We start from the raw sequence: 72,089 nt of genomic DNA on the forward strand, positions 1-72,089 counted from the left end.
CCCATGGTAGCAGGGATGCCCAGTCATCTTGCCTGACCGAGACAAAATTTCGTAGGTATGTGACCATGGTCTGGTTGGTTCTCTCTACCAACCCGTTCATCTCGGGATGATAGGCCGAGGAGAGATTTAGCTCAATGCTGAGCAGACTACAGAGCTCTCTCCAAAATCGAGACGCAAACTGGGGACCCCAGTCACTGACTATCTTGTCTGGCATTCCATGCAAGCGAAAGACAAGTTTAATGAACAATGCTGCCAGGCCTTGTGCAGAAGGTAGCCGCGAGAGTGGCACCAGGTGCACCATCTTGAAGAAATCATAGAATCGTAGAGTAGGAAGAGACCTCCTGGGCCATCTGGTCCAACCCCCTGCTCAAAGCAGGATTCGCTTAATCATGCCAGACAGATGTCTGTCCAGCCTCTGTTTGAAGACTTCTGTTGAAAGAGAACTCACCACCTCTCGTGGCAGCTTGTGCCACTCATTGATCACTCTGTCAAAAAGTTTTTTCTAATATCTAATCTGTGTCTCCTCCCATTCAGTTTCATCCCATTGCTTCTAGTCTTTCCTTGTACAAATGAGAATAAAGATGATCCTTCTACAATGTGACAGCCCTTTAGATATTTGTAGACAGCTATTAAGTCTCCTCTCAGTCTTTTCTTCTGCAGACTAAACATTCCCAAATCCTGCAACCTTTCCTCATAAGACAGGGTTTGCAGACCGGTCATCATTCTGGTCGCTCTTTTCTGAACTTGCTCCAGTTTGCTGATGCCTTTTTTAAAATGTGGCGCCCAAAACTGGACACAATATTCCAGATGAGGTCTGACCAAAGAGGAGTAGAGGGAAATAATGACTTCACGTGATCTAGACTGTATGCTTCTGTTAATACATCCTAGAATTGCGTTTGCCTTTTTTGCTGCTGCATCACACTGTTGACTCATATTCAGTCTGTGATCTATTAGTATACCCAAGTCTTTTTCACATGCAGCGTCGGGCTGGCCCACCGGAGAACCGGAGGATTCTCTGGTGGGCCCTGGCATCTGGTGGGCCCTGGCATCTGCAGGCATACAGGGCCAGCAGTTGCCTAGGGCCCCCGCTGCTCCAGGGGCCCCCAGCCAGTGGTGTGTCGCACACCATGCAGCTGCTATGGGGGCCCCTGCCAGTGGAACAGCAGCGGGTGTCAGGAGGCAGGAGCCCCTGTCCCCGCTGCTAAAGAGAAATGAATATTCACTACGAAGCATATCATTTCAGGTCTCCACCCCCAGAGGCCCCGCCCCCAGCCCAGTAAGCCGCTCTGCATCAGGGCCGGCGCCGCCCTCAGTCCTCTCTGCTCCTGACTCACAGCCAGTGGGCGATGACGTCACTACATCGCGCACCCGCTGTGTGTCTGGCAGAGGGGGCAGCTCCTGACACTGAGGCCGGGATCAGCGTGGGAGCGAGGAGGAGAGGTGAGTATTGTGTTTTTTTTTTTTTTAATATCTCTCTCGCTCTCTCTATCGGTCTCTCTCTCTCTCTATCTATCTCTATATCTCTATATATCTCTCTTATATCTATCTATCTTTCTATCTCTATCTATTATCTATATCTATCTATTTCTATATCTATCTCTATCGCTCTATCTTTATATCTATCTTTCTATCTCTACATCTATCTCTATATCTTTCTATTATGTCTATCTGTCTATCTCTATATCTATCTATCTTACTCTATCTATCTCTATATCTATTATCTCTATATTATCTATCTAGCTACCATCTATATCTCTCTTTATCTATATATATCTCTATCTAATATCTATATCTACCTATCTCTATACCTATCTATCTATTTATCTATCCGTTATCTATCTCTATATCTTTTCTCTGTATCTATCTATCTCTATATCTATTTCTCTCGCTATCTATCGCTCTATCTCTATATCTATCTCTATATCTATCTTTATATCTATATCTATATATCTATCTCTATCTATCTATCTCTATATCTATATCTATTTCTCTCTATATCTATCTCTATATCTCTCTCTATAGCTATCTATCTATATATATCTATCTATCTCTATATCTATCTCTCTGTATATCTATCTATCGCTGTATCTCTATATCTATCTTTCTATCTCTATATCTATATATCTATCTATCTTTCTCTATCTATTTATCTCTATATCTTTTCTCTGTATCTATCTCTCTCTATATCTATATCTATCTATCTCTATATATATCTATTATCTCTATATCTATATCTATTTCTCTCTATATCTCTCTCTATATCTATCTATCTGTTTATCTCTATCTCTATATCTATCTCGCTGTATATCTATCTATCTTTCTATCTCTATATCTATCTTTCTCAATCTATCTATCTATCTATTTATCTCTATCTATTATCTATATCTATCTCTATCGCTCTATCTCTATATCTATCTTTCTATCTCTACATCTATCTCTATATCTGTCTTTCTATCTATCTCTATATCTATATCTATCTATTATGTCTATCTATGTAGCTATCTCTATTATCTATATCTACCTATCTCTATATCTTTCTGTCTTACTCTATCTCTATATCTATCTGTTATCTCTATATTTATTATCTATCTTTATCTATCTATCTCTATCTATTATCTATATCTATATATATCTATTTATCGATCTCTGTATCTATCTCTCTCTATATCTATCTCTCTCTATATCTACCGCTCTCTCTATCTCTATCTATCTTTATATCTATATCTATCTATCTCTATATCTATTATCTCTATATCTATCTACCTATCTATCTCTATATCTATCTCTATATCTGTTTCTCTCTATATCTATCTCTACATCTCTCTCTCTCTATAGCTATCTATATATTATCTCTATATCTATCTATCTATATATTATCTCTATATCTATCTATCTCTATATCTATCTGTTATCTCTATATCCATATCTATCTCTATATCCATATCTATCTCTATATCTATCTATCTCTATATCTATCTTTCTATCTAACACCATATCTCTATATCTATCTCTATCTCTATCTCTCTCTCTTTATCTATCTATCTATTGATCTATCCATCTATCTCTATATCTATCTCTGTATCTATCTATTATATCTATTATCTCTATTATCTATATCTATCTATCCATCTATCTATCTAGCTATCTCTATCTATCTCTATATCTCTCTATATCTATCTTTCTAACTCTATATCTATCTCTATATCTAGCTATTATCTCTATATATATCTCTATATCTATCTTTCTATATCTATCTGTCTCTATATCTATCTATCTCTATATCTATTATCTCTATATCTATCTATCTCTATATATATATCTATATCTATTTTTATTTATAGCCATCTATCTATATATATTTATCTCTATATCTATCTATATATGTCTATATTATTATTATTATTATTATTATATCTATATATCTCTATATCTTTCTATCTATAGCTATCTATCTATCTATCCATTATCTATTTTCTATCTATCTCTATATCTATCTACCTATCGATCTATCTATCTATATTTCTTTCTATATCTATCTTTATATCTATCTCTCTCTATCTCTATGAATCTTTCTATCTATATCTATCCATTATCTACTTTCTATCCATTATCTACTATCTATCTCTGTATCTATCTATTTCTACATCTGTCTTTCTATCTATATCTATCTAACTCTATATATCTATATAGCATTATACCCTATGAGGGGGTGCATTATTCCCTATGAGGGGGGCAGTATTATACCCTATGAGGAGGCAGCATTATACCCTATGAGGAGGCAGCATTATACCCTATGAGGGGGGCAGTATTATACCCTATGAGGAAGCAGCATTATACCCTATGAGGAGGCAGCATTATACCCTATGAGGAGGCAGCATTATTCCCTATGAGGGGGGCAGTATTATACCCTATGAGGGGGGCAGTATTATACCCTATGAGGGGGCAGCATTATACCCTATGAGGGGGTGCATTATTCCCTATGAGGGGGGCATTATTATACCCTATGAGGGGGGCAGTATTATACCCTATGAGGGGGGCAGTATTATACCCTATGAGGGGGTGCATTATACCCTATGAGGGGGTGCATTATACCCTATGAGGGGGTGCATTATTCCCTATGAGGGGGGCAGGATTATACCCTATGAGGGGGGCAGTATTATACCCTATGAGGGGGTGCATTATACCCTATGAGGGGGTGCATTATACCCTATGAGGGGGTGCATTATACCCTATCATTATACCCTATGAGGGGGGCAGTATTATACCCTATGAGGAGGGCAGTATTATACCCTATGAGGGGGTGCATTATACCCTATCATTATACCCTATGAGGGGGGCAGTATTATACCCTATGAGGGGGGCAGTATTATACCCTATGAGGGGGTGCATTATACCCTATCATTATACCCTATGAGGGGGGCAGTATTATACCCTATGAGGGGGGCAGTATTATACCCTATGAGGGGGGCAGTATTATACCCTATGAGGGGGTGCATTATACCCTATCATTATACCCTATGAGGGGGGCAGTATTATACCCTATGGGGGGGCAGTATTATACCCTATGAGGGGGTGCATTATACCCTATCATTATACCCTATGAGGGGGGCAGTATTATACCCTATGAGGGGGGCAGTATTATACCCTATGAGGGGGTGCATTATACCCTATCATTATACCCTATGAGGGGGGCAGTATTATACCCTATGAGGGGGGCAGTATTATACCCTATGAGGGGGTGCATTATACCCTATGAGGGGGTGCATTATACCCTATCATTATACCCTATGAGGGGGGCAGTATTATACCCTATGAGGGGGGCAGTATTATACCCTATGAGGGGGTGCATTATACCCTATCATTATACCCTATGAGGGGGGCAGTATTATATTCTATGAGATGACTGCATTATATTCTATGAGGGGTCTACATTATATTCTATGAGGGGGCTGCGTTATATTCTATGAGGGGGCTACCCCAACTCCTGCTACATAATTAAGACATGTACAACCTTATATTATACCCGGATATTAGTGTGTTTTACCGCACAATTGGTGGTCTGGTATTTTTTATCTATTCAGCTACATAGTGGGCCCCAAGAATGATTTTCTCTGGTGGGCCCAAGGTGTTCCAGTCCGACGCTGTTCACATGTGCTGTCGCTTAGCCCTATTCCTCCCATTCTGTATATGCTTTTTTCATTTTTATTGCCCAGATGTAGTACTTTGCATTTTTCCCTGTTAAAAACCATTCCATTAGTTGCTGCCCAATTCTCCAGTTTATTTAAATCTTTTTGAATCCTCTCTCTTCTCTAGTATTAGCTATCCCTCCTAGCTTTGTGTCATCAGCAAATTTAATCAGTTTACCCTCAATTCTTTCATCTAAATCGTTGATAAAGATGTTGAACAATACAGGGCCCAGGACAGAGCCCTGTGGTACCCCACTTGAGACATTCTTCCAACTGGATGTGCAGCCATTTATGACCACTCTTTGGGTCCAATCACTAAGCCAGTTTTAAATCCACCTTACAGTTGCCTTGTCCATTTCATACCAAGTCATTTTTGTTCAATAAGGATTGTGTGAGATACTTTGTCAAATGCTTTGCTGAAGTCAAGATATACTATATCTACAGCATTTCCCTGATCCACCTGATCAGTGATTCTGTCATAGACGGAAATTAAGTTAGTCTGGCATGATTTATTAGTTACAAACCCATGCTGACTCTGTTTAATCACTTCATTCTTATCCAGGTACTGACATACATGTTGTTTAATAATTTGTTCAAAGATCTTTCCTGGTATAGAAGTCAGACTCACCGGCCTATAGTTGCCTGGGTCCACCTTCTTCCCCTTTTTGAAGATTGGAACATTTGCTCTTCTCCAGTCTTCTGGGACTTCTCCTGTACTCCAAGAATTTTCAAATATTATGGAGAGGAGTTCAAAAATTTCTTCTGCTATCACCTTCAGTACTCTGGGGTGTAGTTCATCTAGACCTGGAGACTTGAATTCATTTAGGTTAGCTAAGTGTTTCCTCACTATCTTTCTGTTTATAGATATCCTGGATTCCTCTATTCCCTTAATAGGACAGTGAAAAACAGTTGATGTTACATTTCCTTTCTGAGAGAAAACAGATGCAAAATAGGAATTTAGAAGTTTGGCCTTCTCAACATCCTTTCTTACCATTTCATCATTTTCATCCGGTAAAAATCCTATAGCATCTTTGACTTTTCTTTTACTTTTGACATATCCCCAAAATCCTTTATTATTGCTTTTGACGTCTCTTGCAAGCCTCAGTTCATTGTCAGCTTTAGCTAATCTGATTTGTGCCCTGCAAGTTCTGCAAACAGCATTATATTATTCTTTAGCTGTGCCTCCCTCTTTCCATTTTATAAACATTTCATTCCTCCTTTTTAGCATGTGCTTAAGTTCTGTGTTCATCCATCCTGGTTTCCTTAAATGCTTCCTATTCTTCCATCTTTTTGGAATTGTTAACAATTGTGCTTGGGAATTTCATTTTTAAAGATTTCCCATCCTTCCTGGACAGTTTTGTCCTTAAGGATAACCAGCCATTGGATCCCTCCAATTCTCTTTCTGAATCCCTTAAAATCTGCCTTTCTGAAATCTAACCTTGACGTCTGAGTCTTCACAGGTCTTCCTCCTCTAGTTATCCAAAATTCTAAAATAGCACGGTCGCTACCTCCTAGGGTACCAGCCACTTTTACCTCCTCAACCATTTCCTCCCTGTTTATAAGGATTAGATCCAAGGTAGCAGATCCCCTTGTTTTCTCCCCTACCTTTTGGAAGATAAAGTTGTCAGCAAGAGAGGATAAGAATTTCCTTGACCTGTTAGTTTTGCCTGAGAGAGATTCCCAACAAATGTCTGGATAGTTGAAATCTCCCATGACAACTATGTCATATTTTTTGGAGAACTTGGCCATTTGATGCATAAAGAGTTCATCCATATCTTCAGCTTGCACAGGCGGCCTGTAGTAAATGCCTACAATGGTGTCCTTTCCATTGTTCTGTCCTTGTATTCTTACCCAAACAGTAAGTAAGTCCTTGTATTCTTACTCTCAACAGGGAATCCCCCATGACCACCACTCTCCGTTTCTTCTTCACAACATTTTTCTTTCTCCATCCAGGAGGATTCTGAAGGCGTACAAGGTTGCTGTTTGTGGGCAGAGTCTTATCCTGATGTATTTCTTCATCATTCTCCTGCGTAAGAGCCTGGTACTGGTTCCTGAGCAGTATGGGTGCTGACTGCCTCCCGATCCTCTGCTTCTCTGGGTCACATGTTTCCAATTCCTCTTGGTATAGTTCATACCTTAGTTTCTGTAATGTTTGGAGGATTGTGTTTGTGTGACTACGTTTGTGTGCCTCTTCTAGTGCGCTTTGTTTTGATTAATTTCCTCTATTTGGTGTAGTGTTGGTTTTTTATTCTGGGACGCTATTTTACCCTGGATGTCGGCGCACCATACTGTAGATACGGACACATCAGGTGTGATATTAATTGTGAAATATTCTGATAATGCTTCCTGCAATTGGGGCCTAATTTTATGGGATGTGATTCGGTAGTTATTTACTCTCCATGGGGAATATGTCGGATAGTTGTATCCCTCTGTAATTTGACCGGAGACCGGGGCGTGGTCCGACCAGGTTATGTTCCCTATCATGGCCTTTTGGATGTCCTGTAATAACCATTTATCTGTGACCATTAGATCAGTTCTGGAATAACTTCTATGGTAGTGTGAGTAGAAGGTGTAATCCCGCTTGGAGGCGTGTAGAACCCGCCAGACATCATAGAGTTGGGGTGGAGAGGTGCCCTGTGTCAGGTCAGTTGCATATGGGTCACCCTCCCAGGACTGTGGGGTACTCGGTACTGGGCCGGTATCAGCAGGATGTGTCACAGCAGCAGTGACCTGGTCCGTGGCCCTGGGCGCCCAAGTAATAGGGGAGATTGAATTGTGGAAATGCAGTGGATTAGATAAATAGTTCGTGATGCCACCTGTGGTGTTCGGCAACTGAGTTGTTAGGCCGACGCTGCATGCAGATCCTCTGGGACTGGTGGTGTGGTGCAGCAAAGATGTTAAATCTCCCCACAGGTGGAGCTGTAGTCCCAGGGCACTGTAAAAAGGAGATAATAGTAGGGAGATGTGGATGGTGCAGAAATGTAGCAGTGTTGAGGATGTTGGCGCCGGAATGAGTGGAGGACACAAGGGCTTGTAGTTCCAAAGCTTTACTCACAGTCTGTAGTACGTACAGGTGCCTGCCTCCGTGCTGTGTCCTCCAGGTCAGGGGCTCAGTCAACCTCCAGGCAAGATGGAATGCTCCATTCCAACACTCCGCCAACATGTACCTTTCTGAACGTCTCCTCTATAGCGCCTTTGAGTGAAGTACTCCCAGTACTGAGTTACACTGGAGTTCCTCCTGTCAGATGTTCCCAAGAACTATACTTATATGGCAGACAGCTGTAGCCTGCTTCGGGGACTCCTTACTCCTAAGTCCCGGCTCACTATCCAAGTTGCTGTTGTGCCCTCAAGTCTTAGATGGGAGTACTGCATTTACAGCCCACTACTCCTCCGGTGTCTGCTGTAGGACCATTAGTATCTATACAACCTCAGGGACCGGGCCTCGGCCTTGCGCTTAGAACTTCTAGGCATCGTTCTCTCCTAACCCACGTCCTCTGTTCCCTTTTACTCCTACGTTCCGTACTAGTCTTTCCTTCTTATAGAAGATCAGGTTTCTCTTCAATGTCTGTCTCTCTTTCTTTCCTTTCCCGTGCCAGCAGACCCAGATCACTGTCATCTGCTGCAGCACTTCCTTCCTCCATCCCTCTCTCAGGGATCTCCTGACTCACTCTCTCTCTAACTGACCGACTGACTGCTTGACTGCCCGAAATCCTAAACCTTCCCGCTCTTTTTATGTTAGGAGTGGCGGAAGGCACTAAAAAAAATAAATAATTAAAGTGCCTTCGCCACTCGGGGTCCACCGTGCGGTGGATGGCAAAACCGCTGCTGGGAGAGACAGAGCACTAATATGCACAGGGTTCTAACTCACCCAGATGCAATAAGGCAAGCCCTGTTAAAGTACACAGAGCTGCAGGGAAAAATAACACAAAATAGTGTCGCTGAGCCTGTTTACAGCACAGGATCTCAGCAGCACACGTGCGGTAGCCGGAAACCGGAGTAGTTAAGGATAGTCACTACAACCGAGCGGACTTACCGTGTACACGTGTGCTCGGCGTCGCAACTGCGCACGCCTGGAAAGGCTGCAACCGCAAATATCGCAAGCGCGATGCAGGACGCTAAGCTGCTGGAAGATGGAGCTTGTGCGCGTTGGCGCAGGTGCTGACAGAATACCACTCACTCACACAGACGTAATAACCGAGGGAAGGGGTTTCATAATGAATCAGTGACCAGTCCAAGCATCCGTCACCATACACACAGCAGCAGTATAAAAATACTAGCGCATGGCATAGCGGCCATGCGCACTTTTTATAGCGTACGGGACCTGCTAGAAATCTCCAGAGCCCTGAGCTAAGCCAATGGAATCAGGAGCAGGACCTGAGCACCTGACTCCTGAACTCCAATGGGAGCTCGTCCCGTGGGCATGCTCAGAAGTTGGAAAAAAGGACTTAGCCTCTGGAGACAAATGTGAGAACCTGGATTCCCACATAGGCAGCATAGAACCCAGATTCTTAACATTACCCCCCTCCTAGGGCCCCCTCCTCCCTGAACCTTCCGATCAGGGGAGACGAGATCGAAAGGCCTCAGGAGGGACAACCAGGAGACAATAGGAGTGGGAGTTTTAGGAGGAGGCCGCCGTGTAACGGCGGGCGTAGCCACACTCCACTTGGGAAGGCTATCCCGAGCACACAGGGTGCATGCTCGAATAAACTTTTTTACATCCCGAGCCCTGTGCGGCCACCAATACGAACCGGCCAGAGACTTTGTGGTCTGCATATAGCCACGATGGCCGTCCGCATTGGGCGCGTGTGCCCACGCAAGGACTTTAGACCGCTGGCAAGGAGGGACAAAAGCCTCGCCTACCGACTCATCGTCAGACCACTGCGGGGCGCTGTCTTCCGGAGAAGCAGCAGGTGGATGAAAACAACCGCATATGGACTCATGAGCCTGACATGTCTCAGAAATGGCGCGAGACACTTCCATGGGCTCGGGTGGCGGAACTTCTGGCTCAGACGGATCCAGAGATTCAAAAAATTTTGGAGCCGGGGTACCTCTCTGTTTGGAATGAACTCGCTCCAAACCACGCTCCGAAAATCGGAGGTCAATCCGCGAGGAGATTGATATTAACTCCTCGAGACTGGTAGGAATTTCTCTCGTGGAGAGAGCATCCTTTACATGCTCCGCTAATCCCTTCCAGAAGACAGGAATCAGAGCCTTGTCGGACCACTCCAACTCGGACGCCAGTGTCCGAAAATGGACGGCGTATTGACTGACCGAGAGTGATCCTTGAGACAAGGAGAGCAGTTGGAGAGAGGTATCGTGTGTAACCCGCGGACCAAGAAACACCTGCTTGATAGCAGTTAGCAGATTAGCTGCGGTCCGGATATCAGGGTCACCACGCTCCCATAGTGGCGTAGCCCATTCCAGCGCCTTACCCGACAGTAGGGATATAATAAAGGCCACCTTGGCCCGCTCTGTAGGGAATTGCGCAGCCAGCAGCTCCAGGTGGATCGAGCACTGGCTGATAAAACCTCTACAGGAGGCGCCATCCCCAGAATATTTTTCGGGTAACGGGAGGCGGGTAACTGTCGGCGTAAAGGCGGACATGGACATACGCCCTACCGCGTCCGTGAGTGCTTGGACAGCAGCCTCTGTGGCCTGCGAAGCTGCGAGAGCTCGCTCAAGGGTAGCCAAGCGAGTCTCGAGCTGTCGCACGCACTGCAACAGTTGCTGCTGATCTGCCATCTCCAGCCAGACCCTGGTGTTATTATGTTAGGAGTGGCGGAAGGCACTAAAAAAATAAATAATTAAAGTACCTTCGCCACTGCTGGGAGAGACAGAGCACTAATATGCACAGGGTTCTAACTCACCCAGATGCAATAAGGCAAGCCCTGTTAAAGTACACAGAGCTGCAGGGAAAAATAACACAAAATAGTGTCGCTGAGCCTGTTAACAGCACAGGATCTCAGCAGCACACGTGCGGTAGCCGGAAACCGGAGTAGTTAAATACAGTCACTACAACCGAGCGGACTTACCGTGTACACATGTGCTCGGCGTCGCAACTGCGCACGCCTGGAAAGGCTGCAACTGCAAATATCGCAAGCGCAATGCAGGACGCTAAGCTGCTAGAAGATGGAGCTTGTGCGCGTTGGCGCAGGTGCAGACAGAATACCACTCACTCACACAGACGTAATAACCAAGGGAAGGGGTTTCATAATGAGTCAGTCACCAGTCCAAGCATCCGTCACCATACACACAGCAGCAGTATAAAAATACTAGCGCATGGCATAGCGGCCATGCGCACTTTTTATAGCGTACGGGACCTGCTAGAAATCTCCAGAGCCCTGAGCTAAGCCAATGGAATCAGGAGCAGGACCAGAGCACCTGACTCCTGAACTCCAATGGGAGCTCGTCCCGTGGGCATGCTCAGAAGTTGGAAAAAAGGACTTAGCCTCTGGAGACAAATGTGAGAACCTGGATTCCTGCATAGGCAGCATAGAACCCAGATTCTTAACATTTTATGTATTCTAACTCCACCCGCCTCCCAGCACGTTTCGTGTTCCAAGCAGGGAGCCACAATGTGACTTTGCTACACTACTTTGTGGTGTGGGATGCAGGTGTTGGAGTGTGGTCAGGAGCCTCCAACTTACCTGGATAGTGGGGTACCACACCTCAGTAGGAGGTGCAGTACCTCTGTGGCAACTGAGCCCTCAGGGGCGCCACACTTATACTTGCGTTTTGTTGCTTTGCTTCTCCGGGCTCCTGGGTGAAGAGCTGCCTGATCTCTCCTGTGCCTGCTCTGCTGCACTCATGCTCCTATCCGGTGAGGTCTGACCTGGTGTCAGGAGATAAGACCCCCCACAGTTCTTCATATTGCCGCTGGCTGCATGGTGAGTGCTGCGGCGGCCATCTTGGATTTTCCCAGGCGCCGGCACAAAGAACGGTATCCTGCCCGGCGCTGCACCCCATCAGTGCCCGGACCCCGTCTGAGGTCGTGGTGAGTGGAATTGCGGGTTTGTTCCCCGTGCCCCCTCAGCTCCTCATCCAGACACGACCCAGTGTCCTTATTATATAAGCTATTCATCTATAAGTGCACAGCATCTATTCCCCTTATAAACTGATATCCAGTGATACATCTACAATCCGTTTACATATATCTACAGTGGGGCAAAAAAGTATTTAGTCAGTCAGCAATAGTGCAAGTTACACCACTTAAAAAGATGAGAGGCGTCTGTAATTTACATCATAGGTAGACCTCAACTATGGGAGACAAACTGAGAAAAAAAAATCCAGAAAATCACATTGTCTGTTTTTTTTCATTTTATTTGCATATTATGGTGGAAAATAAGTATTTGGTCAGAAACAAAATTTCATCTCAATACTTTGTGATATATCCTTTGTTGGCAATGACAGAGGTCAAACGTTTTCTGTAAGTCTTCACAAGGTTGCCACACACTGTTGTTGGTATGTTGGCCCATTCCTCCATGCAGATCTCCTCTAGAGCAGTGATGTTTTTGGCTTTTCGCTTGGCAACACGGACTTTCAACTCCCTCCAAAGGTTTTCTGTAGGGTTGAGATCTGGAGACTGGCTAGGCCACTCCAGGACCTTGAAATGCTTCTTACGAAGCCACTCCTTCGTTGCCCTGGTGGTGTGCTTTGGATCATTGTCATGTTGAAAGACCCAGCCACGTTTCATCTTCAATGCCCTTGCTGATGGAAGGAGGTTTGCACTCAAAATCTCACGATACATGGCCCCATTCATTCTTTCATGTACCCGGATCAGTCGTCCTGGCCCCTTTGCAGAGAAACAGCCCCAAAGCATGATGTTTCCAACACCATGCTTTACAGTAGGTATGGTGTTTGATGGATGCAACTCACTATTCTTTTTCCTCCAAACACGACAAGTTGTGTTTCTACCAAACAGTTCCAGTTTGGTTTCATCAGACCATAGGACATTCTCCAAAAACTCCTCTGGATCATCCAAATGCTCTCTAGCAAACTTCAGACGGGCCCGGACATGTACAGGCTTAAGCAGTGGGACACGTCTGGCACTGCAGGATCTGAGTCCATGGTGGCGTAGTGTGTTACTTATGGTAGGCCTTGTTACATTGGTCCCAGCTCTCTGCAGTTCATTCACTAGGTCCCCCCGCGTGGTTCTGGGATTTTTGCTCACCGTTCTTGTGATCATTCTGACCCCACGGGGTGGGATTTTGCGTGGAGCACCAGATCGAGGGAGATTATCAGTGGTCTTGTATGTCTTCCATTTTCTAATTATTGCTCCCACAGTTGATTTCTTCACTCCAAGCTGGTTGGCTATTGCAGATTCAGTCTTCCCAGCCTGGTGCAGGGCTACAATTTTGTTTCTGGTGTCCTTTGACAGCTCTTTGGTCTTCACCATAGTGGAGTTTGGAGTCAGACTGTTTGAGGGTGTGCACAGGTGTCTTTTTATACTGATAACAAGTTTAAACAGGTGCCATTACTACAGGTAATGAGTGGAGGAAAGAGGAGACTCTTAAAGAAGAAGTTACAGGTCTGTGAGAGCCAGAAATCTTGATTGCTTGTTTCTGACCAAATACTTATTTTCCACCATAATATGCAAATAAAATGAAAGAAAAACAGACAATGTGATTTTCTGGATTTTTTTTTCTCAGTTTGTCTCCCATAGTTGAGGTCTACCTATGATGTAAATTACAGACGCCTCTCATCTTTTTAAGTGGTGGAACTTGCACTATTGCTGACTGACTAAATACTTTTTTGCCCCACTGTATGTATGAAAACCAGGAGAAAGAATAAGAGCATGCGATAAATGGCATATAAAATAGTCACATTTTATTAGAATAAAGTACTACAGATAATACATATGTAACAATATGCTAGTCAGACAGAATAGACGGTATCAACCCAAAATACCCTACTCCTCCACCAAGGTGGAAAGGTAGCCCCAGTGTGCTGCATCCCCATATGGGCCCATGTCCTGCAAGTAATAGTATCATAGAAGCGCCCAAACAGTAAGTCCAAGATTAAATATCCAGAGGTGAAGGAGGAGTAGGGTATTCTGGGTTGATACCGTCTATTCTGTCAGACTAGCACATTGTTACATGTGTATTATCTGTAGCACTTTATTCTAATAAAATGTGACTCTTTTATATGCCATTTATCGCATGCTCTTATTCTGTCTCCTGGTTTTCACAGTGTATTTTGAGCTTGTGCAATTGGCGCTGGTGTTTGGGTTGCTCTTCCCCATCTCCATTACGGCACATTATGTCCAAGAGATTTTTGTTGCCAATACTTCTATGTATGGATTTATCTTACACTCAATAAATACGGTGCACTTATCTCATCCCCACCTTGATAGTGACGCTCTCTTAGGATACATGTTACTCTATGATGGCACTTTTGCACATAGCCACGAGATGGCGCTACAACATTTGACATTTGCCTGAATTTTTATATCTACACATGATTTACACAAATTATATTTTCTTGTGGTAACTCTATACTATTTACCATTAGAAGCTGTGTATTTTTGTAATTATCTGTATGTATACATGATTGATTACTTCTGTCTCTGTAAAAACAATCCCCTTTAACCCTTTCTGACATCGGGTGTAAATGTACTTCCTCCCTTTGATGTGGGCTCCGGCGGTGAGCTTACATCTTTTACGGCACATGTCAGCTGTACTGAACAGCTGCCATTTGCCCCTAACAGCGGCATTTAAAGCTCACTTCCAGCAAGCATGCCGGAAATCCCACCCATCGATGACCTCATCACATGATCATGGGTCACCGATGGGTTGGCATGAAAACCAGAGGTCTCCAGCAGACCTCTATGCTTCTGACTTCCGTAATGCTGTGAGCGCCGCCCGCTAGGCAAAACTGCATGGACCAGGGATCGTCCCGCCGAACTCCCGCTCTGCTATTAACATGGGCAAAACGATACTCAGACAGCACAGGGTGAGGGTAACACAGTGTGGCCATGCTTTATTGTACCACAGAACAGGCAGATAACACATAGAACATGAAGAAGAGATGAGGTGGCACTCACCAGTGTAAAAAGTCTGTTCTTTATTGATCAAGCAGTTCACAGCATGTCCTCAGGGAGTATGGGAGATGGAGTATGCGAGTGACGACGGCCGTTTTGCGCTTCTACGGGTCCACACTTTCTTTACTTGGTGTGCACCCAAAGTGTCCAGTTACATGAGCAAGGATAAGCGCACAATAAAAGTCACTATTACCGGCTGACACAAACAAAAGTCTGTTTTTTTGACAAACTAGAAATCAACACTTAAATTTAAAGCCAACATACAGATAACATTCTATTATTCTTCATTTGCTAAAAAATAGTCATCTGGTTAATTAAGATACAATGCTGTATGGCTTCACAATGCCAAAAGTAAAAAAAAAAAAAATGTTTCTAAAAATATAAAAAGATAAAAGTTCAAGTCACCCCCCTTTCGCCCCTTTCAAAATAAAACAATAACAAAAATCAAACATACACATATTTGTTATAGCCGCGTTCAGAATCGCCCGATCTAAAAATATAAAAAAGAATTAACCCGATCGCTAAATGGTGTAACGAGAAAAAATGTCAAAACGCCAGAATTACTTTCCGGCACACAAAAAATAAGCCTTCACCCAACCCGAGATCATGAAAAATGGAGACACGACGGGTATCGGAAAATGGAGCAATTCTTTTATACTTTACCTAATAAAGAGGAATTATTTTTACTGATACAGTGGGTATAGAAAGTATTCAGACCCCTTTAAATTTTTCACTCTTTGTTTCATTGCAGCCACTTGGTAAATTCAAATTCATACTATCTATTCCTGACACTGGAGTGGCTTATACACTTCAGAAGTATATAGTTTGAGGTCTGGGATCTGTCAATATGGGGCTAGTTTTCTGACAGTTTCGAATAACATGATACATGATTTTAGCTTTTTTTTTTCGTTTAGTCTCTTGAATATAGGTCAATATTAAATATTCTCTTGATGAGTCGTCTTTAGTGAGAATGATGAAACCCGTAGAAATGAGAGGCTTGGAGAGTGAGTGTGTAAATGTCACCTCACCCTATATACTGAGATGTGTGGTACATGTTTTTTCTATTAGTCACCTACTGACTAACCTTCAGGGGGTGAATTAAGGGTATAGCTTTACATTTGGAATTAATAAAGTTTAGTTTTATCCTTTTGTCAGCAAACATGAGGAATGACAAGAGACAACCCATTTATGAAGATTCAGTTGTGGTAAAAACTATTCCAACATTATGAACATAAAAAAGGCTTCTCCCCTATGTGACATCTCTGATGTTTATTAACAGTTGATTTCCAAGTAAATATATTTCCCACATTAAGAAAATGGCTTCTCCTCTGTGTGACTGCTCTGATGGCGATCAAGAAGCGCTTTCTGGTTAAAATATTTCCCACATTCTGAACATGAAAAAGGCTTCTCCCCTGTGTGAGTTCTCTGGTGCTTAACACAATTTGATTTCTTGCTAAAACATTTCCTACATTCTGAACATGAAAAAGGCTTCTCTCCTGTGTGAGTTCTCTGGTGCTGAACACAATTTGATTTATTGTTAAAACATTTCCCACATTCTGAACATGCAAAAGGCTTCTCCCCTGTGTGAGTTCTTAGGTGCATAACAAAATGTGATTTATGTGCAAAACATTTCCCACATTCTGAACATGAAAAAATATTCTCCCCTGTGTGGATTCTCTGGTGCTTAACACAATGTAAATCATTGTTAAAACATTTCCCACATTCTGAACATGAAAAAGGCTTCTCCCCTGTGTGAGTTCTCTTGTGGGTAATCAATTGTGATTTTTGTGCAAACGATTTCCCACATTCTGAACAGGAAAAAGGCTTCTCCCCTGTGTGAGTTCTTTGGTGGGTAACTAATTTTGATTTATGTGCAAAACACTTCCCACATTCTGAACATGAAAAAGGCTTCTCCCCTGTGTGAGTTCTCTGGTGCCTAACACAATCTGATTTATTGCTAAAATATTTCTCACATTCTGAACATGGAAAAGGCTTCTTCCCTGTGTGAGTTCTCTGGTGGGTAACAAAATTTGATTTCTGTGCAAAATATTTCCCACATTCTGAACAGAAAAATGGCTTCTCCCCTGTGTGAGTTCTCTGGTGGGTAACAAAATTTGATTTATGTGCAAAATATTTCCCACATTCCGAACATGAAAAAGGTTTCTCCCCTGTGTGAGTTCTCTGGTGGTTAACAAAATGTGATTTCCGTGTAAAATATTTCCCACATTCTGAACATGAAAATGACTTATTTGCTTTAGAAGCAGATTGTTTTTTAATGCCTCTTTTGTAACATTGATTTTCTTTTATAGTCGGTAATGAATCAGAAGATGGGACGTGTTTCATAGGATCAGATGACAGATCTTGGCTGTGAATGGATGATGGTATATCTGGAGTCACTTCAGTTGTATCTTGTAGGATCTCAAGATCATCTGATTTAAAAATTGAAGATGTCAGCTGTCCCTCTGATCTCCTGGTACAGTCATCTGCTAAGATAATAAACTATTACTTTTAAATAAAATATCCTTGAGTTTTATATTTTTGAACATTTCTACTTAAACTGTCCATAAAAACGGCAAGCTATGTAAAAAAACTTTTAATTATTTATCCAAGACAATGACAGTTCACAGTCTAATAGAAAACCTTGTTGGATGAACCAGTAGTGTGCGGTGTTCAACTGTTGGTTCATTCTGCCTCCCAAATATCGAATAGAAAAAAAACCAATCGATGTTATGTAGGCAAAAATAATACCAATTCTCATCTCAGAAAAAACAAGTCCCCACTCAGGTCCATCATCTGTCAATGGAAAAACAGAGGTTCCCGCACTATTAGTGGCTCAAAGGCTGCTGAAAAGCAACAAGGTTTCTATAAACCAAAAAATAAGGAAAAAACAGCACACTCCATTTACCGTATCATAAAAAACCTCCTTTATTTCCGAAAAGCATACATGGACAAGGTTTGTGAGGGCAGGATAAGTGCAGGCATGCAGGCAAGAAACAGGACTACTGCCGTTTCGCATTAAACACGCTTCCATGGGTCCAGATCACAACTGGGGACTGCAACCCTCAGCTGTCAGCTTCAGCAAGGCTGGTTATCAAGAATAGAGGGGTCCTCACACTGTTTTTTTTAATTATTTAAATAAATAATTTTAAAAAACCATGTGGGGTCCCCCCCATTGTTGACAACCAGCCTTGCTGAAGCTGACAACTGGGGGCTTTGCCCGGTTCTTCCTACTTGCCCTGTAGTGATGGCAAATGGGGTTCATATTTGTGGGGTTGATGTCACCCTTGTATTGTCAGGTGACATCAAGCCCATGGATTAGTAATGGAAAGGTGTCTATAAGACACCTTTCTATTACTAATCCTATAGTTATATGGTAAATAAAGACACAGCCAGAATAAAGTCTTTTATTAGAAATGAAACAAAACACAGGGCAAGTGTGAAGAGCCGGGCAAAGCGTCAGAATTTCTGGGTTTTCTGGGCAGCTGCGGGCTGGTTATTGTTTAATCTGTATTTGTAGTTTTCAGTTAATGAGATTCTCGTGCTCTGGGGCGGGGCTGTGGGTTGGGCTGTGGGTGGGGCCTTATGTGGTGTTCTGCGTACATATTAATCTGTATTGGCTTATGACACTGATCCATCAGTGACCTGCCCCCTATTTTACATAAAAAAATTACATCCAGAAAAATGTCACCAGCGATGGCGGCGCCTGCATAGTACTATCTATAAGTAAGAGATAGATGCTACTGGACAGGCGCTGCCAGTGTCATTTGTAAATTTTTTTTCTCTAAGCCTCACAATAGCCACAATATTATAGGCATTATCACCAATAATATCAATGCTATTATATGCATTATGTAATAATGGGGGCAGGTCAGTGAGGGGTCAGCGACCTGTCATAAGCCAATACAGATGAATATGTAATCGGAGCACCACAGAAAGCCCCGCCTACAGCCCCACCCACAGCCCCGCCCACAGGAGAGATTATGCAGTAATCTGAATTCCTTAGGATGGAAAACAATGTAATGTATGACGTGGAGTGACTCCATAACACCAGGGCTGGAGCCAACACATCTCCTGCAGGCGGGAATAAATGTATATTACAGCCCTCAGCCACGCACAGCTTAGAGATATATCAGGGCACAGGTGGAATGTTTGTACTTTAGCAAAGGTGAAATCAATTGTATAAAAATAAATTGTCCAGCACAATCAGAAATGAAGTCCTAAAAAAAAAGTGCTAAAAAGACAGCAACAATGCTAATAATAGTAAAATAATTGTTATTGAATAATAATAAATAAAATCTGAATTAATATGCAGCTGGATCAAACTGGAGCACGTGTGGAAAATATATGAAAAATGTATTACAGTAAATAAAGCCACAATATTCACAATAGAATAGAAAAATCCTAATACACACTGTCAGCATAAAGCACATTATATAAACTGCCCCTATCATTGCTAATATGGAGGGAATCAAATATCAAAAATATATATGAAATCACAAAAACGGAAAGTGCTGCATTGTGCAAATGTGAAGAGTGTTATAAGCAAAGTGCTCTAGTGCCAAAGGTGCTATACAGAAACCAGTGCCACAATCGCTGTGTGATAAAGTGCTAATAGTGCAGACACATCATGGGGCATATAACTACAATGTGCCTGTAATAAGGATCAGGTCCATGGGTCCCTGGCAGCACACTGTGTATCTCGGTGATACAAGCACATGCACTTTATCCTCGGGTACTTTTGCTGCAGCACTTTGCACCGGATACTTATTACAGGCACATTGTAGTTATTTGCCCCATGGTGTGTTTGCACTATTAGCACTTTATCACACAGCGATTGTGGCGCTGGTTTCTGTATAGCACCTTTGGCACTAGAGCACTTTGCTTATAACACTCTTCACACTTGTACAATGCAGCACTTTCCGTTTTTGTGATTATATATATATATATATATATATATAGGCAGTTGATATAATCTGCTTTTATACTGACAGTGTGTATTAGGATTTTTCTATTCTATTGTGAATATTGTGGCTTTATTTACTGTAATACATTTTTCATATATTTTCCATACGTGCTCCAGTTTGATTCAGCTGCATATTAATTCAGTTTTTATAATTTAATAACAATTACTTTAATATTATCATTATGTTTTTCCTGTAGTTTATCACAATCCTCCTTGAAATTACCGTATTTTTTGGACCATAAGACGCACCTAGGTTTTAGAGGAAGAAATTAGGAAAAAAAATTGAAGCAAAAAAAATGTGGTCAATTCTGTACTTAATATCCCCTATCCTGGTATATATGGCCGTGACGTGGCAGGATGGCTTGTACATTATTTTGATCAAAATTATGTTTACTAAACACCCTTATTATTATTATTATTACCTTTATGCATTATTTGCAGTATATTTTTTACTCTTAGTTCAGGATATTTGTGTTTTTTTCTTTCTCTGGTTAATGGTCATGTGCTAATATGCACTTACATTGTGCATACACATTAACTTACTTTTCTCAGCTCAGATTTGTTTTTTATTCATTTCATTGTGCATTCAGTGCATATATGGGTGTGACCGCCCTCTTTCTGAGCTGGGAAAGCCATCCAGTCTGGCCTAAGCTGTTACAAGTGGTTCAGCCGCTCGACCCTTATTCACATTCACGCCACTTGGCAAGTGAAAAGGTTTTAAATACTGGAGTAGGGACTGTCCCACAAGGGTTGCCGTGACGTGGCGGGATGGCTTGTACATTATTTTGATCAAAACTATGTTTACTAAATACCCTTATTATTATTACCTTTATGCATTATTTGCAGTTTATTTTTTACTCTTAGTTCAGGATATTTCTGTTTTTTGCTTTTTGTTTACACTTGTACAATGCAGCACTTTCCGTTTTTGTGATTATATATATATATATATATATATATATATATATATATATATATATATATAGGGGCAGTTGATATAATCTGTTTTATACTGACAGTGTGTATTAGGATTTTTCTATTCTATTGTGAATATTGTGGCTTTATTTACTGTAATACATTTTTCATATATTTTCCATACGTGCTCCAGTTTGATTCAGCTGCATATTAATTCAGTTTTTATAATTTAATAACAATTACTTTAATATTATCATTATGTTTTTCCTGTAGTTTATCACAATCCTCCTTGAAATTAACGTATTTTTTGGACCATAAGACGCACCTAGGTTTTAGAGGAAGAAATTAGGAAAAAAAATTGAAGCAAAAAAATGTGGTCAATTCTGTACTTAATATCCCCTATCCTGGTATATATGGCCCCCTCATCCCTATCCTGGTATATATGCCCCCCTCATCCCTATCCTGGTATATATGGCCCCCTCATCCCTACACTGGTATGCATGGATCCCTCATCCCTATCCTGGTATGCATGGATCCCTCATCCCTACCCTGGTATACATGGATCCCTCATCCCTACCCTGGTATACATGGATCCCTCATCCCTACCCTGGTATACATGGATCCCTCATCCCTACCCTGGTATACATGGATCCCTCATCCCTACCCTGGTATACATGGATCCCTCATCCCTACCCTGGTATGCATGGATCCTTCATCCCTACCCTGGCATGCATGGATCCCTCATCCCTACCCTGGCATGCATGGATCCCTCATCCCTACCCTGACATGCATGGATCCCTCATCCCTACCCTGGTATGCATGGATCCCTCATCCCTACCCTGGTATGCATGGATCCCTCATCCCTACACTGGTATACATGGATCCCTCATCCCTACCCTGGTATGCATGGATCCCTCATCCCTACCCTGGTATGCATGGATCCCTCATCCCTACACTGGTATGCATGGATCCCTCATCCCTACACTGGTATACATGGATCCCTCATCCCTACCCTGGTATGCATGGATCCCTCATCCCTACCCTGGTATGCATGGATCCCTCATCCCTATCCTGGTATGAATGGATCCCTCATCCCTATCCTAGTATACATTGATCCCTCATCCCTACCCTGGCATGCATAGATCCCTCATCCCTACCCTGGTATGCGTAGATCCCTCATCCCTATCCTGGTATGAATGGATCCCTCATCCCTATCCTAGTATACATTGATCCCTCATCCCTACCCTGGCATGCATAGATCCCTCATCCCTACCCTGGTATGCGTAGATCCCTCATCCCTATCCTGGTATGCATGGATCCCTCATCCCTATCCTAGTATACATGGATCCCTCATCCCTACCCTGGTATGCATGGATCCCTCATCCCTACCCTGGTATGCATAGATACCTCATCCCTATTCTGGTATGCATGGATCCCTCATCCCTATTATGGTATGCATGGATCCCTCATCCCTATGCTGGTATGCATGGATCCCTCATCCCTATCCTGGTATACATGGATCCCTCATCCCTACCCTGGTATGCATGGATCCCTCATCCCTATCCAAGTATACATGGATCCCTCATCCATATCTTGATATACATAGATCCCTCATCCCTATCCTGGTATGCATGGATCCCTCATCCCTACCCTAGTATGCATGGATCTCTCATCCCTATCCTGGCATGCATGCCACCTCATCCCTGTCCTGGTATACTGGGTCCCCATCCTTATCCTGGTATGCAGGACCCCATCCATTAAAAAAAACAAACCATTACACTTACCTACCCGGTGCTCCCTCGCAGCATCCTGCTCCGGTGCCAGCAACTGCTATATGCTTGTAAGCAGCACTGAGAACAGTGAGTATTCATGAATATTTATTTCTCTTAAGTAGCGGCACACGTGACCGCCGGTAGCAGCAGGAAGCTGGTGGCTGACACTGCACAATACTGAAGAGCAATGAATACTCACTGCCCTTTGCGTGCACAGTCCTGGCAGCTGTGCTCTGCTTGTGAGCAGTGCGTGACGTCCCTGCCATGTGCTGCTTACAAGCATATAGCAGTTGCTGGCACCGGAGCAGGACGCTGCGAGGGAGCGCGGGGTAGGTAAGTGTAATGGTTTGTTTTTTTTAATGTTTTCTGATGGGACCATGCATACCAGGATGTGGATGGGGGTGTGGGCCAATTATATGGATGGGGCCATGTATAGCAGGACCGGGGTTGGAGGCTAATCATATCAAGATACTATTATTAAAGAGAAATGAATATTCATTGCCCTCCAAGCCCATGGGCGTGTAATGCAGTGAATATTCATTTCTCTTTAGCAGCAGGAACAGAAGTTAGCCGCAGCCACCGGCTCCAGCCTCCTGTGATCTGCTGCTCCGCCGATGCCGTTCCCCCACCTCCCCACCACAGCCAGAGCCGGTACATCCGGACTATAAGACGCACCCTCCATTTTCCTCCACATTTTTGAAGGAAAACAGTGTGTCTTATAGTGCGAAAAATATGGTAGTTTTAACACAAATTGAAGTCAGGATAAAGGGAAACTGCTGTTATTGTAGAGAAATTCACACTCGGCCTCACTGCACATTTACTGTTGTCGCTCATAAAAGGGAAGTTTGGTCAGAAAGACTGGACCTGGTCTTGTAGGGACCATGAGACATTCAGCAGCACAGAAGGGAGAGAAGATTCATCCGATAAGATCTCAGGGATCTAGGAAGCCAACAGCATCATTACCCTCCGCTTTCTCTTACAGGCCCAGCATAAGATTTTTCTTCAAGTGATTTTCTAACCTGTCAGCACATTCTATGTACGCTGTCATTTGGCTTTATAGTTACAGATCTGGGCAGGTAATGGTCAGTATCTTCTAATCCCAGGGGGTAGGTGGATCCTCCAGGTTGTAAGTTCTATAGAAAAGAGCTTTCAATGCCCAAAGTCATTTGAACACTTTTGGGTGGAGGAGAATGTTGCGGTCTAGAGGCAAAATGGTGATCATGGTAATACGGCCGGACTACACCACCGATAAAGCAGCCACAGCCGGTGACTGAGAGGAATCTGTGACTTCTCTGCATTCAGTGGTTCCTACTCACCTGGGTAGTCATATGTGGGAATCTCCTCTTTACAACACTCATCACCCCTCACATATGTCTCTGTAGTGTTAATATGGGTCAGATCTTCACCCTGAAACAAATATTGTAAAAGTCACAGACAGATGGAGAAGTCCCATCTATGATCAGCTCTAATCCTGCCATCTCCACCGCTCTCATTACACAAGTATAAAACATATAATACTGGTGGATAAAACAAGACTGAGCACAAGACCTTCACAGCCGTCTACACATCATAGGGGAGATCTCCTGACACCTTCTCTCCATCTACCTGATGATCCTGAGGAGCACTGGGATCTTCTTGTTTACAGTCCTGTGGAAGAAGAGGACGGGGACATCTCTCTGGTGTTGTCCTCTTACTGGATAGATCTGGAGGAAACACATACAGGGACTGAATTCATTCTCTACATACAGATAATTATAGGCCGTGTGTATTTAGTCCTGTCTATTACCTGGAGATGTGAGGGGCTGGGGAACCTCCATTATGACGTTCTTGTACAGATCTCTGTGTCCTTCTAAATACTCCCACTCCTCCATGGAGAAATAGACAGCGACATCCTGACACCTTATAGGAACCTGACACATACAATGATACCGTCATCCCCCGATCCCTTCATAGTGTTACTGTATAATGTCCCAGCATTCCCAGCAGTGTCACCTCTCCAGTCAGGAGCTCCATCATCTTGTAGATGAGTTCTAGGATCTTCTGGTCATTGATGTCCTCATGGATCAGGGGGTGAGGTGGAGGCCCTGTGATTGGGCTCAGGGGTCTTCCCCATCCCTCAGACACAGGGTCCTGACAGCGATCACTAGAGGTCTTCACCACTGTGTAATCCTGGTTATGGAGAGACACATTAATAAATCTCACTACAGACATTTCCAGAGTCCTCACCTCTCCAGTTCTGTCCATCTGTTATTCCCATAGATAAGAATGATGTAATGTGACGTCATCAGAATCTCTCACCTCTCCAGTGAGACGGAAGAGGATCTCTAGGGTGAGGTGTAACATCCTCTCCGCCATCTTGTCTCTGTCCATATCCATCCTTGATGGGTAAATCAGGAAAATTATCTTCTGTAGAAGATCTTCACTGAGAGGATCCGATATTGTAGAGACCTGAATGAGAAGAAGATGATCCGATGTAACATCATAAGAATCCTGTGTAATAATACAATTACTGGAGATAATAAGGGAAACATATGAGGAGATTTATTATCTTACAGGGTTTAGTTTTCTCCCCTGACATCTACTAATAAAACCTATATATTTAGGCCACAGACAACAAGCAGTTTCCTCCTCGGAGTCGGCAGCTGAACACGTTCCTCATAGACTCATCTTCCATAACGCTAATTCTCGTCTCATTACCGACACTGGAATCGGCATTAGCAATACTGCAGGAGAGATTCATTACACGCGACATGAGAAATAACTCCTTCATGATGAGGACGACATCTTCATCTTCTACTGCGGCTCTAGAGACAGATGTGGCCAGAGTCGGTCACTGCCTCCATCCCCACCGGCCGTCTATATGAAGGTTTCCCGTCTTCCCCGCACTGGAATCTTCTCTCCCGTTAGATCTCAGCTCTGAGTCACACACAGAAGTTTGAGGCTTTTCTGGAAGAACAGGACAGGAGAGATCTGAGGCCGATGTCTCCATGTACAGGGTTTCCCCTCGGGATAAGAGGCTTTTCTATCCCTTTCCCCCAATTAGAGGGGACACCTGTGGATATCGGGGTCTTTACCGGCTGCAGTCCTGGGGGGGATTTACCCGGTAACGTGGACGTTGGACAAACGTCACCATCAATTCCCATCAGAGTGAAGGAACATCGCTCCTCTATTCAGCTCTATGGATCCAGGATGAAATCCACTGCGGCCCCTGCAAGAAAAGAGCGAAGTCTGCTGAGACCCCCGAGGCCGGAGATTTCTACAGCTGCTCTGTGCACAGGACCTGTGATGAGGTCACAGGAGGGGAGGAGTCAGGGGTCACATGATCAGGGGCCTCAGTGTGTGCAGGACTCTGCTGTGCTGGTTGTCATGGTGCTGGATGAGGGGAAGTTTATGTGTGGGGTCAGGAGGGGTTTACAGGGTGGATGTAGCAGAGCCGTGTGTGTACGAGGTGTACGGAGCGGAGCCGTGTGTGTACGAGGTGTACGGAGCGGAGCCGTGTGTGTACGAGGTGTACGGAGCGGAGCCCTGTGTGTACGAGGTGTACGGAGCGGAGCCGTGTGTGTACGAGGTGTACGGAGCGGAGCCGTGTGTGTACGAGGTGTACGGAGCGAAGCCGTGTTTGTGTGGACCCCTCTGTGTTCTCTGTATACCCCCAGGTTCGGTTGTAGACCCCTCTGTTTGCTGTATACACCCGTATACCCCCAACTTCAGTCGCAGACCCCTGTGTATACCGTATACACCTGTTTACCCCAAGCTTCAGTCACAGACCCCGCGTCCCTCACACTATATACACCTGTATACCCCCAACTTCAGTCGCAGACCCCTCTGTGTATGCTGTATACACCCGTATATCCCCAGCTTTGGTAACAGACCCCTGTGTACACTGTATACACCTGTATACCCCCAGCTTCGGTCACAGATCCCTGTGTACTCTGTATACACCCGTATACCCCCAGCTTTGGTCGCAGACCCCTGTGTATGCTGTATACACCCGTATATCCCCAGCTTTGGTAACAGACCCCTGTGTACACTGTATACACCCGTATACCCCCAGCTTCGGTCACAGATCCCTGTGTACTCTGTATACACCCGTATACCCCCAGCTTTGGTCGCAGACCCCTGTGTATGCTGTATATACCCGTACACCCCCAGCTTCGGTCACAGACCCCTCTGTGTATGCTGTATACACCCGTATACCCCCAGCTTCGGTCACAGACCCTGCATCTCTCACACTGTAGAACTGACGCCGGACACACACGGTAAAACTGCGGTCGTCGGTCTCTCATCTCTCGCACTTATACTGATAACATAAGATGGAGTCAGACGAACCCTCCTACAAAACGTGAGAACAAAGTCATTACTACAGGACTGTGTGAGAAAGGGATTTATTCTACAAGAAAAGCTGGGGCCACAAATGAGAATAACATTTTTAACAGGGAAAAATGCAAAGTGCTACATCTGGGCAATAAAAATGAAAAAAGCATATACAGAATGGGAGGAATAGGGCTAAGCAAGAGCACATGTGAAAAAGACTTGGGTATACTAATAGATCACAGACTGAATATGAGTCAACAGTGTGATGCAGCAGCAAAAAAGGCAAATGCAATTCTAGGATGTATTAACAGAAGCATACAGTCTAGATCACGTGAAGTCATTATTTCCCTCTACTCCTCTTTGGTCAGACCTCATATGGAATATTGTGTCCAGTTTTGGGCGCCACATTTTAAAAAAGACATCAACAATCTGGAGCAAGTTCAGAAAAGAGCGACCAGAATGGTGATCGGTCTGCAAACCCTGTCTTATGAGGAAAGGTTGCAGGATTTGGGAATGTTTAGTTTGCAAAAGACAAGACTGAGAGGAGACTTAATAGCTGTCTACAAATATCTAAAGGGCTGTCACATTGTAGAAGGATCAACTTTATTCTCATTTGCACAAGGAAAGACTAGAAGCAATGGGATGAAACTGAATGGGAGGAGACACAGATTAGATATTAGAAAAAACTTTTTGACAGTTAGAGTGATCAATGAGTGGAACAAGCTGCCACGAGAAGTGGTGAATTCTCCTTCAATGGAAGTCTTCAAACAGAGGCTGGACAGACATCTGACTGGGATGATATAGCGAATCCTGCTTTGAGCAGGGGGTTGGACCAGATGGCCCAGGAGGTCCCTTCCAACTCTACGATTCTAATGTTGTTCATCTTCTCTTTCACCATAGATCTTGGCAGTGAGGGCAACTTCCACTTTGCCGCAATGTGGATTTTAGTGGCCATACATAAGTAGTTTACTAGCTTCTGAAAGCTTTCTGGAAGCTGGGAAGGCCTGGTTCCCAGTAAAAGGGTAGAAGGTTCCAGATCAACCGGTCCACCATACATCTGTGCTATCAGACGCTTCACCTTCTCCCAAAGCCCAGAAACCACCGTACAAGACCATCAAATATGTGTCATGTCACCAGATATTCCACAGCCCCTAAAACAGTCTCCCGAGATTTTAGGAAAAATGCTGTGAATTTTTTCTGGTACATAATAGACTCTGTGCAATAGTTTTAAGGAGGTCTCCACAAGAGAAGTCTGGTGACTACCTCTTGATATGGTGTCATAATTGACTGTTCAAACCCCAAATCCTCCTCCCACTGTAACATACTGTATACTTCAATTTTTTATCATTTTGTGGAGAATTTATAGCATAGTAGATCAATGAGTAGAGGCGTAGCTAGGGTTTTGGTTCGGGGGGGCGAAACTTCTGAGTGAGCTCCCAACCAGGTAACCTTGATTACAACTCGGTGACGCACAGTAATAGTGGAGGAGAACCTCAGCAGAGGACGGCGCTGTTGCTGAATATAATTTCTAAATAAAGACCAATATTGATATTACCGCCATATAGTGAGTGGTAGATACCCGTCCTACACAACATACTGTATAAGAGATCACAGCACAGTTACAGATGGTAACTTACAGCTGACGTTCTTTCTGATGGAATCGTTCACTTTTCCATCTGGCCCAGACCAACATGACAACTTCTTCCAGGAAGGACTCGTCTGCAGAGATTACAACAAAGATTCATTTCATGTCTCAAATTTTCAGCACTGTCACCAATGGGACTACTCCCTACCTGCACAAACTCCTTACCCTGATGATACCCCAATGCTGAGCCGCTGCTGCTGTATGTGTCCCTTTAACTGGACCTGCTGTGTGGTTCTCTGTGCCCTCTAAATTCTAAAGCAACTCTCGAAAACAGTGCCCATATTTTGTCCCCTAGAAAGTAATAGCGCCATTTGTGCCCCTTTGACAGTCACAGTTACCTGAGTTCCCTATAACAATAAGTGCCCACTTTACATTTAATAATGTCATGAGTCTCCTGCTGTACAGCTCCCCTATACAAAGTATGATGCTCCCCTATACACAGTATGATGCTCCCCTATACACAGTATGATGCTCCCCTATACACTGTATGATGCTCCCCTATACACTGTATGATGCTCCCCTATACACAGTATGATGCTCTCTTATACACTGTATGATGCTCCCCTATACACTGTATGATGCTCCCCTATACACAGTCTAATCCCCCCTCACTGTATATATACTGACCGCTTAGTATTCCCCAAATTGTTTGATAGCTCCAACACTGTAATCTCCACACTGTATGATGGCCCGCTAGATAGCCTCCATATAGTATAATGTGCCAGACAAGTTCACTATAGTCCTCAGTATAGTATAATGCACTCCCCATAGGCAGACCCTATAGAATAATGCAGCCCTTTATATAATGCACCCCATAGGCAGCCTCATAAAAAATAATTCCAAAACTCACCTTTCCTCCTGGTTTCTTCACTGCTGCGAGCTCCCGCACATCTCCGGACTGTAGGCTCCGAGTAGTGACGTCATTGCGACCCCCTGTCAGTGTTGGCGTTAGTGACATCAGAAGCTGATGAGAGGGGGATGATGGGAGAGGAAGCGTAATGCTCCTTCTCTCACCAATGGAGTCAGCTGAAATGGCCTCCAGCCAACACAGTTGATTTTGCAATGACAGGTGGGGACCCACTGCTGGCGCAGGGCCCTAACGCCTGCTCAGGGGCCCCATAGCGGCCGGGTGGCAGAGCAGGGAGATCGATTCTGCCTGATCGGCCGCAGAATGTAACACTATCGGCGTGCTGTGGTTGGGTCCCCTCAGAGCGCTGGTCCCGGGGTGACCTCCCTCCCCCTGTAGCTCACCACATTGTAGGATTAACGATAAGTCACCTGCATTACTGACACTAATATATCACACTAGTAACACGTCCATGCCACTAACAATCGCTGCATAGAAAAACACTATTCCACAGCTATTTGTCACCAAGCACTAACTGCTGCTGTGGCACTACAAGTGCCAGACTTCACTTCCCAGTAGGAGCAGCAAACACTAGTTAGGGTGTGTGCAGACGTTGCGGATTCTGCTGCGGATCCGCAGTGGATTTGGTCCTGCGGATCAGCAGTTTCTGCTGCGTTGTACAGTACAGTCTATGAGAAATGAAGAACACAGTGCACACGCTGAGGATTCTGCTGCGGATCCGCAGTGGATTTGGTCCTGTGGATCCTCAGCAGTTTCTGCTGCGTTGTACAGTACAGTCTATGAGAAATGAAGAACACAGTGCACACGCTGAGGATTTTCTGCGGATTTAAATCTGCAGCATGTCCATTCTTTGTGCGGAATCCGCAGCGTTTTGTCACCTGCTCCATTATAGGAATCTGCAGGTGTAAAAACGCAGGGGAAATCCGCACAAAATCTGCACTAAATCCGCAGGTAAAACGCCGGTCATTTAACCTGTGGATTTACCTGTGGATTTGGCCAAATCCGCGCGGAAAAATCCGCAGAGTAATCCACAACGTGTGCACATCCCCTAATCCTCCAGGACTCGTTGTCAGCCTGGTAACGGGTAGGTTAATAATTACACGCCAGCACAGAGAGATAAGGTGATACACTGGTTTAACCCTCCCTCTGCCAGGGAGGATGCGCCGCATTCTCTGCACAGCTCAATGACTGCAGCCAGCAGTGCGATCTCTAGTTTGCACTTTTCCTGGTTTTCTCTCAGTCCCAAAGTGCAGTAAATTCCCAGGCCAAGACAAAGCATCGCCATATAGCGCATCAGTGACCGCTGCAAAGTGCCTGAAAACTATGTAACACGTAAGGAGAGCATCATGTAATGAATATTACACCCCAATAGCAGTAAGTTGTATATATATCCAAAGCAACAGATTAGACACTTCAAATAGTAATTAACATAGATACTCATCAATCCCCATGCTGTGTGCAGTGTCCACTGGTCCTGGAGCAGCGGCTCCTCAGCTGTCAGGCTCCTCTCAGTCAGAAGCAATCAAGTGCAGAGCAGACAGTGAACTCAGCTCACAGGCAGAGGCAGAGCCCCCGGCGTCCAGGCTGCTGCTGGAGCTGATGACTTCTCTGCAGCAGGGAGCTTTCAAGGAGAGCGCGCTCAGCCAGGATTGGGTGAGTGACCTCCCCTCCCCCTCTCCTCTGCAGAACAGCGGTCACATGACTCACTCCCTGCTGCAGCATGTAATTGTATCGGCGCGATCTGCATGCCGATATAGTTACATAGCATAGCTCGGGTGGGCCCCATCAGAGCGCGGGGCCCGGGGCCACCATCCCCTCTGCCCCCCCCGGTAGCTACACTACTGTCAATGAGAGATCGTTCCCCTGCCCAATGGGTCATTTAGACATTAATTTTCAAAACTGGTTGCCCTGAGAGTAGTACCGCTCGGGAGGATCTGCTTTGCAAAGTGGAAGATCTGGTTCAGTCGCATTACCTCCCTAAGGCTGGTTTCACATTCGCGCTTTTTAAGCGCACGCACGGCCGGGGGTAGCTCCGCCCCCGAGCCGGCTCTCTGCCCGGCGTGCCCGCCCCTTCCTTGTAGCGCCGCCTCCTAGCGCACAGCGGCGCCTGCGATCGGCGCACCCTATCTTTAGCATAGGGTGCGCAGATCGTGCGCAGGCCGTGCGCTAGTTGCGCTTTGACCTGCGCTGCGCACTTTTGACGGTGCGCCGTGCGCACCAAAATCAAACTTTTCGGATTTTGGCGCGCACGGCGCACCGTCAAAAGTGCGCAGCGCAGGTCAAAGCGCAACTAGCGCACGGCCTGCGCACGATCTGCGCACCCTATGCTAAAGATAGGGTGCGCCGATCGCAGGCGCCGCTGTGCGCTAGGAGGCGGCGCTACAAGGAAGGGGCGGGCACGCCGGGCAGAGAGCCGTCTCGGGGGCGGAGCTACCCCCGGCCGTGCGTGCGCTTAAAAAGCGCGAATGTGAAACCAGCCTAACTGGAGGGTCAAATGTTTGAACAAATTCCTGTCTGTCAAGTAAGATATTAAATGGGGAACACAAATGTTGAAGTATATGAATACCTTTCAGCTTCCACCAAGAAAACATTTGTGGCTCAAGGCCGGGCGGGAACATGGGGTTTTGTAATATAGCTGTCAGGGGAGAAGGGCTTGATTGTAAGTTATATTTAAACCGGACTTTCCTCCAAAAAAGCAACGAGTGGACTGTAAAAGGAGCCACATTCATTAACCCCCGTGGAAGTCGGTCTGTGGTCCACATTAGGCCTGATAAAGAGAATGGTCTGGAGAGAAATGATTCCAGAATAACCCATTTCGGACTATTGGGATATGAACACGCACTTATTAATGGAGCAATCTGTGCCGACTTGTAATAAAGTGTAAAATTAGGGAGGGATAAACCCCCTTCTTTTCTGTGACAGAACATAAGTTTTTGCACAATTCTGGGATGTTTTCCGAGCCAAAGAAACTTAGACATCATAGCGTGTAAATGAGTGAACGTTCTGGCTGGTACCATAATTGGGAGGGACCTAAATAGATATAAGAAGCGAGGCAGTGACACCATTTTTAATGCCTGTGTTCTGCCGAGCCAGGATAACTTTGAGGAAGCCCATCTATCCAGGTCCCTCTGGAAGTTATGGATCAGTGGAGTGTAATTCCTCCTAAACAGAGGTGACCTGTTGGCGGCTAAGTTGATACCCAGATATGTTAGATAATGTTCTTTGTCTATAAACCCAAAATGGGAGGCTATATTAGTTTGCTCTGTCTTAGGAAAATTTACAAATAATGCTTCGGGTTTATCAATGTTAATCTTTAACCCTGAGATCTTCTCAAATTCTTGAAGGAGAGAAAACAAGTGAGGGAGTGTAGTGTGGGGACGTATTAATGTTAGCAGGAGATCATCCGCAAAGAGGCTGACTTTATATTGGTCTCCCATATTCTCAGGGCCCAGGATATTCTGATCTCTCCTTATTGCTTCCACAATGGGTTCCATTGCAAGTGCAAAAAGATCCGGAGATAGAGGACAGCCCTGCCTGGTACCCTCTGAATATTAATTGGAGGGGGATGTGGTGACGGGAGTTTTACATAAGCGATAGGGCTATCATATAACAATTGGAGGCACTTTATAAGATTAGGGGAGAATCCGACTTCCGATAGAACCGTAAAGAGATATGTCCAGGACACCGAATCGAAAGCCCTCTCAGTATCTAATGCAAGCAGGAGAAGTCGCTTTCGCTGTAGGTTAGTTGTATGAATAATATTTAACGCTCTCCTAATATTATCTGGGGCCTGTCGCGCTGGTATAAAACCAACCTGATCCCGATGGATGAGGTGAGGGAGGATTTTATTGGTCCTGTTAGTCACAATGGATGTAAAGATTTTGAAGTCAATGTATAAGAGGGATATAGGTCTATAATTTGTTGTGAGATGATCTTTCTTAGGATTAGGGATTACGGTTACATGCGCCACGTAGAACTCAGGGGGCAGCTGTGAGCCATTTAGTAGTGAATTACAGAGGTTTTTATATGTGGTGTCAGCACATCGCTGCATTTTTTATAATATATTGCTGTAAGACCATCCGGCCCCGGGGCCTTTCCTTTTTTTAGTTTTTTGATTGTTGAAACTATTTCCTCCTCAGAGATGTGTAAATGGAGTTGTTGTGCCGCAGACTCAGTCAGGTTAGGTAGATGTAGTGTGTGAAGGAATGACTCCAGTAGTGAGGGGGGTGATTGTGGGGGCGAATACAAACTCTGGGGGTATTCATTATAAGTGCTATACATGACATCGGGGTGGGCTGAGGTCTGACCCTTAGGGTCTTTTATAGAGGAGATTATTGTGATGTACAATGTCTGTGAGGTATGGGGTTTTGTCCACAAAATATGATGTTTTCTGTTGTAACTTTCCAGAAAGATACGGCACATATGACAATCCAGGCTGCTAGCTCTGCAGCTTCACCCCTCCTCCCTTCACACACACAGAGCAGTGCCACCCCCCCTCCTCTACAGCCTGTGTTCGCACTAGTAATAGGAGACCCCCCTGCTGTTACAACCATTTGTTTCCTTCTCTCAGCTAAAAAATGCGGGAAAAGGTCTTTGTTTGAAATAAAGGTTAGTAGTAAACCTTTAAGAGCCTGCCCTGCGAAAACCGTACAAAGTAGAGATATGAAAATCATATTTTTGTAACCTGAGAGGTCCCAGCTTCGATACCGCGTATCTTTCGAAGTTCTACCCTGTCCAGAACATGAGATAGGATTTGCACCCAAATGGACGGTCATATCGCATAGATGTTTGATGTTTTCTTGATAGGCTCATTACGCTGGGAAACATGATACCACTGATGAGTCCATACCAGCTTCTCCCATAAAGTTATAGCTAATCTAAGTTTTGTAGCCAAAACATAACTTGGATAAGAGAGGTGGGATCAACCCAGAATGCACCTCTCTGTGATGTCACATAGGAAAGTCTATAAGGCATGCCCTGGCAGAACCAGCTCAGAACAGCTCAAGTCGTCGTGCTAGAAAGACCCGCAGATGAGCGGAGAAGTGCAGCTCCGCCTCCACCCCCTTAAAGCCACATGGGATGCCAACTGACCACATGTGAGTGTGACTTTCTACCCTTTTAATCCTTTTATTTTATATCTGTACTGTACCTATTTTATGTCTCAATTTTATAGCAACTTTTATCTGTAATCACTGTCCTCTTTCGGAAAATAAATGAAATAATTATTTAGATCTGTCTCCATGCTCTAAGAATCGAACTATATGCCTTTGATAGATAATCACTACTAATTCAAGGGGTTTGCCACGGACCCTCTTAATTTAACACTGTGAATTAAGTAACCGTGACTGGTGGCAGCACGTTGTGCACGGCTATTGCGGCTTGCTGGCAGCCTAGAAGGGTCTTATATTGCTGAATGAGGGGCTGCGGCCACAGCTGATAATTCCCTTACTGCAGAAGCCTAATTGCCGGTTCACAACAGGCAGCCCGTCCGGCGCCTAATTATCCTAGGTGCAGTTCCATGACTGACCTGAGGGTAAGGGGGGCGCCGGAGAGCTGCGAGTTCCAGAGTGGAACTGAGAAAGTGGGATATACATAAATCCCCGCAGTACTTGGAAGATTGATAGCAGTGGTGGGGCATCCAAATTAACCCCCCTGCGGCAAATTGTAGAGCGAGAGTAGCTTGCTAGATATTTTGGTCACATGGTGCCAGTGGTGGGATAACTAAGATAAGCCCCACTGTGCCTGTGAAAGCCGTGTGCCGGCAGTGTGTCTCGTCCCTCCGTCCGCTGATACACCCGTGTCAGTGGTGGGACTGTGACATAGTGGTGACACAGGGTCCGCTGTCCGTCATGTTTTGGTGGCAGCGGGACCCCCGATAGTCGTCGCCCGTAAGTGGACGAACGGCGGTTTGGGCCGTTCGTCACATATTGGTGGCAGAGCGGTGGGATAATCCTAGGGCATTAGTGATTTGGTTTGAGCAATCATTCCTCTCACTAAAGACCTGCACCGTTCCTGCGGGAATCCTGCATCAAAGGTTTTGGAGAACAGATTCGGTGGTTACTAGTCCTGAGACATTAGTGTGTACTTGCAAGTATTCCCTCCCTTTTTCTCCGTTTTTCTTTTCTGTCTTTTAGTTGGCAACCATGGCTACGATGGGAGCAGAGTGGTATAAGCAGCATAACAAGGCATCTCTTATTGCCCTCTGCAGGGTGTGGCGGATCGACACCACGAACAAAAACAAAGCCCAAATGATCGCGGCTCTGGTGCAGCGGGAAAACAACCAGAGCCCAGCGAACGCAGAAGCGGGCTCAAGTAACAATGGGGCTGCAGCAGAGGCTCCACTCATGAACGCTGGCCCCACATTCAACCATAACGGGGTGGACCCCTATCTGCAAATGGCCTTGGACGAACTCCCTGCCGAAGACAGTGAGGGTCGTCTGACACTGATCCGGCAATATCGGCAGGAGGCCCAGGCCGAGCGTCAAGCCCAGGCTGAGAGAGCTGAGCGACATGCAGAAGCTCAGAGGGCCCATGAGCTGGAGATGCTCCAGCGGGGGTGGAATGCCCCCACAGCCCGAACCAGTGAGCCCAGCAGCGTCCAGACTCCTAAACCCCGGACCGAGCACTTTCCCGTGATGGAAAAGGGCGGGGACTTGGACACGTTTCTGCAAGCCTTTGAGAAAGCCTGCAGACAGTACCAGCTGCCTAGAGACCAATGGGCAAGGTACTTGACCCCAGGGCTAAAAGGCAAAGCCCTGGAGGCATTTGCTTCTCTTCCGCCAGAAGCCGATGACGACTATGACGCCATAAAGCAGGCGCTGATCGCCAAATACCGGCTGACACCTGAGGTATACCGAAAGAAGTTCCAGCACCTCCAACGTGGCCCACACGATAGCTACAGTGATGTGGTGCAAGGACTCAGAACGCACTTTGACCAGTGGATCCATGGACTGTCCGTTGAATCCTTTGAGCAGCTACGGGACCTGATGATCAAAGACCAGTTCCTGCATCTCTGCCCAGCTGAGGTCCGACAGTTCATCCTGGACCGCGAACCAACGAACGCGGACAAAGCGGCGCAGATCGCTGACAACTACGAGGCGAACCGGAAGCCCGAGACGCGGAGGCCAGTCGCCACCAGCTGGAAAGGGGGTAAGCCTGCAACCAACCCCAGTGCCCCAGCTAGCCGTCCCTCCGGAGGCCCTGTCCCTGTTGCCAACAACAGGCCGGCTACTGACAGTCGCCTGTGTCACCACTGCAAGCGGCCTGGTCACTTCTCTTACACCTGTCCGGATAGGCCGAAGAACCCCCCAGCCAAGGCCCCCGGGCCCAACGCCTCTGTTCTTTTGGTGGGAGGTGTGGTTGGGAGGGCTGATGACAACGTTCAACCTGTTCAGGTGGGGGCCCGTCTTGCTACAGGCCTCAAGGACACCGGGGCTGAACGAACCCTCATCCGTCCTGGACTGGCGGCCCCTGAAGAGTTTGTTGAGGGGAAAACCCTGACTGTCACCGGGATTGGAGGCACCCGTTGTCCCTTGCCAGTGGCCCGGGTTTTTCTTGATTGGGGTGCCGGGAGCGGGTTGAGGGAGGTGGGAGTGTCTGAAAACCTGCCCACTGATGTTTTATTGGGGACTGACTTGGGGAGGATGGTTGCATACTATGTCCCTGACACCCTTCCCCAAACTGATAATAAGGGTAACGTTAACCCTGATGATGTTGATGATGGGAAACTGAATGTGTTACCTGCTAATGCCTTGATGAGTAATGATGTAACTAACAACCATTCTTTCCCCAGGTATGATGCTGATGCTGATGTGAATGTACCAAAGCAAACTGATAACCATTCTTCACCTAGGAAGGATGATGATGATGTTGATGTATCTGTGCCGACTGAACCCGTTAACCCTTTCTTTGAAGCGGTAGATGTGTCCACAGGTACCGAAGTGCTCAGTCCCGTCACTCTGCGGAGTGAGACAGCTGAGGAACCCCTGGCAGGAGTAAGCAACGGTGCTCAAGGAAATGGGGAGGTGCATGGGGACCATGAGGAAGGTAATGCCATGCAGCTGACCAGTGCCACCGAGGAAGGTAACTGGCCCATAAGTAGCCCTGCTCCTGAAGTGTTGGGGGTGGATGGGGAGGTAGATCCCAGGGCAGCACCGGCTGGTGGGTCTGTAGAAATCCCCAGGGAGGCAGCGTACATAGCAGCTGTCACACGCAGTCAGAGTGCCCAGATCGCAGGTAACGCACTGTCTTCTGGACCCTCTGCTGCTACAGGAGAGACTGAACCAGAGGTGAACCCAGAGCCGGTTCCAGAGGGTCCCAGTAAAGGAGGTACCCTGACGTCACTTCTGGCAGCCTCCAGCATGGAGTTCCAGGCTGCTCTGCACTCAGATGCCAGCCTGGAGAAATTGAGAGGTCTCGCCGAGATGCCCACCTCCGAGTCTGATAAGGAGAGGGTGTTCTGGGAACGAGGAAGGTTGTACCGGGAGACAGTACCCGGAGATCCTAAAAAGGAGTGGTTGAGGGAAAGACAGCTGGTCGTCCCCTATCAGTTCAGAACTGAGTTGTTGCGGATTGCCCATGAGATTCCACTCGCTGGACACTTGGGGATCGGCAAAACAAAGGCACGGCTGTCTCAACACTTCTATTGGCCCAAGATGGGGACAGATGTAACACACTACTGCCGCTCCTGTGCCACCTGTCAAAAAGTGGGTAAGGCGGGGCCTGCTCTTAAGGCTCCCCTTATTCCTTTGCGGGTGATAGAGGAGCCTTTCCAGAGAATCGCGGTGGACATTGTAGGACCGCTGTCCGTCCCCAGCAGCTCCGGAAAGCGATACATTCTCACCGTGGTAGACTACGCTACCCGGTACCCAGAGGCAGTAGCTCTGTCTTCAACCAGGGCAGATAAGGTGGCTGACGCACTGGTGACCATCTTTTCAAGAGTAGGATTTCCCAGGGAGATGCTTACCGATCAAGGGCCCCAATTCATGTCTCGCCTAATGGAGGCTCTCTGTGAGAAAATGCAGGTGACGCAGCGTGGTATCGAGTCCATATCACCCACAGACTAATGGTTTGTGTGAACGTTTCAACGGTACCCTCAAACAGATGCTCCGCATACTGGTTGAGACCCAAGGGCGCGACTGGGAGCGGTACCTCCCACACCTGCTGTTCGCTTACAGAGAAGTTCCGCAGGCCTCGACCGGGTTCTCCCCCTTCGAGCTCCTGTATGGCAGGCGAGTCCGGGGACCCCTTGGGTTGATAAGAGAATCCTGGGAAGATGAGCCAAACCCCACAGAAGTGTCCATCGTGGATTATGTCATGCGCTTCCGTGACAAGATGCAGACCTTGACGCAGTTGGTGCATGACAACATGACGCAGGCTCAGGCTGACCAGAAGCGCTGGTACGACCAGAACGCCCGGGAGCGGACCTACCAGGTGGGTCAAAAGGTATGGGTGCTGGTCGCTGTACCAACGGATAAGCTTCAGGCAGCCTGGGAAGGCCCGTACGTCGTCCACCAACAGCTCAACCCGGTCACCTACGTGGTCACGCTTGACCATGCTCGGGGTAGGCGCAAGGCCTTTCACGTCAACATGCTGAAGGCGCACTACGAACGTGAAGCTTGCGTCCTACCGGTCTGCAATCTGCCAGAGGATGGGGAGGAAGATCCTCTCCTGGACATGCTGGCCCAGGCCAAGGCCAATGGATCCATTGAGGACATGGAGATAAGTGGTTCGCTCACCGTGTCCCAGCGGTTGCAGTTGATGGCCACCCTGGAACTCTTCCGGCCCGTGTTCACCAACCGTCCTGCGAGGACGGAGTTAGCGGTTCATGAGGTGGACACCGGGAATGACGCCCCATTACGGCGAACACCTTATCGGATCTCTGAAACGGTGCAACAAGTCATGCGCCAAGAGATCGATGAGATGTTAAGGCTGGGGGTGATTCGACGGTCAAAAAGTGCGTGGGCTTCACCTGTAGTCCTCGTGCCTAAAAAGGATCGAACCACCCGGTTCTGCGTGGACTACAGGGGGCTCAACGCCATCACAACCTCTGATGCCCACCCAATGCCGCGCATCGAGGATCTGCTCGAGCGGTTGACAAACGCCAACTACATATCCATCATGGATTTGAGTCGGGGATACTGGCAGATTCCCCTGAGCCCTGAGGCGCAGGAGAAATCCGCCTTTATCACCCCCTTTGGACTGTACGAGTCCACGGTCATGCCCTTCGGCATGAAGAATGCCCCTGCCACTTTCCAGCGGATGGTCAACCACCTGCTTCGGGGACTGGAGGAGTACGCAGTGGCGTACTTAGACGATATTGCCGTCTTCAGTTCCACCTGGGAGGAACACCTTCAGCACCTCCAGGAGGTGCTCAAGCGTCTTCACCAGGCAGGCCTGACCATCAAGCCGGGGAAGTGCCAGATAGGCATGCGCAAGGTCCACTACCTGGGGCACCGGGTAGGCGGGGGTTCCATGAGTCCGGAGCCAGAAAAAGTGGACGCAATGGTGTCCTGGCCCACCCCCAGGACCAAGAAACAGGTGAAGTCCTTCTTGGGCACTGCAGGGTACTATAGGCGGTTCGTACAGGACTATAGTGCCCTTGCCAAACCCTTGACTGACCTCACCAAGCAGAGGCTACCCCAAACAGTCAACTGGACAGATGACTGTGAGGTGGCTTTCCAAGCTTTGAAAGCAGCCCTGTGCAACTCTCCAGTGTTGAGAGCAGTCGACAGCAGTCGCCCGTTTCTGGTACAGACCGACGCCAGCGAGTTTGGCCTCGGTGCTGTGCTTAGCCAGGTCGATTCGGGGGACCAAGAGCACCCCGTGTTGTATCTGAGCCGGAAACTTTTGCCGAGGGAAGTGGCATACTCGACCATCGAGAAGGAGTGTCTGGCCATGGTGTGGGCACTGCAGCGTTTGCAGCCCTACCTGTACGGGCGCGCCTTCACGGTGGTAACTGACCACAACCCTCTGAGCTGGTTGCACACAGTGTCCGGAACCAATGGAAGGTTGCTCCGCTGGAGCCTTGCCCTTCAACAGTACGACTTCACTGTAAAACACAGGAAGGGCAGTGAAAACGGCAATGCCGATGGGTTGTCCCGCCGGGGCGAACCCGCTGAGGTGCGCATGGCCGATTACCGAGAGGTAATGCCTCCTTAGCGTCCTCTTAAGGGGAGAGGTGTGATGTACAATGTCTGTGAGGTATGGGGTTTTGTCCACAAAATATGATGTTTTCTGTTGTAACTTTCCAGAAAGATCCGGCACATATGACAATCCAGGCTGCTAGCTCTGCAGCTTCACCCCTCCTCCCTTCACACACACACAGAGCAGTGCCACCCCCCTCCTCTACAGCCTGTTTTGCACTAGTAATAGGAGACCCCCCTGCTGTTACAACCATTTGTTTCCTTCTCTCAGCTGAAAAATGCGGGAAAAGGTCTTTGTTTGAAATAAAGGTTAGTAGTAAACCTTTAAGAGCCTGCCCTGCGAAAACCATACCAAGTAGAGATATGAAAAAAATATTTTTGTAACCTGAGCGGTCCCAGCTTTGATACCGCGTATCTTTCGAAGTTCTACCCTGTCCAGAACATGAGATAGGATTTGCACCCAAATGGACGGTCATAACGCATAGATGTTTGATGTTTTCTTGATAGGCTCATTACGCTGGGAAACATGATACCACTGATGAGTCCATACCAGCTTCTCCCATAAAGTTATAGCTAATCTAAGTTTTGTAGCCAAAACATAACTTGGATAAGAGAGGTGGGATCAACCCAGAATGCACCTCTCTGTGATGTCACATAGGAAAGTCTATAAGGCATGCCCTGGCAGAACCAGCTCAGAACAGCTCAAGTCGTCGTGCTAGAAAGACCCGCAGATGAGCGGAGAAGTGCAGCTCCGCCTCCACCCCCCTTAAAGCAACATGGGATGCCAACTGACCACATGTGAGTGTGACTTTCTACCCTTTTAATCCTTTTATTTTATATCTGTACTGTACCTATTTTATGTCTCAATTTTATAGCAACTTTTATCTGTAATCACTGTCCTCTTTCAGAAAATAAATGAAATAATTATTTAGATCTGTCTCCATGCTCTAAGAATCGAACTATACGCCTTTGATAGATAATCGCTACTAATTCAAGGGGTTTGCCACGGACCCTCTTAATTTAACACTGTGAATTAAGTAACCGTGACTGGTGGCAGCACGTTGTGCACGGCTATTGCGGCTTGCTGGCAGCCTAGAAGGGTCTTATATTGCTGAATGAGGGGCTGCGGCCACAGCTGATAATTCCCTTACTGCAGAAGCCTAATTGCCGGTTCACAACAGGCAGCCCGTCCGGCGCCTAATTATCCTAGGTGCATTTCCCTGACTGACCTGAGGGTAAGGGGGGCGCCGGAGAGCTGCGAGTTCCAGAGTGGAACTGAGAAAGTGGGATATACATAAATCCCCGCAGTACTTGGAAGATTGATAGCAGTGGTGGGGCATCCAAATTAACCCCCCCCTGCGGCAAATTGTAGAGCGAGATTAGCTTGCTGGATATTTTGGTCACATGGTGCCAGTGGTGGGATAACTAAGATAAGCCCCACTGTGCCTGTGAAAGCCGTGTGCCGGCAGTGTGTCTCGTCCCTCCGTCCGCTGATACACCCGTGTCAGTGGTGGGACTGTGACATAGTGGTGACACAGGGTCCGCTGTCCGTCACGTTTTGGTGGCAGCGGGACCCCCGTTAGTCGTCACCCGTAAGTGGACGAACGGCGGTTTGGGCCGTTCGTCACAATTATATGCAGTGACTCTCTCATTCTGAGCTTACGAGCGGCATCTTATTAGGCTTATTGGCATGGTGATAAAACGCGGCTTTACTCCAAGTTAGCGCCTCTCCGTTCTGGTGGTGAGAATGGCGTCTAATTGTAATTTCATATCTTGTATTTGTGTAGATAAGTATAGGGGTGAAGAGTGCTGATTGGCCAATTCTAACTTCTCTATGCTGAGCAAAAAAAAAAAAAAAAGGGGAAATAAATACTTAACAGCAGTTATACGTACTTACTTAAAAATGAGGTTGATGTAGAATATTCTGTGTAAGTTGAGATGTCTACGTGGTAAGTAGTTTGCAGGTTATCTGATGGGGGAGATCTCGTTTTTGATAGCTGCTGATGCTATTGGAACAATGATATATTAAGGTACCAATAAAACATACAAAAGGTCACAGCACTCCTTGCATGTCCACCATACTCACTGGTTGTATCTTACCGTTTATATGCTACCCAGGTGTAAATCCTGATTGACTCTCTATAATGGTCTTTGTTGGCTTTATTTACAGCCGGTGCAGGGATGATATCCACTGTTAAAAAAATGACAAAGTGCTGGGTAACAAGGGATCCACTAAACCCACAAATAGTGCTAGCGTTCCAGTAGCCAGTTAGTCCTGGTAGGACAGGGCTATCCTGACGAAGAGAGAAGCCCCCCTCGAAACATGTTGGTTGGTTTGTGCCTCTCGTGCACCCGTCCTCCTCCCTGCCTGTGACTTCACAGTAGCTCTGCCCCCCCACTCTCGCCGCGTCCTCGTCAATACTTCCGGCCGGAGTACACGAGGTGCTGGCGTCTACCCGCTCCCCTACTACAAGCTGCATAGCTTATCGCTCCATCAGCAGCCGCTACCTCAGCCAGACTGCGCCGGAGCAATCACCAGAAGTAAGTGCATAGAAGTCCTACCAGGACTAACTGGCTACTGGAACACTAGCACTATTTGTGGGTTTAGTGGATCCCTCCTTACCCAGCACTTTGTCATTTTTTTAACAGTGGATATCGTCCCTGCATCGGCTGTAAATAAAGCCAATACAGACCATTATAGAGAGTCTATCAGGATTTACACCTGGGTAGCATAACAAATCTAGCACAAGTAAGTGCATATGTACCCCAGGAACTGGGACTGAATATCAAGGTTGTGGTCACTGTTAGTAATTGAAATTCTCTTCATATTTAGTATTGTATCAATTGATCCACCATAAACAGAACACCCCGAAGAGAATATAAACGTTACGATACAACCAGTGAGTATGGTGGACATGCAAGGAGTGGTGTGACCTTTTGTATGTTTTATTGGTACATTAATATATCATTGTTCCAATAGCATCAGCAGCTATCAAAAACGAGATCTCCCCCATCAGATAACCTGCAAACTACTTACCACGTAGACATCTCAACTTACACAGAATATTCTACATCAACTTCATTTTTAAGTAAGTATGTATAACTGCTGTTAAGTATTTATTTCCCCTTTTTTTTTTTTTCATCTGCTCAGCATAGCGCGGTGAATCACACAAATATACGGTTCGCTCAGACTTTATAACAGGAGCCGACACTGTCCTGTCTCTTCACCAGCTGCATCTGAGTTTTCTGGATAGGTAGCGCCCGTGTTACTTTACCGTAATTATTTTTCAATTCTAACTCCTGCAGTTTCTCCTCCAGTCTGGGCTGTAATTCAGACCTTTCTTCTTCCTGTTGGCCGATAACTTAATCACAGAACCGGGAATAGATTTTCTGTGCGCGAGTCACATTGCTCCAAGTGAGGCCTCCTCCGCTGTGTGAGTTTAGGGGAAATTTGTTATATCTTCTCTTATAGCGGTTACATTAGAGATTTGGGCATTTTAGCTCCTGGTGTGGAGTCGATAGCACAATCATATGCCGCCATATAGTAGACGGCCGGTAACTGGTGAGAATTCCCTCATGTGTGGGGTCTATTTCCCTCCAGAGAAATCACACGTTACATTCCACACATAACACTGTGTAGAGAAGGCGGCGCGGGGTAATTGTGCCAGTAATGAGGGGCGAATAATGGCGGGAATGTCACTGACTGAGGAGAAGGCTCCATGGAGGTCTGCACTCCGGAGATCATGTGACCCCTGACTCCTCCCCTCATGTGACCTCATCACAGGTCCTGTGCACAGAGCAGCCATGTATGTGGAGTGCGGCTCTGCAGGTGGAGGTATGTGGAGATTCCCCATTACTGAGCGCGGGGGGGGACATTAACCCCTTCTGCACTGAGACTCTGTATAAGAACCATCACGTTTCTGTTTCCTGTAATAGATACATACGACCCCACTATGGAGGACAGGCAGTGAGGAGACGGAGTGTTCTCATAGTACAGGGCCCCTTTCTTGGCCCCACACAGTGTAATGCCCCCATTATGCCCCTGTAAGCAGGGTTCTGCCCCCACAACCAGCTGCCTCGGGCACTTTACCATGGCCGGTACCTCAGATTCCTCCCCGCACCCCTTTCCTTTGCTTGGCACCAGAATGCAGCTTTCCTCCTGAATAGCTGCCACTTCTCCAAGCTTTGTCAGAACTGCAAGAAACTCCTCTCTGTAGTTCCTTCCTTCACCAGACTTTAGACCAGAGCTCCGCTGAGCTGCAAGGAACTCTCTCTAGCTCCTTCCTCCAAGGATGGTTGAAATGACCAATATCACCAACAGTGATTGCAACACCTGACACTCTTTTATAGGTCAGAGCCAGACACCTGCTTTATAATCACGTGCACTAAACTAAAGTAACCAGAGTGCAATGACCCTAACGGCCACCGGGGGCAAAACTAGAACTGAAACCATCACAGTGCAATGACCCTAATGGCCACTGGGGGCAAAACTATCTTTAAGCACACTGCTTAAAGGAAAAAAAGGTTACTTATTAAAAACCTGTCATATCCAACCTGGATCATGACAGGAGGTTGCCCAGATTCTTAGGTACCTTTTTCTTCATTGTTTAAGTTACAGCTGGAAGTGGAACTTTATGTCCAGAACTGTTGTACTCCGACTTCAGCTTTTGTGGACTGCGGGTCATCTTTGAACTTGATTGACTCTGCCTTGGTTGCCAAATGTACGTTAGGGACAGTCAGGTTGGGAACTCCCATTAATATCGTGGCCATTGATAAAACACCTCTTGCTAATAATGTTATTAAGTTTGTCTCTGAGGAGTTTATCCTCAAGGTGGGGTCCTGTCATCAGGAACGTATTACATGTTTTGTTCTGGACAATCTTCCTGCGGGATTGGTGTTGGGGTTTCCCTGGTTACGAGTACATAACCCGATTATTGACTGGGAATCCCGGGACATTGCTAATCGGGGTCTTATTTGTTTGAAGGGGTACATTGTTAATGTATCTGTGTCATCCATCAGTCTGGAAGGTATTCCAGAGTATCTAAAGGATTTTGAGGATGTGTTCTCCGAAAAGGATGCTGAGGTCTTACGACCACACCGCCCATTTGATTGGGCTGTTAATCTCGTTCCTGGTGCCAAATTGCCCAAGGCCTGTTTGTACAATCTCTCCGGCCCTGAGCAGGCTGCTATGAAGGAGTATATATCCGAGAGCCTTTGTAAAGGACACAATCGTCCTTCTGTTTCCCCTGTGGCAGCGGAGTTCTTTTTTGTTAAGAAAAAGATGGTGGTTTATGCCCATGCCTCGATTTTCGAGAATTAAATAAAATCACTGTAAGGAATACTTACCCCCTCCCTCTTATTCCAGATTTGCACAATCAATTGTCTGGGGCCAGGTGGTTCTCTAAGTTGGACCTCAGGGGAGCATATAATCTCATCCGTGTGTGGGAGGGGGGTGAGTGGAAAATGGCATTTCTCACCTCCGAGGGATTGTTTGAGAACTTGGTTATGCCTTTTGGCCTGATTAACGCGCCAGCGGTATTTCAGAATTTTGTTAAATATGTTTTTTCTGATTTTATTGGGTGCTTCATGGTAGTTTATCTGGATGATAACCTTATATATTCTGCTGATAAACAGAACCACATGGGTCACCTTTGTGCAGTCCTCCAGAGGCTTAGGGAGAACTCCCTCTTTGCTAAACTGGAGAAGTCTTCATTTTTTTGTTCAAGAATTGTCCTTTCTGGGGTTCATTTTGTCTGCTGAGGGGTTTCGCATGGACCCTAGAAAGGTACAGGCTATTGTGGATTGGGTGCAACCCAGAGATCTCAAAGGTCATCAGCGTTTTTTGGGTTTTGACAATTATTATAGAAAATTCATAAGTGGTTTTCTCAGGTGGTTAAACCCCTGGTCAGCTCCAGCTTTAGCAAAGTTTTCTTCTTTAAAAGAATATTTTATGTCTGCCCCTGTACTACTTCAACATGATCTATCTGAACCATTTATCATGGAAGTGGACGCCTCAGAGGTGGGAGTGGGGCGGTGTTGTCCCAGAGGCCGACAATGTTAACCAATTTAAGATCATGTGCCTTCTTTTCGAAAAAAAAATTCCTCTGCTGAAAAGAATTATGATTTGGGTAACTGGGAGTTATTAGCCATTAAATAGGCTTTTGAAGAATGGAGGCATTTATTGGAGGGGGCTGTCCATCGAATCACAGTCATTATGGACGACAAGAACCTGTCATACATTGAGTCTGCCAAACGTTTAACCCCGAGTCAGACAAGGTGGTCACTTTTTTTTTCTCGATTTCAGTTTTCTATCACTTTTAGGCCTGGGTTCAAGAATGTGAAGGCTGATGCTTTATCTCGCAGCTTGGATCCAATGTTACCTACTGAACCTCATCCATTCTACAGCACAGAGTAGTTGTGGCTGGGGTTTTATCAGTCTCTTGCTTCTCCGTCTGTGCCTGATAATAAGTTCTTTGTGCTGGTCCAATATCAGTTAACGGTGTTCCGGGAGTTCCACAACTCGGCTCTTAGTGGGCATCCAGGATTCTCGGCCACATGTAAAGCCATCGCTAGGCTATTTTGGTGGTCCGCGTTGGCTTCTAATGTCACTGTATTTGTGTCCTCCTGTGAAACATGTGACAGTGCTAAAACCTCCCATAACCAGCTGGCCTGGGAATTAGTGCCATTTCCAATTCCAGATAGACCTTGGACTCATCTGTCCGGGAATTTTATCACTTATCTCCCTCCTTCCAATGCAAAACTGTGGTCTGAGTAGTGGTGGTTAGGTTCAGTAAACAGGCGCATATTGTACCGTTGGCGGGACTGCCTAATGCCGAGACTTTATCGAAACTATTCATTAAGCATGTTGTGCTATTACATGGTGTGCCTATGAGTGTGGTGTTTGATAGAGGGATGCAGTTTGTGTCTTAAGATCTGGAGGGCTTTTTGTGAAAGGCTGGGTATCAGTTTGACCTTTTCATCAGCCTATCATCCCGAGACCAACGGTCAGACTGAAAGGACCAATCAGTCTTTGGAGCAGATTCTACGGTGTCTTGCCACATCTCGACAGGATGATTGGTGCTCTTCATTACCTATGGCAGAATTTGCATTTAATAATCGTGTCAATCAGTCCACTGGTACTTCCCCGTTCTTCTGTAATTATGGTTTTCACCTTTATTTTGGTGAACTTTCCTGGCTGGATTTGGGGTGTTCAGGGGCTGATTCGTCCATTCTGTGGTAGGCTGAGGTCTGGAGGGAGGTCTAGAGGAACATTGGGGAGTCTCAGGGCAAGTATAAATTTTTTGCAGATAAACGACGGTCGGTGGGGCCGGCATTCCAGGTGGGGGATAAGGTATGGTTATCCATCAAGAATATAAGGTTGAAGGTTCCTTCTGCTAAGTTGCGTCCCAAGTTTATTGGTCCTTACGAAATTTTAGAGGTGGTTAATCATGTTGCCTTTTGCGTGCTGATCCCCAATGTGTTTCCTAAAAAGTAAATTATATTACAGTAGTAATAATGTCCCTAACTGGACTGTAAAGAAATTATGTTTCCCACTTGTCACCATAAATTAATATAGCGTGTTCCTCATTCTGGCCCTCCAACAGTAATTTAGTCCCTCATCCTGCCCCCCTTTATTTAATAATCTTGCCCAGCCTGGCCCCCTTTATTTTGTAATATGCTCCAGCCTGGCCTCCTTTATTTTATGATATTCCCCAGCCTGGTCCTCTATGCCCCTTGTCCAGCCTGGCCCCCAGATATCCATCCCGTACCCCCAGCTATACATAGAAGCCCTCATATGTGTCTTATCCTGCCCTCATATATCTTTACTGGATCACCATATATCCTTCCTGGTCCCTTTTCCTGGCTCCCCCATATATCCATCCTGGTCCTCCATATATGTGCATCCTGGTCTTTTGTCCTGCCCCCCATATATGCAACCTGCCCCCACATATGTCTATCCTGGCCCTTCCCCATATATATCCATCCTGACCCCCATGTGTCTCTATCCTGGCTCCCCAAGTGTATCCAGCCTGACCCCCATATGTCTCCATCCTGGCCCCCATGTGTAACCATCCTGGCTCCCATGTGTATCCATCCTGGCCCATCCATATATATCCATCCAGGCCCCTATGTGTCTCTATCCTGGCTCCCCATGTGTATCCATTCTGGCACCCCATGTGTATCCATCCTGGCCCCCATGTGTATCCATTCTGTCCTCCTATGTGTATCCATCCTGGCACCCCATGTGTATCCATTCTGTCCTCCTATGTGTATCCATTCTGGCACCCCATGTGTATCCATCCTGGCACCACATGTGTATCCATCCTGGCACCCCATGTGTATCCATCCTGGCTCCATGTATATCCATCCTGGCCCCCCATGTGTATCCATCCTGGCCCCCATGTGCATCCGTTCTGGCACCCCATGTGTATCCATTCTGGCCTCCTATGTGTATCCATCCTGGCACCCCATGTGTATCCATCCTGGCACCACATGTGTATCCAACTTGGCCCCCCATGTGTATCCATCCTGGCTCCATGTATATCCATCCTGGCCCCCCATGTGTATCCATCCTGGCCCCCATGTGCATCCATTCTGGCACCCCATGTGTATCCATTCTGGCCTCCTATGTGTATCCATCCTGGCACCACATGTGTATCCATCCTGGCCCCCATGTGTATCCATCCTGGCACCCCATGTGTATCCATCCTGGCACCCCATGTGTATCCATCCTGGCACCCCATGTGTATCCATCCTGGCCTCCCCATGTGTATCCATCCTGGCCCCCCATGTGTATCAATCCTGGCACCCTATGTATATCTATCCTGGCCCCCCATGTGTATCCATCCTGGCCTCCCCATGTGTATCCATCCTGGCCCATGTGTATCCATCCTGGCACCCTATGTATATCTACCCTGGCACCCCATTTGTATCCATCCTGGCCCCCCATGTGTATCCATCCTTGCCCCTTGTCCTGGCTTCATGTACAGAGAGACAGAGAGGACAAAAAAAAGATTCCTCTTACCTTCCAGCGCTTCCTGCTCCATGCGGCGTCCTCCTCCTCTGCAGGTCCGGAGTGCACTTAGTAAAATAGCTGCCGTCATAGCAGAGGCCGGCGGTGAATTTTTGCGGACGTCGCTTGTGGCACGTTTCACTGTCATATGCCGGTGGCGACAGGCGCACATTCTTCAGTATTGATCGGCACATGCGCCGCAGTGGTTCAGGTAATGACCACTGTGTGCGCACACCCCTGCACATTGTCTGCCTGCGCTTTTCAAGGGTCCTCGCCCCTAAAAACCGCAGACTTTTTTTTTCTTTTTCTTCTCCTTTCCTTCCCACAGCCAAGGGTCCATCAGAGATTTCCCCGATAACCCGCCAGGCCAGTCCGAGCCTGTGTGTGTGTGTGTATATACTGTATATACACTGCTCAAAAAAGTGAACACTAAAATAACAGAATATAACTCCAAGTAAATCAAACTTCTGTGAAATCAAACTGTCCACTTAGGAAGCAACACTGATTGACAATCAATTTCACATGCTGTTGTGCAAATGGAATAGACAACAGATGGAAATTATTGGCAATTATCAAGACACCCTCAATAAAGGAGTGGTTCTGCAGGTGGGGACCACAGACCACATCTCAGTACCAATGCTTTCTGGCTGATGTTTTGGTCACTTTTGAATGTTGGTTGTGCTTTCACACTTGTGAAAGCATGAGACGGATTCTACAACCCACACAAGTGGCTGAGGTAGTGCAGCTCATCAAGGATGGCACATCAATGCGAGCTGTGGCAAGTAGGTTTGCGGTGTCTGTCAGCGTCGTGTCCAGAGGCTGGAGGCGCTACCAGGAGACATGCCAGTACACCAGGAGACATGGAGGGGGCCGTTGGAGTGCAAGAACCCAGCAGCGGGACCGATACCTCTGCTTTTGTGCAAGGAGGAACAGGAGGAGCACTTTTCTAAGAGCCTCAAACTTCTGTGGGTGAATCAGACCTGAGATCTAACGTGATAGAAGATTACAGTGTGGGGAAGATGGGAAACATTCATATAGATGGCCGGTGGGGATAGAGTCAGTGACCGACTGAACAAATATGTTTCTAGAGCCGTAGTAGAAGATGAAGATGTCGTCCTCATCATGAAGGAGTTATTTCTCATGTCGCGTGTAATGAATATCTCCTGCAGTATTGCTAATGCCGATTCCAGTGTCGGTAATGAGACGAGAATTAGCGTTATGGAAGATGAGTCTATGAGGAACGTGTTCAGCTGCCGACTCCGAGGAGGAAACTGCTTGTTGTCTGTGGCCTAAATATATATGTTTTATTAGTAGATGTCAGGGAAGAAAACTAAACCCTGTAAGATAATAAATCTCATGTTTCCCTTATTATCTCCAGTAATTGTATTATTACACAGGATTCTTATGATGTTACATCGGATCATCTTCTCATTCAGGTCTCTACAATATCGGATCCTCTCAGTGAAGATCTTCTACAAAAGAAAATATTCCTGATTTACCCATCAGGGATGGATATGGACAGAGACAAGATGGCGGAGAGGATATTACACCTCACCCTAGAGATCCTCTTCCGTCTCACTGGAGGGGTGAGAGATTCTGATGACGTCACATTACATCATTCTTATCTATGGGAATAACAGATGGACAGAACTGGAGAGGTGAGGACTCTGGAAATGTCTGTAGTGAGATTTATTAATGTGTCTCTCCATAACCAGGATTACACAGTGATGAAGAAGACCTCTAGTGATCGCTGTCAGGACCCTGTGTCTGAGGGATGGGGAAGACCCCCGAGCCCAATCATGGGGCCTCCACCTCACCCCCTGATCCATGAGGACATCAATGACCAGAAGATCCTAGAACTCATCTACAAGATGATTGAGCTGCTGACTGGAGAGGTGACATTGCTGGGAATGCTGGGACATTATACAGTAACGCTATGAAGGGATCGGGGGGATGACGGTATCATTGTATGTGTCAGGTTCCTATAAGGTGTCAGGGTATCGCTGTCTATTTCTCCATGGAGGAGTGGGAGTATTTAGAAGGACACAGAGATCTGTACAAGGATGTCATAATGGAGGTTCCCCAGCCCCTCACATCACCAGGTAATAGACAGGACTAAATACACACGGCCTATAATTATCTGTATGTAGAGAATGAATTCAGTCCCTGTATGTGTTTCCTCCAGATCTATCCAGTAAGAGGACAACACCAGAGAGATGTCCCCGTCCTCTTCTTCCACAGGACTGTAACCAAGAAGATCCCAGTGCTCCTCAGGATCATCAGGTAGATGGAGAGAAGGTGTCAGGAGATCTCCCCTATGATGTGTAGACGGCTGTGAAGGTCTTGTGCTCAGTCTTGTTTTATCCACCAGTATTATATGTTTTATACTTGTGTAATGAGAACGGTGGAGATGGCAGGATTAGAGCTGATCATAGATGGGACTTCTCCATCTGTCTGTGACTTTTACAATATTTGTTTCAGGGTGAAGATCTGACCCATATTAATCCTACACAGACATATGTGAGAGATGATGAGTGGTGTAAAGAGGAGATTCCCACATATGACTACCCAGGTGAGTAGTGACCACTGAATGCAGAGAAGTCACAGATTCCTCTCAGTCACCGGTGGTGTAGTCCGGCCGTATTACCATGATCACCATTTTGTCTCCCGACCACAACATTCTCCTCCACCCAAAACCGTTCAAGTAACTTTGGGCATTGAAAGCCCTTTTCTATAGAACTTACAACCTGGAGGATTCACCTACCCCCTGGGATTAAGAGACGCTGACCGTTACCTGCCCAGATCTGTAACTATAAAGCCAAATGACAGGGTACTTAGAATGTGCTGACATGAGATTCTCATGCTCTGGGGCGGGGCTGTGGGCGGGGCTGTGGGCGGGGCTTTATGTGGTACACTGATTACATATTCCTCTGTATTGGCTTATGAAAGGTCGCTGATCCCTCACTGACCTGCCCCCATTATTACATAATGCATATAATAGCATTGATATTATTGGTGATAATGCCTATAATATTGTGGCTATTGTGAGGCTTAGAAAAAAAATTACATCCAGCAAAATGACACCAGCGGCGCCTGTCCAGTAGCCTCTATCTCTTTTTTTTAAAAAAAAACTTCTTTTTTATTGAATTTATATAGAATACAACATAAAGACCATTGTATACAGTGCAATAGCTACGAGCATTTATTCCATGGCGCTTTACATGTGGAAAAGGGGAAATATAGACAAGTATAGTAAACATGTGTAAGACATTGACACACAAGTACATAAGGAGAGGGGACCCTGCCCGTGAGGGCTCACAGTCTACAGGGATGGATGAGGATACAGTAGGAGAGGGTAGAGCAGGTCGTGCGGTGGTTCAGTAGACCGAGGATCATTGCAGGCTGTAGGCTTGTTGGAACAGGTAGGTCTTCAGGTTCTTCTTGAAGGTTTCCGTTGATGGTGAGAGTCTGATGTGTTGCGGCAGAGAGTTCCAGAGTATGGGGGAAGCACGGGAGAAGTCTTGTATGCGGTTGTGGGAAGAGGAGATAAGGGGGGAGTAGAGAAGGAGATCTTGAGATGATCGAAGGTTGCGTGCGGTTAGGTACCTAGAGATCATGTCACAGATGTATGGAGGAGACAGGTTGTGGATGGCTTTGTATGTCATGGTCAGGGTTTTGAATTGGAGCCTCTGGGCAATAGGAAGCCAGTGAAGGGCCTGGCATAGGGGGGAGGCTGGGGAATAGCGGGGAGACAGGTGGATTAGTCGGGCAGCAGAGTGCAGGATGGACTGGAGTGGAGCCAGAGTGCTAGAGGGGAGGCCAGAGAGTAGGAGGTTGCAGTAGTCGAGGCGGGAGATGATAAGAGCATGCACTAGTGTTTTTGTGGTTTCGTGGTTGAGGAATGAGCGGATCCGGGAAATATTTTTGAGTTTGAGGCGGCGGGAGGAGGCGAGGGTTTGGATATGTGGTTTGAAAGAGAGTGCAAGTCTTCTAATAGATACCAATCTGAGTTAATGAAAGACACCGTTATCCCCTGTATTTCTCCAGTAGACAACATCGATTCCATGAACATTTTCCATTTTCTGAAAAACTTTTCTGTAATTTTATCTTTCTGTCTTTCTGCCTCTTTTTCTTCCAAATACAAGACAGAAAGCAGCCCTGCCTTTACGTCTTTTACCCCTGGAAGCGTTTTGGCAAGCCAATGTTGTAAAATTAGACGCTTTGTTACCAGAGTCAGAGTATAAGCAGTTTTCCACCACTTGTTTTGCCTATCGTTTAGTGAAACAACCAGCTCATTGGATCGATATCCACCCGAATCCCACATATCTGTAAATACATGTCTTGGATCTTGACCCAGAGTTCTTGTGTTTTAGGGCACGACCATATTCCATGTTCCATGTCTGTTTTAGGAGTGTTACATTTAGGACAACTCGTTTGTCTATCAGGTTTTTGTGGAGTAGGCTGTATATTAAATCCGCATATCGTTTTGTGCATTATCCTAAACTGGCTGTCCCTCCACTGCTCATTGATAATATGTTTCCTTACCAGTTCCCAACCTTGTAGTATTTTATGATTGAGTTCTCCATCTTGTATATGTTTTTCCCATTTGTGAAAAACTCTGTCTGTTCCCGATGGGCGTAGCGTGTCCCTCAGTTCCCCATATATTGAGGAGATCGATACTTCCCCAATGTCCCTGGTAACCATGTCGCCCCATACCTCGGAGTCGATTTCCTTCCTCACATCCTGCAAATTATCTAATACATAATGCTTTAATTGACTATAGAGCATCAGATGGAAACGTGGCATTTTATATTTGTCTATCACCTCTGGTCCCGTCAACCAATGACATCCCTGAACATGTATTAAGTCATCTAACGTCTGTATACCTTATTGGATCCATTCCGAATATAGTTTATTTTCTCTACCCAATTTAAAAGCTGGGAACACCCAAGAATTAAGATGTTTTGATACCCTCCATGACATTTTCCGTTTTTTCCGTACTGCCTTCCATGTGGCAATGGTGTCCTTACAGATTACCGAGTGCATAATATCTGGAGGAATAGGTGACAATGGTGTGTGAAGCAATGCCGTCAGGTCCCATGGACCACAAAATTCCGATTCTAGCGCATAATCAGTATAACGCCCCGTCTTTTTAATCCAATCAATTACATTTCTCATTAAGCATGAGAGATTGTAGCCTCTAATGTTTGGAAATCCTACCCCCCTCCCTCTTTTGAGCGCATTAGAACTCTCAAAGCAAGTCTCGCCCTTCTCCCTCTCCATATGAACCTAGAAAAGGCCTTATTCAGTCTTAGAACATCCACGTGTCTGATCAGCATTGGAACAGTCTGCAATGGGTACAAAAGTCTTGCAAAACTTGTCATTTTGATTAGATGGCATCTTCCTAATAGTGAGAGGGGTAAGCTCCCCCATCTTTCCAATTCTTTTTCTATTTTGTCAGTAATTGGTTTATAGTTTAGATCATATACCTGTTTCGGGCATGTCCCCAGATTTATTCCCAAGTATTTTATAGATGTTGTCGCTTTCGGGATACCCACTATATTATTTTCCTGGCTTCGTTTCTAACCATTTCTCATAAACAAAATCTCACATTTACTCTTATTTAACCGAAAGCCCGAAAATTCTCCAAATTTTTCAATCTCTGATAGTAATCTAGGGAGATCTTCTTCTGGATTTCTCATAAATACAATTATGTCATCTGCAAATAATGCAGATTTAGCCATCTGTCCCTCCACCGCCACTCCCCTGTATATATCATGATCATTTAGATATCTTGACAGGGGTTCTATTGCCAGGTTAAACAGTAGAGGAGACAGAGGGCACCCCTGCCTCGTTCCTTTTTTCAGCTTGAAGGTTTCTGACAAAAATCCGGGCGTATATATCCTTGCTCTTGGGTTATGATATAGAGCTGTCACAAAATCCCTAAATGGGCCCACCAAATGTATTCTGTCTAATACTTGACCCAGCCACGGCCACCTCACGTTGTCACACGCTTTTTCTGCGACTAGTGTGACCATGGCTGGATCTTCCCCCCGTTCCAGGTGTTTATTTCTAGTCACGACTAGTAGCAGCATAGCTTTCCTAATATTAGTAACGGCTGACCTTCCCTTTACAAAGCCTGTTTGATGATTCGAGATTAACCTAGGTAGTATTCTAGCCAGTCTATCGGCCATTATTTTTGAAAGGAGATTGACATCTTGGTTTATTAATGATATTGGCCTATATCCCGAGGGATCTTCTAGATCTTTCCCTTCCTTCGGGAGGAGTTTTATGTAAGCCGTATTCATAATTTCTGACAGGGCTTCCCCTTGCAGAATACTGTTAAATAGATCTTTAAGTATGGGAGTTATTTGTCCATTTAATGATTTATAGAAAGATCCATTAAACCCATCGGGTCCAGGAGCTTTATTGGACCCCAACCCCTTTATTGCCATACTTATTTCTTCCTCTGTGATATAACCATTTAAGTCCTGTAACTCCTCATCCGTACGTTTCGGGATATTAATTTTGTCAAGCCATGCGTCATCCCCTGTTGCGTCTTGTCGTCCTTCCTCTCTGTATAGGTCAGCGTAGAATTTCCCTAACTCCCTATTTATATCTATAGGGTCCGTCAGTCGTTGTCCTTCCTTATTCCTAATTGCCATTATAGATGTAGGAGCATACCTTCCCTTGGCTAAATTGGCCATTACTTTCCCTGCTTTGTCGCCATACCTATTTAATTCTATGTCTAAGTAGCTCCTATGTATTTGTTCCCTTTTTTCTGCCCATTCCTCAAAATCTTTTTTAGCTCTCATCCAATTGTTTTTATCCTCATCCAATAGGGAGTTTTTATACTTTGTATATGTTGTCCTGACTTCGTTAATTGCCCTTAAAAATTGGTCTTTTAATTGCTTCTTTAATCTTTGTGTGTGGGCTATGATGTTTCCCCTTAATGCCGCCTTCGCTGTTTCCCAATAAAGTCTAGGGTTGGATTTGTGTTCTTCATTATGGGATGTAAATTCTGTCCACCATTCTCCCATCCGTTTAACAAAATCATAATCTTTCGTCATGGTTCCCGGAAAACGCCATATGTAGTCTGTCCCTTTCTGGTGTATATCAGCCAGGTCCAGAGTTACAGGACTATGATCCGAGATCACCATGTCTTCAATATTGACAGCCAGCATTTTAAGCAAAAGCTTGTCTGAAAGAATAAACATGTCTAACCTCAACCATGTCTTATGCGCATGAGAGTAATGTGTAAATTCCCGGTCCATAGGGTGCGTTGATCTCCACTCATCCTTTAGCTGCCAATTCATTATCATGTCTTCTAAGTACCCTTTTCTCCCCGTGTGCCCTTTCTCCTGACCCAGGTTTAATCCCGCTAACCTCCCTTTTCTATCCTCGTCCTCTCTAAGTACCTCGTTATAATCTCCCCTTATAATTATGTTATCATTCTTATCCGTAAGTATTGTGTTCTGTAAAGATGTAAAGAATATCTTTTGATTTGTGTTTGGGGCGTATATGTTATATAAACTAACAATGTCGTTATGTATTTGTAATTTCAAATGTATTATCCTGCCCTCTTGGTCTGTCTCTACAGATGTCACTTTATGTGCCAACGCTTTATGTATGAGTATTAGGACCCCTGCTTTCCTGTCTGACGCACTAGAGCCATAAACTTCTCCCACCCATAGTTTCTTCATCCTAAAAATATCTCCCTTGGCTAGATGCGTCTCTTGAAGCAAGGCTACATCTACCCTTAGTCGTTTCAAATGATGGAGTACCATCAGCCTTTTGTTTGGTGAACGTAATCCCTTTACATTCCAAGTTATTAACCTAACCATTTTTTAGTATAAGATATTTCCTTCTGCGGGTATAGGTGAAATTCAACTGCACCTTAATCGGGTACTTTATGTCATTAAGTAACTTTTTAGCCAGTAGTAATCTCATAAGTTTATAACAAGTAGAATCACGGAAATCCCCCCCCCCGTTTTCCCCATTCCCCAGTCCTCCCTCCCCCTGTAGAAACCACGTCTTTGACTTCTCTTTTTTTCCACCACTTTCCAGACCGAACTATCCTCCGTCCGCCGTATTTCAAACATCTCACCTTAACCGTTGATTTTATATGTAGTTAGAGCCTGAGCCCTAAACCTCTTGTAAACATCAAACTTCCAGCCTTTAGACCCTAAACATCCCCCAAACTTCTGTATACTTACAACAGTTCTAAAATTCCTGAACTTCTCCCCCCAACAGTACCAAAAAAGCCCCTTTCATCGCCCCATCTATGAAGCCAAAGAAGCATGAAGTTTGTTCCCCCCCAAGAGAGCCCCAACAGTATACTTTTAACAAATATGGGGCAATTTCACCCTTAGAAAGTTCTCAACTCAGAACAAAGCAATACAACTAGTGTTGTCCTTGTCCATCTTCCTAATATACTGGTCGCCACCAGCCGGGATTGTCAAGAGTCGGCATAAAGTTCTCTCCTGTGGAGACATCTCAGTACCTTAGTCCCTTGGAACAAGAGAACACAAAGCTCGACAGCCGCTGGTGCACTCCATATCCTAGATTGATGAAATACGCATCCTGGGTCTTTCTTTTGTCTCAGCTGTATCTGCATAGCCTAAAAGGGGGGGAGGAGAAAAAAAAAGGTGGGGGGAGGAAGACAGAACAGAAAAAAAACAAGAAAAAGGGATTCCACGGGGGGGGGTGGTAGATTATGAGATCTGTAGGTGAAAGAAAGCGTCCCTTCACAAACCGGCTAATGAACATATTGGTGATTGTTGCGTCTTCGTGCGTATTTTAGATGCAGTCTTTTGTCGGTTTTCAGCTACTTTTTCTCAGAGAGTTGGAGATAACAAACAGTCCTTACTAAGCTCATTATTTATCACGCTTAGTCTTCATCACCATCTCTCAAGTGCATCTTGTATGGCTTTAACATTAACTGGACGTCCTTACCAATCACAAGATGTACTTTATCTCGGTTTTTACGTCCTCGCTTCATTTTGCGTCTTGTCTTATTTGGCTTTTCTTGGTTGACCTTGTCACTGGGGGGTCTCTGTTCTTTTGCCATTGAGACTCTTTCATTGTCCCCCTCTGTATGCACCTCCGATCTTAGTCTGTAGGTGTGGGGTTGAGTCGTCCCTCTCTCCTCTTCTATGTTCCTTTCCGCTGCCTCTCTCGGGGGGCTGGCGTTTGCTGGTGATTGGTGGCCGGATGAGGGCATTTGTTGGTTTATACATTCCATGGCCTCTTTAGGATCAATGAACGACTTCATCGTACCCTCTCTTGTTCTGAACCTCAAAGTTGATGGGTAATTCAGTTGGAATCTTACATTGCGTCTGAACAGTGTAGTACATACTTCACTGAAAGCTCTCCTTCTTCGTGTCACTTCAACCGAAAAATCTCCAAACAGAAGGGCTTTGTGCCCCTGTATTATCAGTGATCGTCGCCTCCCCTTATAGGCTCTCAGTATTTCTTCTTTATCTTTAAAATTCAGATATTTTGCCACAGATTGACGTGGTCTTAGTGTTTCCCTGTTATTTCGTCCACTCCTGCTTTTATCAGGCTCTAGGGGGGCCGATTCTATGGGCACGTTCGACTCTGCACTTGTATGCCAGACCCAACTCCTTTGGCAGTTCTATCTCAAATATATCATTTAATTGTTGTGCTTTTATTGACTCTGGGAGACCTATCAGCTTCAAATTATTTCTGCGGGACCTATTCTCCAAATCGTCCAGTTTATCCATAGTATAAAGCCCCCGTTACACACTGCGATATCGCTAGCAATATCGCTGTAAAGTCACCGATTTTGTGACGTTGCAGCGATATTGCTAGCGATATCGCTGCATGTGATACTTACCTCCGACCGGCTCCCCCTCTGGTTATCGCTGATCGCGCGAGAAGCTCCTGGACCATTCCTCGTCGGTCACTTCCTGCGGCGCTTCCTGCTGTGACGATGAGCAGCGCGTGGAGCCGGGTGGGAGGATGCAGGATCGCCTCGTCTGACAGGTAAGTAGCGACCCCCGTCCCCTGCGATGTCGCTGGTGAGATCTGCCTGAGTGGCAGCTCACTAGCGACCACCTAGCGATGCACCAGCGATCCTGACCGCGTCATATCGCTGGTCGGGATCGCTGGTGCATTGCTAGGTGTAACGGTACCCTAAGAGGACTGTCTCTTTAAATCATTAACCTGTGCCTGTCCTCAGCCTCTGAGATCCTGTGCTCTCCTCCTGTAGCTGCCCTTCCTGATGAGTCATTTTGCACTGCAGCTCTTTGGTGGTGACTTGTATCATGTCAGCTACAGCCTGCTTGAAATCTTCAGTCAGGTACACAGCCATTTCTTTTGCTAACAGCTTGAAATTCATTTGTCCCTGTGTATGGAGCTGGTTTTCCACCAAGCCTCCTAAATCTGCTCCCCTTTGCTGGCTGTGTTCCTCTTCTGTCCCAGGGGCCTTCTTCCCCTTCTCCTGCCCTGTTCCTCTCATCCCCTGGTCTGTCTGACTATCCTGTCCCGCTTGTGTCTCCGGCGCCATTATTGTACCTACACCTTGCAGGCTGCCTCCGCTCTCCTCCTCCTCCTCCTCCCTCTCTCTCCCCGCGCCTCTGGTAATAATAATAATAATAATCTTTATTTATATAGCGCCGACATATTCCGCAGCGCTTTACAGTTTAACAGTTTCAAAACACAAGTCATAAGTAACAACGTTAACAATACAATAATTTAAGCAAAATAAGACAAAATAATCCGCCCCTGCTCGTGAGAGCTTACAATCTACAATGAGGTGGGAGACGTACAGAGTACAGGTGTGTATTCACACTGGTGTATTTACAGTGATGGTCCAGCCATCCTGAGGGAGTGAGGGATGGATGGAGATAGTGAATGGGCTACACACGCACACTTACACATAGAATGACTGTGATTAGTGAATGTGATAGGCCGCTCTGAACAAATGTGCTTTGAGGGAGCGCCTAAAACTATGCAAATTGTGGTTAGTCCTAATTTCTTGGGGTAGAGCATTCAAGAAGATAGGAGCAGCACGGGAGAAGTCTTGGAGTCGGGAGTGGGAGGTACGGATTAGTGCAGAGGTTAGTCGAAAGTCGTTTGCAGAGCGCAGCGATCGGCTAGGCCGATAGACAGAAATGAGGGTAATAAATCGGTCCATGTCATGGCCGCTCTCAGATGACACCGCTGCACTCCCAGTGTCAGTTTTAGTTCAGGGCTCTGTGCAATAACAGATTTTTGGCGGCAGTCGGCGGGAGCTCCTTCACCCACATCCGTACATGGTGGCGCCGGAACCGGAAGTCTAGCCTCTATCTCTTACTTATAGAGGCTACTGTGCAGGCGCCGCCATCACCGGTGACATTTGGCTGGATGTAATTTTTTTCTAAGCATCACAATAGCCACAATATTATAGGCATTATCAACAATAATATCAACACTATTATATGCATTATGTAACAATGGGGGCAGGTCAGTGAGGGATCAACGACCTGTCATAAGCCAATACAGATGAATATGTAATCAGTGCACCACATAAAGCCCCGCCCACAGCCCCGCCCACAGCCCCGCCCCAGAGCACGAGAATATCATTTACTGAAAACTACAAATACACATTAAACAACAACCACAAGACGGATTTCATCACCAGGTATCACTGTAATCAGTATAACGGCGCTGACCTGACAGTGTCTGTAGGTTACTGAGCACAATCCTGCTGACAGGTTCCCTTTATGACATCTCAGCCCTGCACTATTATACACAGTTCTCTATAAATGTGTAATATTTCTTCTTGAAACTCATCTGACAGAAAATATTGGAACTTCCGATAGTATAGATTGTGACGTCACCGAGCCCCATACTCTAATTACCCCAGAGAGGTTTCACCACTAGCTGCTCATTTATTACTGATGGAGACTGTGGAGTTTGATCATTTCAGTAGATGTTATTGTCTATAGTCACAGTGTTTGATTACAGAAGTGTCCAAAATACTCTGATTTTTCAACTTCTCACTATACCCTATATACGGTTGTACACTACTGTCTGGGCACATGGCAGTGTTCAGAAGGGAAGGAGCGCCATTTAGCTATTTGAATGCAGATCTAGCTGGAATAGTTTGCAGACACAATGTATTCGGAGCACTGTTCGTGGTCACCTGGCAGCTCAAAAGATGTCCACCATGAACATGCTTGGCTCTATCTTCTCTGCTTTATATATCCCAAGGATTGCCTTGCTCATCGCCCTATAACACCCTTACATGGATCTGGACTTACACTGGGACCCCTAGGCTTGGACCATGGTGTTACCTGCTATTCTGTAGTGTTAGATGCCAAGAAGAATAGTCAGGTAGCCGGGTCAGAACCAGAAGGACAGAATACAGAATCAGAAGACACAAGAGTAGTCAGTAAACGAGCCACAGTCACAGCAGGAAACAAATACACAAGCCGCAAGCTGAGCACAGAGGACTGAACCAGAGGAGAACAGCGCTGTATCTGGCAGATTCCAGCCATGTGCTTTGCGCTTTAGTAGGGTGTGGTACTTTCCAATTGGCTGAAGTAGGGAGCAGATTACTCCAGCTGGACAGCAGGAACAGATCCCAGATGAGATTGGACACACCATATGCAGAAGCCCTAATATAACTAAATTACAGAAAACCAGAATAGTAGAAATCCCCATAAAGTGATTCCATTTTATAAATTAATTCACTGAGGGTTATAATCTATACACATGTGGTCAAAATTGTTGGTACCCCTCGTTTAATGACAGAAAAACCCACAATGGTCACGGAAATAACTTTAATCTGAAAAAAGTAATAATAAATAAAAAATCTATGAAAATGAACAAATGAAAGTCAGACATTGCTTTTCAACCATGCTTCCATGCTGCGTATGGCACAGGGTGTCTAGAATCTGTGCAGGGTACAATGAAATCTCAAGACTATGAAGGGATTCTAGAGAGAAATGTGCTGCCCAGTGTCAGAAAGCTTGGTCTCAGTCGCAGGTCATGGGTCTTGCAACAGGATAATGACCCAAATACACAGCTAAAAACAGGCAAGAATGGCTAAGAGGAAAACATTGGACTATTCTGAAGTGGCCTTCTATGAGCTCTGACCTAAATCCTAATGAGCATCTTTGGAAAGACCTGAAACATGCCGTCTGTAAAAGGCAACCTTCACACACGAGACACCTGGAGCAGTTTGCTCTTGAGGAGTGGCCAAAATACCTGTCGGGAGGTGCAGAAGTCTCCTTGACAGTTACAGAAATCGTTTGATTGCAGTGATTGCCTCAAAAGGTTGTGGAGCAAAATATGTTAGTTAAGGGAACCATCATTTCTGTCTAGGCCTATTTCATGAGTTTTATTTTTTTTTAAATTCTGAGGAAGCATGGCTGAAAAGCAATGTCTGACTTTCATTTGCTCATTTTCATAGATTTTTTATTTATTATTACTTTTGTCAGATTCAAGTTATTTCTGTGACCATTGTGGGTTTTTCTGTGATTAAACGAGGGGTATCGACAACTTTGACCACGTGTGTAGGATGAGTGAATATTTTGACTCCTCAGCCACTTTCCGGAAATTAACACGCAGTGGATGTTGGAGAGTGAAAATTACACATTTGCCATTTTATTACCCAGCACATAGTGCCCAGATTGTGCTCCAGGAGACACCGCAAATTAAGTGGATTCTTCTCACTATAATATTGCTAAATACAGGGATCCTAAATGTTGTTTGTGCACACTGCAAGACTCCGAAGTGAGAGCGGATTTTGCTGGATTGGTTTATAGAAACTCTGCTGCTTTTCAGCAGCCTTTGAGCCACTAATAGTGTGGGAACCTCTGTTTTTCCATTGACAGATGATGGCCCTGAGTGGGGACTTGTTTTTTGTGAGATGAGAATTGGCAATATTTTCACCTACATAACACTGATTGGTTTCTTTTTATTTGATATTTGGGAGGCAGAATGAACAAAGTGTTGAACACCGCACACTACTGGCTCATTAAACAAGGTTTTCTATTAGACTGTGAACTGTCATTGTCTTGGTAAATAAAGTTTTTTACATAGCTTGCCATTTTTATGGACAGTTTAAGTAGAAATGTTCAAAAATTTAAAACTCAATTATATTTTATTAAAAAATATTTTTTTATCTTAGCAGATGACTGTACCAGGAGATCAGAGGGACAGCTGACATCTTCAATTTTGAAATCAGAAGATCTTGAGATCCTACAAGATACAGCTGAAGTGAATGCCATTACTCCAGATACACCATCATCCATTCACAGCAAAGATCTGTCATCTGGTCCTATGAAACAGGTCCCATCTTCTGATTCATTACTGACTACTAAGGAAAATGAAAGTCACAAAAGAGGCAATAAAAAACAAACTTCTCCTAAAGCAAAGAAGTCATTTTCATGTTCAGAATGTGGAAAATGTTTTATATGGAAATCACGTTTTCTTGCACACCAAAGAACTCACACAGGAGAGAAGCCTTTTTCCTGTTCAGAATGTGGGAAATGTTTTAACCAGAAATCACATTTCGTTAATCACCATAGAACTCACACAGGGGAGAAGCCTTTTTCCTGTTCAGAATGTGGGAAATGTTTTATAAAAAAATGTAATCTTAATATACATCTAAAAATTCACACAGGGGAGAAGCCTTTTTCATGTTCAGAATGTGGGAAATGTTTTAACCAGAAATCAGATTTGGTTAATCACCATAGAACTCACACAGGGGAGAAGCCTTTTTCCTGTTCAGAATGTGGGAAATATTTTGACCAGAAATGGAATCTTTCTAATAATAATAATCTTTCTTTTTTATATAGCGCTGACATATTCCGCAGCCCTTTACAGTTTGCACACATTATCATCGCTGTCCCCAATGGGGCTCACAATGTAAATTACCTATCAGTATGTCTTTGGAATGTGTGAGGAAACCCACGCAAATACGAGGAGAACATACAAACTCCTTGCAGATGTTGTCCTTGGTGGGAGTTGAACCACATTCTCCAAGCCTCTCATTTCTACGGGTTTCATCGTCCTCACCAAAGGCGACTCATCAGGAGACTTTATTTAATATTGACCTATATTCAAGCAAGACTAGACGAAAAAAAAATTAAAATCATGTATCATGTTATCCGAAACAGAAAACTAGCCACATATAGGCAGATCCCAGGCTTCAAACTATATACTTCGTATAGTTTTTACATCTCGAGGGACACGGATCTATCATTCTACAGGAAACAACCTAGGGGTTTTCAGCCACGGTTGGAAGAATACAGATCTGCTCCATTGACCATCGCTGAACCATGGATATGTATGGAGATGCCAGGTTGTGATCCTCAGATCAACTGGCATTTTACCTTGTATGGACTGAATGGATTGTCATCTTCCTTCGCTTGTCCTTACCTCCTCTCTGTGCGAACCACAGGTGGGGTAGCGACCCTGGGAGCGAATCAGCGGAAGGGTGAGACTCTGTAATGTGCACTCTGTTGGGTACTGTGCTGGGAATGTTCTATGTGTTATCTGCCTGTTTTGTGGTTCAATAAAGCATTGCCACACTGTTTTACCCTCAATGTGTGTTGTCTGAGTAGTGTCGTAGCTGTTTTTGTCCTGACCAAAGTCAGATCTGCCAAATCACCAGTGAGGCCAGATTAGGAGTTTTACGCCCTTAATTTACAAGCGCTTGGAGAAAAAAAGAGACTGCACACACACGAGCCGTGGTCAAATCACTTTATCTGACGTAATGAAATACAAGGCAATCTTTTATACCATTTACAACAATATGTAATTCTATGGGGCTCATGTGGCCCCCACCATCACCTCAGTGTCATACCATGTTTACAATGTACCCAGAACACATTATGGTTGACTATTGAGAACATATATGATAAGAAGCATTTTTCCCTTGAAGAGGAGACTGGCAAACTGCAGAGTCATAAGAATAAATGAAAGGCAAATCAAGAATTAAAGGCAATTAAAGGGATATGAAGGCAAACCTTCCATATCAATTTCCCCCTTTTGTAAATGGTATAACCTTTGCCACAGGGTCAACTGATGTCCACAAAGGAGCTACTGTCTCATGGGTCTAGTACCCATACGGGGGCTTCCTACCTGCTTCGCCCATCCACCCTCAGTGTGGACACTCACTTTCCCCATCAGCAATGGCTACCTGGGGTCTATGATACACTACAGAAGGTTCAGCCTTAGATTCTTTTTTATGCATACATTATTCAGTAGCTTAAGTAATACATATATTAGCGCTTTTACGGCTACATAAACCAATAAGCAAAACAACAAAATTTGCATACAAGTCTGTACAATGCCAAAAATCCTTCCTGCAAGGCAATTAAACCAATTTGCTGGATTTAGAAAAGAGAATGTGTTACCCCACCAGGAGTCTCTTTTTGCACTGTGTTGTTTTAACCATTGGTCTCTGAGTTCACCTATTTTGTCTATACTGGCCCTGATCGTGAGATTGCCAGCAGGGTCGATATAATTACAATAGGTGGGACCAATTATCTGACACATTCCTCCTTCTTTTGCAGTCAGGTAATCTAGTACTATAGTATGCTGGTTAGTAACTACGATTAATTGTCTCTGTATTGTATTAGTCTCATTAAGAACTTCAAGAATCTGGAATATCTGATCGTCCAGGTAGTCGGTAGCTTCCACTAATTTGTCCCACATTTGGGTTATGAAGGGGTATATTAGCATACTACTGAATATTTTATTTATTTCCCCATTTCTACTAGATGCGGCCTACCATTTGGCCGGGGCTTATTGTCTGCAGCCCTTCTATACAAAGTGTGAATTGGAACTGCTGCTGTGTCTATTTTACTATGAGGAACTATGAAAGTGGCTGGTATTAGTTTGGCAAGAGTGCAAACCCCCCTTATGTCTGGGCTTACCCACCTGTAGGCACAATGTCCGCAAACCAAGAATACTCCTTCAGGGAGAACACAAACGTGACCAGGGGTCTGTATACATTGGTATAAACTCAAAAGTCCTGACATAGGCTTATGGGCGCACCAAGTATTATTCATCTGTTTTCCACTCATATCAGATATACATTTACCCCTTTCTTTCCTTATAATTTTACCGGCAGATGCTTTACAGCCTTCAATACCATCCTGGTACACCGTATCATTAACCTGTGTTTGATCGCGAGTGTATATGCGGAAGCAATTATTGTCCTCACCACAGGTGTTTGCTCCAGTGTGTTGAAGACTGAACCACAGTCCATCATTGGGAATAGGGTCTGAGTGAGGGATTTCAGTCCTCCTCCTGGCGACCATATCTCCGACATCTGAGTCATATTCCCGCCACATTTGTACCTTTAGGCCGCGTTACATTAAACTGAAACCAGGGATTAGAGACCCATCCAGTTATAGCCAATGAGGCAGATATATCACGGGGCACATCTTTTCCCCAAAACCTAGATTGAGTCCAAGTCTCATTGTGTAAGCAGTGTGGGGTTAATACCTCCCATGGCTCCAGAGGTAAGGATAAGTACAGCATGGTCCTCGCAGATACTGGGCTGTGTGTACAGACCCAACAGTCCTTCGGTTTCTGTCCTTCCATGTCCTTTATAAGAAGAGCATGATGCCGAATAAGTTTGTTGTCCCAATCAGCATTTAAGAGTTTGTCCTGTGTCTCTGTAGAGTGCAGTAACCCTGTCACTGCCAGCAAGGTGATGAGGAGAACAGTCATTCTGCTGTTGACAGGACCTTCTTGCAGTGACTGGCGTGGATCCAGGTGGGCTTTCCCTCAAGTTTTACTGAGATGGATGTGGTAAGCTGGACTTGGAAGGGGCCGTCAAATCATGGGTCCAGGCTCCTTTTCAAGTGTCTGCGTATAACCACCCAATCACCTGGATTCAACTGATGCACATCTGCACTGGCATTAGGATCTGGAATGGATGAGAACACATGTTTATGCACCACATTAAGACTTTCCCGCAAGGCCTGGACGTAGGCTGTCATAGAACCGTGTTGCATTTGTAGCACCTGTGGGAAGTACAGACCAGTCTTTGGTGCACTACCAAACAGGACTTCAAAAGGAGACAAGCCTGTCTTTCTATTTGGAGTGTGTCTGACTGGAAAGAGTGCAAGAGGCAAGCACTCTACCCAGCTCTTTCCTGTGTCTGCCATGGCCTTTTGACTTTTCAGTTTAAGGGTCCCGCTTAATCTTTCCACTTTCCCACTACTTTGTGGCCTATATGGTGTATGAAATACTTGCTGTACACCCAGGGCCTGCATGACTTCCCTCATTATTTCTCCCGTGAAGTGTGTACCCCTATTGCTTTCTATGGATTCTGGGACACCATACCTGCAGATCAGTTCTTTCATCAGTTTATCTGCAGTCGTTTTAGCATTTTCACATTTTACCGGATGGGCTTCCGGCCAGCCAGAGAAGAGATCTACACATACTAGGACATTTGCATACACTCCTACCTTGGTAGCTGTAGTCAATCTGCAGTCTCTGAAACTGGTAGAGAGGCCAAGTTGTCGCTTTCTTAGGGAGTTTTACTGTTTTACCTGGGTTGTGCTGTGCACAGATGAGGCATGAATGTACAAGTTTTGCGGCTGCGTAACTGAAACCAGGAGCGATCCAGAAGGCATCTACCATGGCACACATGTGACTTTTTGAGGCGTGAGTGGGGCCATGTGTTGCTTGCGCCATAATCGGGAACAGGGACTTCGGTAGGCACAACTTATCCTTATTCTCCCATACTCCGTTTGAGTTCAGCTCAGCTCCCAGTCTCCCCCGGTGTACCTTCTCTGTTTGGGCAGCCTGTTGCTGGAGAGATTTCAGGACATCTAGGCTCAGTGTGGCTGGAATACGCTGACTCCCCGCCACCGTCCACTGCTCTCTCTAGGCCGCCTTGCTGCTACTTTAGCAGCCTCGTCCGCCCTTCTGTTGCCCTCTACCTCCACGGAGTCACCTTTTGTGTGTGCTTTTACCTTGACAATGCCAACCTGGACTGGTAACATCAATGCCTCCATTAATTGTTTCACCAGCTCTGCCTTTTTAATGGGCTTACCGGCTGATGTAAGGAATGCTCTGCTTCTCCATATAGGGCCATAATCATGGGCTATTCCCCATGCATAATTCGAATCTGTGTAAATATTAGCGACTTTACCTGCACCAGCTCTACACGCCTCAGTGAGTGCCTTCAACTCTGCCTCCTGTGCTGACATTTGAGGAGGGAGTGGTTCAGCTCGGATTACCTCATGTGAGGATACTACTGCATATCCATCCTGGTGGTATCTGGAGCCATCTACAAAAAAAAACTCAAAATCTGCATTAGGAACAGTTCTATGCAGTCATGTTCATGAGTCATGTCAAAGTATTCTTCCTCACTTGCTAATACGGTCACCAATTCCCACTTTTCTGAATCCACAGGCAGGAGGGTGGCTGCATTCAGAACATTACATCTCTTGAGGGAGACATAATCAGGAATTTGTAGAGCACACTCAAGTCGGAGCTGTCTGGTCATAGACAGATGTCTTGGTTGAACTTGTACGAGTATGGAATGGATGTCATGTGGGAAATAAATTGTCAAAGGAATGAGATCATAGGGGTCTGATGACAAGCAGTCATAAAGTGGTTGCAACATTTGTGAAGCAGGCCTTATTCAAGGCCTACTGTAGGTCACTAAGCCTAGGAAAGTGCGTAGATGCTGATGTGACCTGGGTAGAGGGAGATTTTGAATTGCCTGTTTCCTGTCTTCAGTCAGGTGTCTGGTACCTTCGGCAATTCAATGTCCCAAAAATGTCACCTTTTGTTTGTAATACTGTAATTTGTCACGTGAGACCTTGCAGCCCTTTTCTGCTTAAAAAAACATAGCAAGGAGACTGTGGCTTCCCTGCAGGACCTCTGGTCCAGGCAGAACAGCAAAAGGTCATCCACGTACTGTAATAGTACAATCAGCGGATGAGGTGATTACCACTACTCAAGGATACCTGCCATCGCTGCTGAATAGATGACAGGGGTTTTCTTTCCCCCTTTGTGGGAGAACTGTCCAACAATATTGTTTACCTTTATGAGTAAAGGAAAAGATACTGACAGTCAGGGTGCAGGGGTACAGAGAAAAATGCACCCGCTAAATCAATGACTGCGAAACATTTTGACGTTGCTGGGATCTGTGACAGTATTGTGTGTGTGGATCAGGGACGATTGAGGTCACACTCTCTGTAACATCATTAATAGCCCTTAAGTCATGAACCTTTCTGTAAGTGTCAGCAAACCCTTGAGTCCTTTTTCCCTAATGGGATACAAAGGGGTGTTGCAGGGGGAAGATCTTTGCACTAGAACCGCCCTGCCTTAACAAACTCTCTAATGTCTCTGCTCGGGGCCATTGATTTGGCTAGGCTCAAGGGGTATTGCTTTAACAAGGAGGATTGGTTCCTTTTTTTTTTCCCCCAATTTAATCATGACAGCAAATTCATAGGGGTATTGTCACTAACAATAAGTTTTGTAAGTACCACAATTCCAGCACTTCACTGTTTCTAGGTCCCTTGGTCCCCTATTACGTCTCCACTGTTTTCCTTGTGCTCCAGCATACATGACAGGTTGTCTTACCGTCCTTGTTTGCTCAACTTCTTTAGCTACCTTAAGGAGGTCTTTCGGATCTACATATCTCCATTCAGGTCTGGCTGTCTGTACTGCGTCTTGTAAGTCTTTGTTCATGCCGTCAATGAATGCATTTGGAGCGCCCTCGGTGGCCAGGGCTGTGGGGTACTCGGTACTGGATCCGTTGATCTCAATGGGAGTTGTCACGGAAGCTGTGACCCGGTCCGTGGCCCTGGTGCTCCATGGCAAAAAGGGGATTGAATGGATAATAGAATAGAATAGTTTGTGATGCCACCTGTGGTGTTCGGCAATGAAGATGTTAGGCCGACGCTGCATGCAGATCCTCTGGGACTGGTGGTGTGGTGCAGCCAAGATGGTGGAGCTCCCCACAGGTGGAGCTGTAGTCCCAGGGCAGTGTAGATGTGGTAATGGAGAAGAGGCGCAGGCAGTGTAGAAACTGGTACTCAGATGTAGCAGTGCGGAGTGTGTTGGTGCGGGAATAAGTGGAGGACACCGGGTCATGTAGTTCCAAGGCTTTACTCACAGTCTGCAGTTCACACAGGTGCCTGCCTCCGTGCCGTGTCCTCCGGGCCAGGGACTCAGTCAACCTCCAGGCAAGATGGAATTCTCCCTTCCAAAACACCCCGCCAACATGTACCTTTCTGAACTTCTCTTATAGCGCCTTTGAGTGAAGTACTCTCAGTACTGAGTTACACTGGAGTTCCTCCTGACAGATGTTCCTATGAACTCTACTTGTACGGCAGACAGCTGTGGCCTGCTTCGGGGACTCCTTACTCCTGAGTCCCGGCTCACTATCCAAGTTGCTGTTGTGCCCCCAAGTCTGGTGTGCGAATATAGCATTTACAGCTTCCTATTCCTCCGGTGTCTGTTGCAGGATCATCAGTATCCGAACAACCTTGGGGACCGGGCCCCGGCCTTGCGCTTAGGACTGGAAGGGGTTCTCCTCTAACCCGGTTCCCACCGTCCTATTATTCTCCTTACGTTCCGTACTGTTCTTCCCTTCTTATGTAAGGTTAGGATGTCAGTCTATGTCTCTCTCCTTTCTCTCTTTCCCGTGCCAGCAGGCCCAGGTCACTGTGACCTGCTGCAGCACTTCCTTCATACATCCATCAGTGGCTCTCACTCTAGCCCAACTCCTCTAATCCTAAACCTTCCCGCTCTTTATGTATTCTAAACTCCACCCGCCTCCCAGCACGTTTACTGTTCCAAGCAGGGAGACACCAAAGGTGCTCTGCTACACTCCAAGCAGGGAGCCACAATGTGGCTTTGCTGAACTACTGTGTTGTGTGGGATGCAGGTGTTGGAGCGTGGTTAGGAGCCTCCACCTTACCTGGATGGTGGGGCACCACACCACAGGTGGAGGTGCAGTACCTCTGTGGCGACTGAAGCCTCAGGGGCGCCACATACCCCCCCATTAAACACAGCACGTCCGCGGGCTGCAAGTCAAACAGAGATAAACAATACGGGAACATACAAAATTTTTATATTGCTATGTAAACATGACTTATACTAAACTTCCTAATATAGGAGGCACAGTTTCTTGAACGTTACAAACAAGTTAACTATCTAAATTTTAAATTATGCTACCTAATTTAAAGTGCTGTAGTAGCAAACTCAGCATTAATTCACATTTTCTAGCAACACATC

At 45.6% G+C, this 72,089-nt stretch overlaps 1 protein-coding gene across 1 annotated transcript; it reads right to left on the reverse strand.

Moving 5' to 3' along the window:
* Positions 1–15,227: 15,227 nt before the first annotated feature.
* LOC141078254 (uncharacterized) lies at positions 15,228–49,890 on the reverse strand. The gene is made up of 4 exons (XM_073565077.1): positions 49,869–49,890; positions 24,478–24,575; positions 24,189–24,279; positions 15,228–17,708 (listed from the first exon to the last, which is right to left on the reverse strand). The coding sequence occupies exons 1-4, from the start codon at positions 49,888–49,890 to the stop codon at positions 16,534–16,536; spliced, it is 1,386 nt and encodes a 461-aa protein (XP_073421178.1). The 3' UTR covers positions 15,228–16,533.
* Positions 49,891–72,089: the final 22,199 nt, after the last annotated feature.

Source organism: Dendrobates tinctorius, unplaced genomic scaffold (assembly GCF_039654945.1).
Source record: "Dendrobates tinctorius isolate UK_male_01 unplaced genomic scaffold, ASM3965494v1 ptg000532l, whole genome shotgun sequence".
NCBI classification, from domain to species: domain Eukaryota; kingdom Metazoa; phylum Chordata; class Amphibia; order Anura; family Dendrobatidae; genus Dendrobates; species Dendrobates tinctorius.

What these genes read in the sequence shown, in the direction of transcription:
- LOC141078254 (XM_073565077.1), bottom strand. Translation starts at nt 49,890, where the DNA reads ATGGAGCAGGAAGCGCTGGAAG. An exon ending in GGAGCAGGAAGCGCTGGAAG is followed by an intron (nt 24,576 to 49,868) that starts GTAAGAGGAATC and finishes TGTTTCCTCCAG; the next exon opens with ATCTATCCAGTAAGAGGACA. An exon ending in GTGCTCCTCAGGATCATCAG is followed by an intron (nt 24,280 to 24,477) that starts GTAGATGGAGAG and finishes TATTTGTTTCAG; the next exon opens with GGTGAAGATCTGACCCATAT.